Genomic DNA, 71,008 nt, shown 5'->3' with positions numbered 1-71,008 from the left:
TCCCTCTGTCCCCCCCCCTCTGCTCCCCCCTCTGTCCCCCTCTCTCTGTCCTCCTCTCTCTGTCCCCCTCTCTCTGTTGCCATATCTCTCACCGTCTCTCTGTCCCCCACTCTCTGTCTCCCTTCTCTCTGACCCCCTCTATCTCCCTCACTCTCGGTGGCCCTCTCTCTGTCGCCAACTCTCTGCCCCCCTCTCCCTCCCCGCCTCTCTCTGTCCCCCTCTCTGTCCCCCTCTCTCTCTGTCCCCATCTCTCTCTGTCCCCCTCTCTCTCTGTCCCACCGACTCTGTCCCCCTCTCTCTGTTGCCATATCTGTCACCGTCTCTCTGTCCCCCACTCTCTGTCCCCCTTCTCTCTGACCCCCTCTATCTCCCTCACTCTCTGTGGCCCTCTCTCTGTCGCCAACTCTCTGCCCCCCTCTCCCTCCCCGCCTCTCTCTGTCCCCCTCTCTGTCCCCCTCTCTCTCTGTCCCCATCTCTCTCTGTGCCCCTCTCTCTCTGTCCCACCCACTCTGTCCCCCTCTCTCTCTCTCCCCCCTCTCCGTCCCCCTCTCTCTCTGTCCCTCTCTCTCTGTCCCCCTCTCTGTCCCTCTCTCTCTGTCCCCCTCTCTGTCCCCCATTTCTCTGCCCCCTCTCTCTCCCACCTGCCTCTCTCTGTCCCCCTCTCTCTGTCCCTCCTCTCTCTGCCCCCACTCTGTCACCATCTCTCTGTCCCCTCTCCCTCTGTTCTCTCTCGCTCTGTCCCCCTCTCTCGGCGCCCCCACTCTGGTCCCCCCCGTCCCCCCTCTGTCCTCTCTCTCTCTGTCCCCCTCTCTCTGTCCCCCTCTCTCTCTAACCTCTCTCTCTCTCTGATCCCCTCTCTCTGCCCCCTCACTCTGTTCCCTGCTCTCTGTTCACCGATCTAAATCGCCCTCTCTCTGCCCCCTCTCTGTCTCCGTCTCTCTGCCCTCTCTCAGTCACCGTCTCTCTGTTCGCCCCGCCGTCCACCCCTCTCTGTCGCCCGCTCTCTGCTCCCTCTCTGTCAGAGTTTCTCTGTCCCCCCTCTCTCTGTCCCGCTTGTCTCACCCTCTCTCTGTCCCCCCCTCACTGTTCCCTCTCTGTCCCCCCTCTCTCTGTCCCCCCCTCACTGTCCCCTCTCTTTGTTGGCCTCTCTCTGACCCTCTCTGTCACCGTCTCTCTGCCCCTTCTCTCTCTGCCCCCCTCTCTCTCTGTCCCCTCTCTCTCTCTGTCCCCACTCTTTCTGCCCCCTCTCTCTATCCCCATCTCTCTGTTCCCTCTCTGGTTCCCCCTCTGCCTCCCATCTCTGTTCACCGCTCTCTCTGTACCCCCTCTCTCTCTGACCCCCTCTCTCTCTGACCCCCTCTCTCTCTGTCCCCCTCTCTCTCTGACCCCCTCTCTCTCTTACCCCCTTGCTCTGTTCCCCTCTCTCTGTTTCCCCCATCTCGACCACCCTCTCTCTGCCCCCTCTCTGACACTGTCTCTCTGTCCTCCCTCTCTCTGTCCCCGTCTCTCTGCCCCCCACTCAGTCCATCCTCTCTGTCCCAAACCTCTGTCCCCCCTCTCTGTAGCCCTCTCTCTGCCTCTTCTCAGTCACCATCTCGCTGTTCCCCCCCGTCCACGCCTCTCTGTCGCCCGCTCTCTGCCCCCTCTCTGTCACAGTTTCTCTGACCCCTCTCTCTGTCCCCCTCTCTCTGTCTCTCCTCTCTGTCTCCCCCTCGCTGTCCCTCCCTCTCTGTAGCCCTCTCTCTGCCCCCTCTCACTCACCATCTCTTTGTTCCCCCCTCCAACCTTCTCTGCCCCCTCTCTCTGTCGCCCTCTCAGTCACCATCTCTCTGTCCCCCCTCCCTCTGTCCCCCTCCTTCTGTCCCCCTCTCTCTGTCACCCTCTTTCTGATCCCCATTCTCTGTCCCCCTCTCTCTGTCCCCTCTCTCTCTGTCGCCCTCTTTCTGATCCCCTCTCTCTCTCTCTGTCCCCCACTCTCTGTCCCCCTCTCTATGCCCCCTCCCAGTCACCATCTCTCTGTCACCCCTCCCTCTGTCCCCCTCCCTCTGTCCCCCTCCCTCTGTCCCCCCCCTCTGCTCCCCCCTCTGTCCCCCTCTCTCTGTCCTCCTCTCTCTGTCCCCCTCTCTCTGTTGCCATATCTCTCACCGTCTCTCTGTCCCCCACTCTCTGTCCCCCTCTCTCTCTGTCCCCATCTCTCTCTGTCCCCCTCTCTCTCTGTCCCACCGACTCTGTCCCCCTCTCTCTGTTGCCATATCTGTCACCGTCTCTCTGTCCCCCACTCTCTGTCCCCCTTCTCTCTGACCCCCTCTATCTCCCTCACTCTCTGTGGCCCTCTCTCTGTCGCCAACTCTCTGCCCCCCTCTCCCTCCCCGCCTCTCTCTGTCCCCCTCTCTGTCCCCCTCTCTCTCTGTCCCCATCTCTCTCTGTGCCCCTCTCTCTCTGTCCCACCCACTCTGTCCCCCGCCTCTCTCTCTCCCCCCTCTCCGTCCCCCTCTCTCTCTGTCCCTCTCTCTCTGTCCCCCTCTCTGTCCCTCATTTCTCTGCCCCCTCTCTCTCCCACCTGCCTCTCTCTGTCCTCTTCTCTCTGCCCCCCTTTCTCTGACACCCTCTCTTTCCCCCACTCTTTAACACTCTCTCTGTCCCCACTCCCTCTGACCCCTTCTCTCTTCCCCACTCTCTGTCCTGCGCTCTCTGTCCCCAACTCTCTGTCCCCCTCTCTCTGTCCCGCGCTCTCTGTCCCTCGCTCTCTGTCCCCCACTCTCTGTCCCCCTCTCTCTGTCCCCCTCGCTCTCTGAATCCCCCTCTCTGTCCCCCTCTCTCACTCTGTCCCCCCTCTCTCTGTCCACCCCTCTCTGTCCCCCTCTCTCACTCTGTCCCCCCTCTCTCTGTCCACCCCTCTCTGTCCCCCTCTTTCTGTGTCCCCCTCTCTCTCTGTCCCCCTCTCTCTCTGTCCTCTCTATCTCTCCCTGTCTCTCTGCCCTCTCTCTGTCCCCCACTCTCTCCATCCCCCCACTCTCTGTACCCCTCTCTCTGTTCCCACTCTCAGACCCCCTTTATCTCCCCAACTCCCTGACACCCTGTCTCTGCCCCACTCTCTTTCCCCTCTCTCTGCCCGCGCTCTCTCTGTCCTCCTCTCTCTGTCCCTCTCTCTCTGCCCCCTCACTCTGTCCCCCTCTGTCTGCCCCCTCTGTCTATCCCCATCGCTCTCTGCCCCTCTCTCTCTATCTCCCCCACTCTCTGTCCCCCCCTCTCTCTGCCCCTCTCTCTCTGCTCCCCTGTCTCTGGCCTCCTCTCTCTTTGGCCCCCTCTCTCTCTGCCCCCCTCTCTCTGTCGCCTCTTTCTGCCCCCTCTCTCTCTGTCCCCCCTCTGTCTGACCCCCTCTCTCTTTATCCCCCTATCTCTCTGTCCCCCTCTCTCTGCCCCCTCTCTCTGTCCCCCTCTCTCTGTCTCCTCTATCTCTCCCTCTCTCGCTCTGCCCCCTCTCTGTCCCCCTCGCTCTCTCTGTCCCCCACTCTCTCCATCCACCCACTCTCTGTCCCCCTCTCTCTGACACCCCGTCTCTGACCCCCCCGTCTCCCTCACTCTGTACCCCTCTCTCTGTTCTGACTCTCTGACCAACTCTATCTCCCCAACTCTCTGTCACCCTCTCTCTGCCCCTCTCTCTTTCCCCTCTCTCTCTGTCCCTCTCTCCCTGCCCCCCTCACTCTGTCCCCCTCTGTCTGCCCCTATCCCTCTCTGCCCCCCTCTCTCTGTCCCCCTCTCTCTGTCCCCCTCTCTCTCTGCCCCCCTCTCTCTGTCGCCTCTTTCTGCCCCCTCTCTCTCTGTCCCCCCTCTGTCTGACCCCCTCTCTCTTTATCCCCCTATCTCTCTGTCCCCCTCTCTCTGCCCCCTCTCTCTGTCCCCCTCTCTCTGTCTCCTCTATCTCTCCCTCTCTCGCTCTGCCCCCTCTCTGTCCCCCTCGCTCTCTCTGTCCCCCACTCTCTCCATCCACCCACTCTCTGTCCCCCTCTCTCTGACACCCCGTCTCTGACCCCCCCGTCTCCCTCACTCTGTACCCCTCTCTCTGTTCTGACTCTCTGACCAACTCTATCTCCCCAACTCTCTGTCACCCTCTCTCTGCCCCTCTCTCTTTCCCCTCTCTCTCTGTCCCTCTCTCCCTGCCCCCCTCACTCTGTCCCCCTCTGTCTGCCCCTATCCCTCTCTGCCCCCCTCTCTCTGTCCCCCTCTCTCTGTCCCCCTCTCTCTCTGTCCCCCTCTCTCTCTGTCCCCCTCTCTCTCTGTCCCCTCTATCTCTCCCTGTCTCTCTTCCCTCTCTCTGTCCCCCACTCTCTCCATCCCCCCACTCTCTGTACCCCTCTCTCTGTTCCCACTCTCAGGCCCCCACTATCTCCCCAACTCCCTGACACCCTCTCTCTGCCCCACTCTCTTTCCCCTCTCTCTCTGCCCCCTCTCTCTGTCCTCCTCTCTCTGTCCCTCTCTCTCTGCCCCCCTCACTCTGTCCCCCTCTGTCTGCCCCCTGTCTACCCCCTTCGCTCTCTGCCCCTCTCTCTCGATCTCCCCCACTCTCTGTCCCCCCCCCACTCTATCTGCCCCTCTCTCTCTGCCGCCCTGTCTCTGGCCTCCTCTCTCTTTGGCCCCCTCTCTCTCTGGCCCCCTCTTTCTGTCGCCTCTTTCTGCCCCCTCTCTCTCTGCCCCCCCCTCTCTCTGACACCCTCTCTCTATCCCCCTCTCTCTCTGTCCCCCTCTCTCTGCCCCCTCTCTCTGTCCCCCTCTCTCTGTCTCTTCTATCTCTCCCTCTCTCGCTCTGTTCCCCTCGCTCTCTCTGTCCCCCACTCTCTCCATCCACCCACTCTCTGTCCCCCTCTCTCTGACACCCCGTCTCTGACCCCCTCTGTCTCCCTCACTCAGTACCCCTCTCTCTGTTCTGACTCTCTGACCAACTCTATCTCCCCAACTCTCTGTCACCCTCTCTCTGCCCCTCTCTCTTTCTCCTCTCTCTCTGTCCCTCTCTCCCTGCCCCCCTCACTCTGTCCCCCTCTGTCTGCCCCTATCCCTCCCTGCCCCTCTCTCTCTGTCCACCTTTCTCTGTCCCCCTCTCTCTCTGTCCCTCTCTCTCTCTGTACCCCTCTCTCTGCCCCTCTCTCTCTGTCCCCCTCTCTCTGTCCCCCTCTCTCTCTGTCCCCCTCTCTCTCTGTCCCCCTCTCTCTCTGTCCCTCTCTCTCTCTGTACCCCTCTCTCTGCCCCCCTCTTCTGTCCCCCTACCTCTGTCCCCCCTCTCTCTGTCCCCCCTCTCTCTCTCCCCCTCTCTCTGCCCCCTTCTCTCTCTGTCCCCCTCTCTCTCACTTACCCCCTCTCTCTCTGACCCACTCTATCTCCCCCACTCTCTGTCCCCCTCTCTCTGTCGCCGTCTCTCTGTCCCCCTCTCTCTCTGTCCCCTCTCTCTCTGTCCCCCTCTATCTGTTCCCTCTCTCTCCCACCCTCTCTGACCCCCTCTCTCCCCCGCTCTCTGACCCCCTCTCTGTTGCCCTCTCTCTGCCCCGCTCTCTCTGCCCCCCCGACCCCTCTCTCTGTCCCCCTCTCTCTGTTCCCCTCTCTCTGTTCCCCTCTCTCTGTTCCCCTCTCTCTGTCCCCCTCTCTCTTTTCCCCTCACTCCTGTCCCCCTCACTCTGTCCCCTCTCTCTCCCCCACTCTTTGACCCCCTCTCTGTCGCCCTCTCTCTCTGCCCCTCTCTCTCTGCCCCCCTCTCTCTGCCCCCCTCTCTCTGTCCCCCTCTCTCTATCCCCCTCTCACTGCCCCCCCTCTCTCTCTCCCGCTCTCTGACCCACTCTCTGTCACCCTTTCTCTCTGCCCCCACTCTCTCTGCCCCCTCTCTGTCCCCCCCACTCTCTGTCCCCCTCTCTCTGACCCCCTCTCTCTCCCCCACTCTGTACCCCTCTCTCTGTCTCCCACTCTCTGCCCCCCCTCTCTGTCACCGTCTTTCTATCCCCCTTCTCTCTGTTCCCCCTCTCTCTGTCCCCCTCTCTCTGCCCCCCACACTCTCTGTCCCCCCTCTCTCTGCCCCTCTCTCTCTGTCCCCCCTCTCTCTGCCCCCCGCTCTCTCTGACCCCCTCTATCTCCCTCACTCTCTGACCCCTACTCTCTGTCGCCCTCTCTCTCTGACCCCCTCTCTCTCTGACCCCCTCTATCTCCCCCGCTCTCTGTCCCCCCTCTCTCTGTCGCCCTCTCTCTGACCCTTCTCTCACACCCGCCTCTCCCTGTAACACCTCACTGTCCCCCCCCTCTCTGTTCCCCCTCTCTCTGTCCCCCCTCTCTTTGCCCCTCCTCTCTGTCCCCCCCTCTCTGTCCCCCTCTCTCTGTGTACTCTCTCTCTCCCCGCTCTCTGACCCCCCTCTCTGTCGCCCGCTCTCTCTGTCGCCCCTCTCTCTGTTGCCGTCTCTCTGTCCCCCTCTCTGCCCCCTCTCTCTCAGCCCCCTCTCACTCTGCCCCCTCTCTCTCTGCCCCCCATCTCTCTGCCCCCTCTCTCTCTGTCACCCTCTCTCTGTCCCCATCTCTCTGTCCCCTCTCTCTCCCCCGCTCTCTGACCCCCTCTCTGTCGCCCTCTCTCTGCCCCCTCTCTCTCTGCCCCCCTCTCTGTCCCCCTCTATCTCTGTCCCCCCCTCTCTCTCTATCCCCCACTCTCTCCATCCGCCCACTCTCTGTCCCCCTCTCTCTGACCCCCCTCTCTCCCCCACACTGCACCCCTCTCTCTCTCTCCCTCTGCCCCCCTCTCTGTCACCGTCTCTCTATTCCCCCTTCTCTCTGTCCCACCTCTCTCTTACCCCCCTCTCTCTGCCCCCCCCCCCTCTCTCTGACCCCTACTCTCTCTGTCCTCCTCTCTCTCTGTCCCCCTCTCTCTGTCTCGTCTTTCTGCCCCCTTCTCTCTCTGTCCCCCTCTCTCTCACTGACCCCCTCTCTCTCTGACCCCCTCTATCTCCCCCAGTCTCTGTCCCCCTCTCTCTGTCGCCGTCTCTCTGTCCCCCCTCTCTCTATCCCCTCTCTCTCTGTCCCCCTCTATCTGTCCCCTCTCTCTCCCACGCTCTCTGACCCCCTCTCGCCCCCGCTCTCTGACCCCCTCTCTGTTGCCCGCTCTCTCTGTCGCCCCTCTCTCTGTTGCCGTCTCTCTGTCCCCCTCTCTCTGCCCCCTCTCTCTCTGCCCCCTCTCTCTCTGCCCCCGCTCTCTCTGCCCCCATCTCTCTGCCCCCTCTCTCTCTGTCGCGCTCTCTCTGCCCTCTCTCTGCCCCCTCTCTCTCTGCCCCCCTCTCTGTCCCTCTCTCTCTCTGTCCCCCTCTCTCTCTCTCTATCCCCCACTCTCTCCATCCGCCCACTCTCTGTCCCCCTCTCTCTGACCCCCCTCTCTCCCCCACACTGTACCCCTCTCTCACTCTCCCTCTGCCCCCTCTCTCTGTCACCGTCTCTCTATTCTCCCTTCTCTCTGTCCCACCTTTCTCTGTTCCCCCTCTCTTTACCACCCCTCTCTCTGTCCCCCCTCTCTCTGTCCCCCCCTCTTCCTGACCCCTTCTCTCTCTGTCCTCCTCTCTCTCTGTCCCCCTCTCTCTGTCTCCTCTTTCTGCCCCCTTCTCTCTCACTGACCCTCTCTCTCTCTGACCCCCTCTATCTCCCCCACTCTCTGTCCACCTCTCTCTGTCGCCGTCTCTCTGTCCCCCCTCTCTCTGTCTCCTCTCTCTCTGTCCCCCTCTATCTGTCCCCTCTCTTTCCCACGCTCTCTGACCCCCTCTCTCCCCCGCTCTCTGACCCCCTCTCTGTTGCCCTCTCTCTGCCCCCCTCTCTCTGCCCCGCCGACCCCTCTCTCTGTCCCCTCTCTCTCTGTCCCCCTCTATCTGTCCCCTCTCTCCCCCACGCTCTCTGACCCCCTCTCCCCCCCGCTCTCTGACCCCCTCTCTGTTGCCCGCTCTCTCTGTCGCCCCTCTCTCTGTTGCCGTCTCTCTGTCCCCCTCTCTCTGCCCCCTCTCTCTCTGCCCCCTCTCTCTCTGCCCCCGCTCTCTCTGCCCCCATCTCTCTGCCCCCTCTCTCTCTGTCGCGCTCTCTCTGTCCCCATCTCTCTGTCCCCTCTCTCTCCCCCGCTCTCTGACCCCCTCTCTGTCGCGCTCTCTCTGCCCTCTCTCTGCCCCCTCTCTCTCTGCCCCCCTCTCTGTCCCTCTCTCTCTCTGTCCCCCTCTCTCTCTCTCTATCCCCCACTCTCTCCATCCGCCCACTCTCTGTCCCCCTCTCTCTGACCCCCCTCTCTCCCCCACACTGTACCCCTCTCTCACTCTCCCTCTGCCCCCTCTCTCTGTCACCGTCTCTCTATTCTCCCTTCTCTCTGTCCCACCTTTCTCTGTTCCCCCTCTCTTTACCACCCCTCTCTCTGTCCCCCCTCTCTCTGTCCCCCCCTCTTCCTGACCCCTTCTCTCTCTGTCCTCCTCTCTCTCTGTCCCCCTCTCTCTGTCTCCTCTTTCTGCCCCCTTCTCTCTCACTGACCCTCTCTCTGTCTGACCCCCTCTATCTCCCCCACTCTCTGTCCACCTCTCTCTGTCGCCGTCTCTCTGTCCCCCCTCTCTCTGTCTCCTCTCTCTCTGTCCCCCTCTATCTGTCCCCTCTCTTTCCCACGCTCTCTGACCCCCTCTCTCCCCCGCTCTCTAACCCCCTCTCTGTTGCCCTCTCTCTGCCCCCCTCTCTCTGCCCCGCCGACCCCTCTCTCTGTCCCCCTCTCTCTGTTTCCCTCTCTCTGTTTCCCTCTCTCTGTTCTCCTCTCTCTGTCCTCCTCTCTCTGTCCCCCTCACTCCTGTCCCCCTCTCTGCCCCCCCTGTCCCCCTTTCTCTGTACTCCTCTCTCTGTCCCCCTCTCTGTGCCCCCTCCCAGTCACCATCTCTCTGTCCCCCTCCCTCTGTCCCCCTCCCTTGGTCCCCATCTCTCTGTCCCCCTCTCTCTGCCCCCCATCTCTGCCCCCCTCTCTGTCTCGCCTCTCTCTGTCCCCCTCTCTCTGCCCCCCTCTCTCTGTCCTCCTCTCTCTGTCCCCCTCTCTCTGTCCCACTCTCTCTGTCCCCCCCTCTCTGCTCCCCCCTCTGTCCCCCTCTCTCTGTCCTCCTCTCTCTGTCCCCCTCTGTCTGTTGCCATATCTGTCACCGTCTCTCTGTCCCCCACTCTCTGTCCCCCTTCTCTCTGACCCCATCTATCTCCCTCACTCTCTGTGGCCCTCTCTCTGTCGCCAACTCTCTGTCCCCCTCTCCCTCCCTGCCTCTCTCTGTCCCCCTCTCGGTCCCCCTCTCTCTCTGTCCCCATCTCTCTCTGTCCCCATCTCTCTCTGTCCCAGCAACTCTGTCCCCCTCTCTCTGTCCCCCTTCTCTGTCCCCCTCTCTCTCTGTCCCTCTCTCTCTCTGGCCCTCTCTCTCTGTCCCCCTCTCTGTCCCTCTCTCTCTGTCCCCCTCTCTGTCCCCCATTTCTCTGTCCCCCTCTCTCTCCCACCTGCCTCTCTCTGTCCTCCTCTCTCTGCCCCCCTTTCTCTGACACCCTCTCTTTCCCCCACTCTGTAACCCTCTCTCTGTCCCCACTCTCTGTGCCCCACTCTCTGTCCCCTTCTCTCTGTCCACTTCTTTCTGTCCCGTGCTCTCTGTCCCTCGCTCTCTGTCCCCCACTCTCTGTCCCCCTCTCTCTGTCCACCAGCTCTCTGTCTACCCCGCTCTCTGTCACCTCTCTCTCTCTCTCTCTCTTTCCCGCGCTCTCTCTGACCCCCCACTCTTTCCCCCCCTCTCTCTGTCCCGCTCTCTCTGTCCCCCTCTCTCTGTCCCCCTCGCTCTCTGTCCCCCCTCTCTGTCCCCCCCTCTCTCTGTCCCCCTCTCTCTATCCCCCTCTCTCTCTGCCCCCCTCTCTATTTCCCCCCTCTCTCTGTCCCCCAGCTGTCTGTCTCCCCCGCTCTCTGTCCCCTCTCTCTCTCTCTTTCCCGCCCTCTCTCTGTCCCCCCTCTCTTTCCCCCTCTCTCTCTGCCCCGCTCTCTCTGTCCCCCTCTCTCTGTCCCCCTCGCTCCCTGTCCCCCCTCTCTGTTCCCCTCTCTCTCTGTCCCCCTCTCTCTCTGTCCCCTTCTCTCTGCCCCATCTCTCTGCCCCGGTCTCTGTCCCCCTCTCTCTGTTGCCCTCTCTCTGCCCACTCTCTGTCCCCCTCTCTCTGCCCCCCTCACTCTCTCCCACTCTGTTCCCCTCTCTCTGTCCCCCAATCTCTGTCCCCCTCTTTCTGCACCCTCTCTCTCTGTCCCCCTCTCTCTGTCCCCCCCCTCTGTCCCCCTCTCTCTCTGCCCCCCTCTCTCTGTCCCCCTCTCGCTCTGTCCCCCTCTCTCTGTTCCCCTCTCACTCTGTCCCCCTCTCTCTGCCCCTCTCTCTGTCCCTCCTCTCTCTGTCCCTCTCTCTCTGTCCCCCTCTCTCTGTCCCCCTCACTCTCTGTCCCCCTCTCTCTGTCCCCCCCTCTCTCTGTCCCCCTCTCTATGTCCCCCTCTCTCAGTCCCTCCTCTCTCTGTCCCCCTCTCTCTGTCCCCCTATCTCTGCCCCTCTCTCTATCCCCGTCTCTCTCTGTCCCCCTCTCTCTCTGTCCCCCTCTCTCTCTGTCCCCCTCTCTCTCTGTCCCCCTCTCTCTGTCCCTTCTCTCTGTCCCCCCTCTCTCTGTCCCCTCTCTCTCTGCCCCCCCTCTCTCTGTCCCCCTCTCTCAGTCCCTCTCTCTCTGTCCCCCTCTCTCTGTTCCCCCTCTCTCTGAAAACCCTCTCTCTGTCCCCCTCTCTCTGTCCCCCTCTCTCTCTGTCCCCTCTCTCTGACCCCCTCTCTCTGTCCCCCTCTCTCTCTGCCCCTCTCTCTGTCCCTCCTCTCTCAGTCCCTCCTCTCTCTGTCCCCCTCTCTCTGTCCCCCTCTCTCTCTGTCCCCCTCTCTCTCTGTCCCCCTCTCTCTGTCCCTTCTCTCTGTCCCCTCTCTCTCTGTCCCCTCTCTCTCTGTCCCCCCTCTCTCTGTCCCCCTCTCTCAGTCCCTCTCTCTCTGTCCCCCTCTCTCTGTCCCCCCTCTCTCTGACCCCCCTCTCTCTGTCCCCCTCTCTCTGTCCCCCTCTCTCTCTGTCCCCTCTCTCTGACCCCCTCTCTCTGTCCCCCTCTCTCTGTCCGCCTCTCTCTCTGTCGCCCTCTCTCTGTCCCTCCTCCCTCTGTCCCCCTCTCTCTCTCTGTTCTCCCTCTCTCTGTCCCTCCTCTCTCTGTCCCCTCTCTCTGTCACCCTCTCTCTGTCCCCCTCTCTCTCTGTTCTCCCTCTCGCTCTGTCCCCCTCTCTCTCTGCACCCCCACTCTGGTCTCCCCCCCTCCCCCCTGTGTCCTCTCTCTCTGTCCCCTCTCTCTCTGCCCCCTTCTCTCTATATCCCTCTCTCTCTGACCCCCTCTCTCTGCCCCCTAGCTCTGTTCCCCGCTCTCTGTTCCCCCTTCTCTATCGCCCTCTCTCTGTCCCCCCCCCCTCTGTCACCGTCTCTCTGCCCCTTCTCTCTCTTGCCCCCCTCTCTCTGTTCCCTCTCTGGTCCCCCCCTCTGCCCCCCCTCTCTGTTCCCCTCTCTCTCTGTACCCCCTCTCTCTCTGACCCCTCTCTCTCTGACCCCCTCTCTCTCTGACCCCCTCTCTCTCTGACCCCCTCTCTCTCTGTACCCCCTCTCTCTGACCCCCTCCCTCTCTGTCCCCGCCTGTCACCCCCCTCTCTGTGCCCCCTCTCTGTCTCCCTCTCTCTGCCCCCTCTCTCTGTCCCCCCCTCTCTGTTCTCCCCCTCTGCCCCCCTCTCTCTGTCCCCCTCTCTCTGTGTCCTCACTCTCTCCCCGCTCTCTGACCTCCTCTCTGTCGCCCGTGCTCTCTGTCCCCCCTCTCTCTCTGTCCCCCACTCTCTCCATCTCCCCACTCTCTGTCCCCCTCTGTCCCCTCTCTCTCCCACCCGCATCTCTCTATCCCTCCTCTTTGTCCCCCTCTCTCTCTGTCCCCCACACTCTCAGTCCCGCTCTCTCTGTCCCCCCTCTCTCTGTCCCCCCTCTCTCTGCCCTCCCCTCTCTGTCCCCCTCTCTCTCTATCCCTCTCTCTCTCTGTGTCCCTCTCTATCTGTCCCCCTCTCTCTGTCCCCCCTATCTCTCCCTTTTTCTCTGCCCTCTCTCTGTCCCCAACTCTCTCCATCCCCCCACTCTCTGTACCCCTCTCTCTGTTCCCACTCTCTGACCCCCTCTCTCTCCCCAACTCCCTGTCACCCTCTTTCTGCCCCCTCTCTTTCCCCTCTCTCTCTGCCCACTCTCTCTTTCCCCTCTCTCTCTGCCCCCTCTCTCTGTCCTCCTCTCTCTGTCCCTCTCTCTCTGCCCCCCTCACTCTGTCCCCCTCTGTCTTCCCCCCTCTGTCCTCCCCCATCGCTCTCTGCCCCTCTCTCTATCTCCCCCACTCTCTGTTCCCCCTCTCTCACTGCACCTCTCTCGCTGCCCCCTGTCTCTGGCCTCCTCTCTCTTTGGCCCCCTCTCTCTGTCGCCTCTTTCTGGCCCCTCTCTCTATGTCCCCCCTCTCTCTGGCCCCCTCTCTCTCTATCCCCCTCTCTCTCTGTCCCCCTCTCTCTGCCCCCTCTCTCTGTCCCCCTCTCTCTGTCTCCTCTATCTCTCCCTCTCTCGCTCTGCCCCCTCTCTGTCCCCCTCTCTCTCTGTCCCCCACTCTCTCCATCCATCCACTCTCTGTCCCCCTCTCTCTGACACCCCCGCTCTGACCCCCACGTCTCCCTCACTGTGTACCCCTCTCTCTGTTCTCACTCTCTGACCAACTCTATCTCCCCAACTCTCTGTCACCCTCTCACTGCCCCACTCTCTTTCCCCTCTCTCTCTGTCCCCCTCTCTCTCTGTACCCCTCTCTCTGCCCCCCTCTCTCTGTCCCCCTCTCTCTGTCCGCCCCTCTCTCTGTCCCCCCTCTCTCTGTCCCCCTCTCTCTGTCCCCCTCTCTCTCTGTCCCCCTCTCTCTCTGTCCCCCTCTCTCTGTCCCCCTCTATCTCTGTCCCCCTCTCTCTGTCCCCCCCTCTCTCTGTCCCTCCTCCCTCTGCCCCCACTCTGTCACCATCTCTCTATCCCCTCTCCCTCTGTTCCCTCTCGCTCTGTCCCCCTCTCTCTGCCCCACCCCCACTCTGGTCACCCCACCCCCCTCTGTCCTCTCTCTCTCTGTCCCCTCTCTCTCTGTCACCCTCTCTCTCTATCCGTCTCTCTCTCTGACCGCCTCTCTCTGCCCCCTCGCTCTGTTCCCCGCTCTCTGTGCCCCCATCTCTGTCGCCCTCTCTCTGCCCCCCTCTCTCTGTCCCCCTCTCTCTGTCCGCCCCTCTCTCTGTCCCCCCTCTCTCTGTCCCCCTCTCTCTGTCCCCCTCTCTCTCTGTCCCCCTCTCTCTCTGTCCCCCTCTCTCTGTCCCCCTCTATCTCTGTCCCCCTCTCTCTGTCCCCCCCTCTCTCTGTCCCTCCTCCCTCTGCCCCCACTCTGTCACCATCTCTCTATCCCCTCTCCCTCTGTTCCCTCTCGCTCTGTCCCCCTCTCTCTGCCCCACCCCCACTCTGGTCACCCCACCCCCCTCTGTCCTCTCTCTCTCTGTCCCCTCTCTCTCTGTCACCCTCTCTCTCTATCCGTCTCTCTCTCTGACCGCCTCTCTCTGCCCCCTCGCTCTGTTCCCCGCTCTCTGTGCCCCCATCTCTGTCGCCCTCTCTCTGCCCCCTCTCAGTCACCGTCTCTCTGTCCCCCTCTCTCTGTCGCCTGCTCTCTGCCCCCTCTCTGTCACAGTTTCTCTGTCCCCCCTCTCTCTGTCCCCCTCGTCCTCCCCTCTCTCTGTCCCCCCGTCACTGTCACTGTCTCTCTGTCCCCCCTCTCTCTGTCCCCGTCTCTCTGCCCCCTCTCTCAGTCCACACTCTCTCTGTCCCAAACCTCTGTCCCCCCCTCTCTGTAGCCCGCTCTCTGCCCCCTCTCTGTCACAGTCTCTCTGTCCCCCCCCTCTCTGTCCCCCTCTCTCTGTCCCCCTTCTCTGGCTCCCTCTCTCTGTCCCCCCCTCTCTGTCCCCCCTCTCTGTCCCCCTCTCTCTGTCGCCCCTCTCTGTCTCCCTCTCTCTGTCCCCCCCTCTCTGTCTCCCTCTCTCTGTCCCCCCCTCTCTGTCCCCCTCTCTCTGTCCCCCCTCTCTGTCTCCCTCTCTCTGTCCCCCCCTCTCTGTAGCCCTCTCTCTGCCCCCTCTCAGTCACCATCTCTTTGTTCCCCCGCGTCCACCCCTCTCTGTCCTCCCTCGGTCTGTCCCCCTCCCTCTGTCCCCTTCTCTCTGTCCCCGTCTCTCTGTCCCCCTCTCTCTCTCCCCACTCTCTGTCTCCCTCTCTCTGCCCCCTCCCAGTCACCATCTCTCTGTCCCCCCCTCTGTCCCCCCCTCTCTGTGCCCCCCTCTCTGTTCCCCCCTCTCTCTGTCCCCCTCTCTCTTTCCCCATCTCTCTCTGCCCCTCTCTCTCTATCTCCACCACTCTCTGTTCCCCCTCTATCTCTGCCCCCCCTGTCTCTGGCCTCCTCTCTCTCTGGCCCCCACTCTCTGCCCCCCCCTCTCTTTGTCCTCCTATCTGCCCCCTCTCTCTGTCGCCTCTTTCTGGCCCCTCTCTCTATGTCCCCCCTCTCTCTGGCCCCCTCTCTCTCTCTATCCCCCTCTCTCTCTGCCCCCTCTCTCTGTCCCCCTCTCTCTGTCCCTCTTTCCCTGCTCCACTCACTCTGTCCCTCTCTGTCTGCCCCTATCCCTCTCTGCCCCTCTCTCTCTGTCCCCCTCTCTCTGTCCCCCTCACTCTGTCCCCCTCTCTCTCTGTCCCCTCTCTCTCTGTCCCCCTCTCTCTGTCCCCGTCTCTCTCTGTACCCCTCTCTCTGCCCCCCTCTCTCTGCCCCCTCTCTCAGTCCACCCTCTCTCTGTCCCAAACCTCTGTCCCCCCCCACTCTCTGTAGCCCGATCTCTGCCCCCTCTCTGTCACAGTCTGTCTGTCCCCCCTCTCTCTGTCCCCCTCTCTCTGTCCCCCCTCTCTGTCTCCCTCTCTCTGTCCCCCCTCTCTGTCCCCCTCTCTCTGTTCCCCCCTCTCTGTCTCCCTCTCTCTGTCCCCCCCTCTCTGTAGCCCTCTCTCTGCCCCCTCTCAGTCACCATCTCTTTGTTCCCCCCCGTCCACCCCTCTCTGTCCTCCCTCGGTCTGTCCCCCTCCCTCTGTCCCCCTCTCTCTGTCCCCCTCTCTCTGTCCCCCTCTCTCTCTCCCCACTCTCTGTCTCCCTCTCTCTGCCCCCTCCCAGTCCCCATCTCTCTTTCTGCCTCTCTGTCCCCTGCTCTCTGTGCCCCCCTCTCTGTTCCCCCCTCTCTCTGTAGCCCCTCTCTCTGTCCCCCCTCTCTCTGTCCCCATCTCTCTCTGCCCCTCTCTCTCTATCTCCCCCACTCTCTGTTCCCCCTCTCTCTCTGCCCCCCCTGTCTCTGGCCTCCTCTCTCTCTGGCCCCCACTCTCTGCCCTCCTCTCTCTGTCCTCCTATCTGCCCCCTCTCTCTGTCGACTCGTTCTGCCCCCTTCTCTCTCTGTCCCCCTCTGTCTCTGACCCCCTCTCTCTCCCCCACTCTCTGTCCCCCTCTCTCTGTCGCCCTCTCTCTGACCCCCACTCTCTCACACCCGCCTCTCCCTGTACCACGTCACTGCCCCCCCTCTCTCTGTCGCCCCTCTCTCTGTCGCCGTCTCTCTGTCCCCCTCTCTCTGCCCCCTCTCTCTCTGTCCCCCTCTCTCTGTCCCCATCTCTCTGTCCCCTCTCTCTCCCCCCGCTCTCTGACCCCCTCTCTGTCGCCCTCTCTCTGCCCTCTCTCTCTCTGCCCCCCTCTCTGTCCCCCTCTCTCTCTGTCTCCCTCTCTCTCTCTATCCCCCACTCTATCCATCCGCCCACTCTCTGTCCCCCTCTCTCTGACCCCCCTCTCTCCCCCACACGGTACCCCTCTCTCTCTCCCTCTGCCCCCTCTCTCTGTCACCGTCTCTCTATCCCCCCTTCTCTCTGTCCCACCTTTCTCGGTTCCCCCTCTCTTTTCATCCCCTCTCTCTGTCCCCCCTCTCTCTGTCCCCCCCTCTCTCTGACCCCTTCTCTCTCTGTCCTCCTCTCTCTATGTCCCCCTCTCTCTGTCTCCTCTTTCTGCCCCCTTCTCTCTCTGTCCCCGTCTCTCTCTCTGTCCCCGTCTCTCTCTGTACCCCTCTCTCTGCCCCCTCTCTCTGCCCCCTCTCTCAGTCCACCCTCTCTCTGTCCCAAACCTCTGCCCCCCCCCCCTGTAGCCCGCTCTCTGCCCCCTCTCTGTCACAGTCTGTCTGTCACCCCACTTTCTGTCCCCCTCTCTCTGTCCCCCCTCTCTGTCTCCATCTCTCTGTCCCCCCCCTCTCTGTAGCCCTCTCTCTGCCCCCTCTCAGTCACCATCTCTTTGTTCCGCCCCGTCCACCCCTCTCTGTCCTCACTCGGTCTGTCCCCCTCCCTCTGTCCCCCTCTCTCTGTCCCCCTCTCTCTGTCCCCCTCTCTCTCTCCCCACTCTCTGTCTCCCTCTCTCTGCCCCCTCCCAGTCACCATCTCTCTGTCCCCCCCTCTGTCCCCCGCTCTCTGTGCCCCCCTCTCTGTTCCCCCCTCTCTCTGTAGCCCCTCTCTCTGTCCCCCCTCTCTCTATCCCCCCCTCTCTCTCTCTGACCCCTTCTCTCTCTGTTCTCCTCTCTCTCTGTCCCCCTCTCTCTGTCTCCTCTTTCTGCCCCCTTCTCTCTCTGTCCCCGTCTCTCTCACTGACCCCCTCTCTCTCTGACCCCTTCTATCTCCCCCACTCTCTGTCCCCCTCTCTCTGTCGCCGTCTCTCTGTCCCCCTCTCTCTCTGTCCCCTCTCTCTCTGTCCCCCTCTATCTGTTCCCTCTCTCTCCCACCCTCTCTGACCCCCTCTCTCCCCCGCTCTCTGACCCCCTCTCTGTTGCCCTCTCTCTGCCCCCGCGCTCTCTGCTCCGCCGACCCCTCTCTCTGTCCCCCTCTCTCTGTTTCCCTCTCTCTGTTCCCCTCTCTCTGTTCCCCTCTCTCTGTCCCCCTCTCTCTTTTCCCCTCACTCCTGTCCCCCTCACTCTGTCCCCTCTCTCTCCCCCGCTCTTTGACCCCCTCTCTGTCCCCCTCTATCTCTGCCCCCTCTCTCTGCACCCCTCTCTCTGTCCCCCTCTCTCTATCCCTCTCTCACTGCCCCCTCTCTCTCTCTCCCGCTCTCTAGCCCCCTCTCTGTCACCCTTTCTCTCTGCCCCCTCTCTCTCTGCCCCCACTCTCTCTGCCCCCCTCTCTGTTCCCCCCACTCTCTGTCCCCCTCTCTCTGACCCCCTCTCTCTCCCCCACTCTGTACCCCTCTCTATATCTCCCTCTCTCTGTCACCGTCTTTCTATCCGCCCTTCTCTCTGTTCCCCCTTTCTCTGTTCCCCCTCTCTCTGTCCCCCTCTCTCTGTCCCCCCTCTCTCTGTCCCCCTCTCTCTGTCCGCCCTCTCTCTGACCCCCTCTCTCTCCCCCACTCTGTACCCCTCTCTATATCTCCCTCTCTCTGTCACCGTCTTTCTATCCCCCCTTCTCTCTGTTCCCCCTTTCTCTGTTCCCCCTCTCTCTGTCCCCCTCTCTCTGTCCCCCCTCTCTCTGTCCCCCTCTCTCTGTCCGCCCTCTCTCTGTCCCGCCTCTCTCTCTGACCCCCTCTATCTCTGACCCCCTCTATCTCCCCCGCTCCCTGTCCCTCCTCTCTCTGTTGCCCTCTCTCGCTGTCGCCCTCTCTCTGTCGCCCTCTCTCTGACCCCCACTCTCTCTGTCCCCTCTCTCTCTCTGACCCCCTCTCTCTCTGACCCCCTCTATCTCCCCCGCTCCCTGTCCTTCCTCTCTCTGTTACGCTCTCTCGCTGTCGCCTTCTCTCTGTCGCCCTCTCTCTGACCCCCTCTCTCACACCCGCCTCTCCCTGTACCACCTCACTGTCCCCCTCTCTCGCTGTCGCCCCTCTCTCTGTCCCACTCTCTCTGTCCCACTCTCTCTGCCCCCCCCCCCGACCCGTCTCTCTGTCCCTTCTCTCTCTCTCTGTTCCCCTCTCTCTATCCCCCTCTGTCTGTCCCCTCTCTCTCTCTCCCGCTCTTTGACCCCCTCTCTGTCACCCTCTCTCCCTGGCCCCTCTCTCTCTGTTCCCCTCTCTCTATCCCCATCTCACTGCCCCCTCTCTCTATCTCCCGCTCTCTAACCCCTTCTCTGTCATCCTCTCTTTCTGCCCACTCTCTTTGCCCCCTCTCTCTCTGCCCACTCTCTCTCTGCCCCCCTCTATCTGAACCCCGTCCCCGTCTCTGTCCCCCTCTCTCTCTGTCCCCCCTCTCTGTTCCCCCCTCTCTGTTCCCCTCTCTCTGTTCCCCTCTCTCTCTCCCCCTCACTCTGTCCCCCCTCACTCTGTCACCATCTCTCTGTCCCCTTCTCTCTGTCTCCCTCTCTCTATCCCCCTCTCTCTGTCCCCTCTTTTTCTCCCCCGCTCTTTGACCCCCTCTCTGTCGCCCTCTCTCTCTGACCCCTCTCTCACTGCCCCCTCTCTCTGTCCCCCTCTCACAGTCCCCTCTCTCTCCCGCTCTCTGACCACCTCTCTGTCACCCCCTCTCTCTGCCCCCTCTCTCTCTGCCACCCTCTCTCTGTCCCCCTCTCTCTGTCCCCTCTCTCTCTGCCCCACTCTCTGACCCCTTCTCTGTTGCCCTCTTTCTGCCCCCTATCTCTCTGCCACCCTCTCTGTCCCCCTCTCTCTGTCCCCCTCTCACAGTCCCCTCTCTCTCCCGCTCTCTGACCACCTCTCTGTCACCCCCTCTCTCTGCCCCCTCTCTCTCTGCCACCCTCTCTCTGTCCCCCTCTCTCTGTCCCCTCTCTCTCTGCCCCGCTCTCTGACCCCTTCTCTGTTGCCCTCTTTCTGCCCCCTATCTCTCTGCCACCCTCTCTGTCCCCCCCTCTCTCTGTCCCCCCCTCTCTCTGTCCCCCCTCTCTCTGTTCCCCCTCTCTCTGTCCCCCTCTCTCTGTCCACCCTCTCTCTGTCCCCCTCTCTCTCTGTCCCCTCTCTCTCTCCCCCGCTCTCTGACCCCCTCTCTGTTGCCCTCTCTCTGCCCCTACTCTCTCTGCCCCCCGACCCCTCTCTCTGTCCCCCTCTCTCTCTCTGCCCCCCTCTCTCTGTCTCCCTCTCTCTGCCTCCCTCTCTGTCACCGTCTCTCTATTCCCCCTTCTCTCTGTTCCCCCTTTCTCTGTTCCCCCTCTCTCTGCCCCTCTCTCTCTGTCCCCCTCTCTCTCTGCCCCTCTCTCTGACCCCCTCTGTCTCTGACCCCCTCTCTCTCTGCCCCTCTCTCTCGGTACCCTCTCTTTCTGTCCCCCCCCCCCTCTCTCTGTACCCTCTCTCTGTCCCCCTCTCTCTCTGTACCCTCCTTTTCTGTCCCCCTCTCTCTCTGTACCCTCTCTCTCGTCCCCCTATCTCTTTGTCCTGCTCTCTCTGTTCCACCCCTCTCTGTCCCACTCTCTCTTTCCCCCTCTCTCTCTCTGTCCCCCCTCTCTCTGTCCCCTCTCTCTCTCTGTTCCCCTCTCTCTGTCCTCCTCTCTCTGTACCCCCTCTCTCTGTCTCCCCGCTCTCTGTCCCCCCTCTCTCTGTTCCCCCCTCTCTCTGTTCCCCCTCTCTCTGTCCCCCCACTCTCTGCCCCTCTCTCTGTTCCCCCTCTCTCTGTTCCCCCTCTGTTTACCCCTCCTCTCTGTCCCCCTCTCTCTGTCCCCCCTCTCTCTCTGTCCCCCTCTCTCTGTGTACCCTCTCTCTCCCCGCTCTCTGACCCCCTCTCTGTCGCCCGCTCTCTCTGTCGCCCCTCTCTCTGTTGCCGTCTCTCTGTCCCCCTCTCTCTGCCCCCTCTCTCTCTGCCCCCTCTCTCTCTGCCCCCTCTCTCTCTGCCCCACATCTCTCTGCCCCCCACTTTCTATCGCCCTCTCTCTGTCCCCATCTCTCTGTCCCCTCTCTCTCCCCCGCTCTCTGACCCCCTCTCTGTCGCCCTCTCTCTGCCCCCTCTCTCTCTGCCCCCTCTCTGTCCCCCTCTCTCTCTGTCCCCCTCTCTCTATCCCCCACTCCCTCCATCCGCCCACTCTCTGTCCCCCTCTCTCTGACCCCCCTCTCTCCCCCACACTGTACCCCTCTCTCTCTCTCCCTCTGCCCCCTCTCTCTGTCACCGTCTCTCTATCTCCCCTTCTCTCTGTCCCACCTTTCTCTGTTCCCCCTCTCTTTTCCCTCCCCTCTCTCTGTCCCCCCCTCTCTCTGTCCCCCCTCTCTGACCCATTCTCTCTCTGTCCTCCTCTCTCTCTGTCCCCCTCTCACTGTCTCCTCTTTCTGCCCCCTTCTCTCTCTGTCCCCCTCTCTCTCACTGAACCCCCCTCTCTCTGACCCCCTCAATCTCCCCACTCTCTGTCCCCCACTCTCTGTCCCCCTCTCTCTGTCGCCGTCTCTCTGTCCCCCCTCTCTCTGTCCCCTCTCTCTCTGTCCCCCTCTATCTGTCCCCTCTCTCTCCCACGCTCTCAGACCCCCTCTCTTCCCCGCTCTCTGACCCCCTCTCTGTTGCCCTCTCACTGCCCCCGCTCTCTCTGCCCCCCGTCCCCTCTCTCTGTCCCCCTCTCTCTGTTTCCCTCTCTCTGTTCTCCTCTCTCTATCCCCCTCTCTCTGCCCCCCCTCTCTCTCTTCCGCTCTCTGACCCCCTCTCTGTCACCCTTTCTCTCTGCCCCCTCTCTCCCTGCCCCCACTTTCTCTGCCCCCTCTCTGCCCCCCCACTCTCTGTCCCCCTCTCTCTGACCCCCTCTCTCTCCCCCACTCTGTACCCCTCTCTCTGTCTCCCTATCTCTGCCCCCCTCTCTGTCACCGTCTTTCTATCCCCCCTTCTCACTGTCCCCCGTCTCTCTGCCCCCCCTCTCTCTGACCCCATCTCTCTGTCCCCCTCTCTCTTTCCCCCTCTCTCTCTGACCCCCTCTCTCTCCCCGACTCTCTGTCCCCCGCTCTCTGTTGCCCTCTCTCTGACCCCCACTCTCTCTGTCCCCTCTCTCTCTGTCCCCCTCTTTCTCTGACCCCCTCTATCCCCCCGCTCCCTGCCCCCCTCTCTCTGTTACCCTCTCTTGCTGTCGCCCTCTCTCTGTCGCCCTCTCTCTGACCCCCTCTCTCACACCCGCCTCTCCCTGTACCACATCACTGTCCCCCCCTCTCTCTGTTCCCCCTCTCTCTATCCCCCCCTCTCTTTGCCCCTCCTCTCTGTCCCCCTCTCTCTCTGTCCCCCTCTCTCTGTCCCCTTTCTCTCTCCCCCGCTCTCTGACCCCTCTCTGTTACCCTCTCTCTGCCCCCACTCTCTCTGTCCCCTCTCTCTCTGTCCCCCTCTTTCTCTGACACCCTCTATCCCCCCACTCTGTACCCCTCTCTGTCCCCCACTCTCTGCCCCCCTCTCTCTGTCCCCTCTATCTCCCCCTCTCTCTGTCCTCCTCTCTCTGTCCCCTCTCTCTCTCCCCCGCTCTCTGACCCCCTCTCTGTTACCCTCTCTCTGCCCCCACTCTCTCTGCCCCCGACCCCTCTCTCTATCCCCCCCTCTCTCTCTGTCCCCCTCTCTCTGTCTCCCTCTCTCTGTCCCCTCTCTCTCTCTCCCCCACTCTCTCTGCCCCCTCTCTCTGTCCCGTCGATCTCTCCCTCGCTCTCTGCCCCCCTCTGTCGCCATCTCCCTGCTCCCTCTCTCTCTGTCCCCTCTCTCTCTCTGTCCCGCTCTCTCTCTGTCCCCCACTCTCTCCATCCCCCACTCTCTGTCTCTCTCTCTCTCTGACCCCCCTCTCTCCCCCCCACTCTGTACCCCTCTCTCTGTCCCCCTCTCTCTCTGTCTCCCTCTATATCCCCCTCTCTCTGTGCCCCTCTCTCTGTCACCCTCTCTCTGCCCCTTCACCCTCCCACCCGCCTCTCTCTTTCCCCCATCTCACTGTCCCCCTCTCTCTCTGTCCCTCTCTATCTTCCCCACACTCAGCCCATCCTCTCTCTCTGCCCTCCTCTGTCTCTGTCCCCTCTCTCTCTGTCACCCTCACTCTGTCGCCATCTCTCTGTCCCTCTCTCTCCCTGACCCCCCTCTATCTCCCCCACTCTCGGTGTCCCTCTCTCTGTCCCCCTCTCTCTGACACCCTCTATCTCCCCCACTCTCTGTGCCCCTCTCTCTGTCGCCCTCTCTATCTCCCCCCTTTCCCTGTCCCCCCTCTCTCTGTCCCCCTCTCTCTGTCCCCCCTCTCTCTGTCCCCCCTCTCTCTGCCCCCTCTCTCTGACACCCTCTATCTCCCCCACTCTCTGTGCCCCTCTCTCTGTCGCCCTCTCTATCTCCCCCCTTTCCCTGTACCCCCTCTCTCTGTCCCCCTCTCTCTGTCCCCCCTCTCTCTGTCCCCCTCTCTCTGTCCCCTCTCTCATTATGTCCTCCCCTATTTCTCTCTCTCCCTCCCTCACCTTATCTCTCCCTTTCCTCTCTCTCTCCCTCTGTCTCTCCCTGCTCCTTCGCTCCCTCTCCATCTTCTCCCACTCTCAATCCCCCTCCCTCGGTGTCTCTCTCTCTCCCCACCTCCCTCCGTTTCTCTCTGACTCAATCTCTCTCCCTCTATCCTGCCTTTCCTCTCTCTCCGACACACTCTGTCTCCCTAGTCCTTCCCTCTCCCTCTGACCCAGAGATGGGGGGTTGGTGGTGAGGCTGCGTGTGGGGGTGGGGGTGAGATGATTGAGAGATGTGGGAGGTGGGGAAAATGGTGTAGAGACGACATTGCGGGAGGGAGAGAGAGACGGCAGGAGAGAGAGAGAGTGAGGGTGAGGGGGAGAGAGAAGAATGGAGGCAGGTGGAGAAACTCATGTTGGGGGTGTGAGGGGGGAGAGGGAGAGTGAGGCAGAAAGAATAGTGGAGGCAGGTGGAGAATCCGGGGTTGGGGGGGTGTCTAAGAGGGGACCAGAGAGAGTGAAAGGGAGAGGTGGTGAGAGAGACACGGTGTGCAGAAAGAGAGAGAGAGAGGGAGAGAATTGAGGAGGAAGAGTCGGGGAGAGGAAATGGGGAGGCCAGGTTGGAGTGGGGGAGGGGACAGAGGGTATTAAATCCAGCTCCTGAGCTCAGGGCCCGGTGCCCTCCCCTTCCCTGAGGACCAGGACCTGGGGCTGAGTCTGTCTCTCTCCAACTCAGCTTCTCCAACACAAAGACACACAACAACATCGGTCACTCTGCTGCTCGGCACGCTTTAATCAACATTTTTATTGGTTACAAATGGAAGTAATGGATACAGTCAATGGGATGGCGCCTTTTCTCACTGGCCCCTGAGTTGTGAGAAACATTGAAATGTTTCCCTGTAACCCCATTGTGGGATAAGGATGGACAACCCAGCGCTACCCTCAGTCTGTTACCATAGCGACAGGCTGCTCCATCGCTGAAACACTGAACTGAAATGAGAAAATCCCGGATGGATTGATTAATGATGGAATTTGATTGATGGATGGATCTGGGTGAAGGGATATTTCAGCACATTCTTCAGCTGCTGCCTGAACTTAGTCTGGGTCACGGCATAAATCGCGGTGTTTGTGCAGCAACTGAGGAGCTGCAGCATGAAGCCCAATTCCTTCACAAACCAATCGAGATACACAGACTGATAACCAATATCATCCATCCGGTACCATATAGAATACAGCATTAACATTGACCATAACAGGATGAAATTGGCCGAGATCACAAACAGTAAAATGATGGATTTTTTTCGGTTTCTCATTTCTGTGTCAGACTGAGCATCCCCATTGGTGTGAGCACGGAGTCTCCTGCGGGCTCTGCTGGTCACTACAATGTGTCTGACGGTGAGAACATTGAGCAGCAGAACCAGGAGAAATGGGACACCCGGGGTTAGAATGTGGTGGAGGAACTCGATTGTGACCCAGACAATGGAGAATCGAACAGCGTCTGTTACCTCACAAAACCAGGGGCGGTTCACCAGCCAATACCGAGCCGTGAACATAAAATACCAGAAAATGGTATTTAAACAGCTGAGCACAGTCACTGCTCCCAGAACCACAGCCGCCGTCTTCTCACTGCAATATTTACTTTTCAGCTTCTGGCAACAAATGGCCACAAACCGATCAAAGGTGAAAGTGACGGTGAACCAGACAGAGCAGTCAGTGGCTGCATAAAGCAGGACGGCGTGGATATTACACACGGGGACGGAGTACAGGAAATAAAACTGTTCCCGATAAACAATGGGAATATGTCTCAGGATCAGGTCGAGGATAATGACCAGGAGATCCGCCGCTGCCATGGCCCCCAGGTAACGTCTGACACATGGAGACAATCCACAATCTTTGTAAAGCAGGACGTAGATGGTCACTACGTTAACTGTGAGGAAGGAAAACAAACCCATTATCCATCAGCCTGGAGGCAAAGGGACCCGTTTGATCGGGGATCCAGTGAGATTTTCAAATGTGTCCCTGTATTCAGGGATTTATTAAAATAATTGGTGCTGGAATAACAAATGGGAAGGTCGGAATTACTGACAAAAATGTGACATAAACCACAAGAAACCCTCCCTCCCCAAACACACAGAGACACATCCATAAGGACAGATGGTTTCTAGAACATTCCCACACACTCGATCACTCGAGAGCAGACACAGGTCACTCCGTCCCAATTCCTAATACGGAGGGTATCCTGAAGGATTCTCTCCCAGTTTCCTGAAGACAAACGGAGTTTGGGAATTCCTGTATTTTGGTCTAAATTGTGGTCGATCCTGTGTCGGGAAGAAATGTAAACGCTGGGAAAACGTATTCACCCTTTTAACTGCCTGAGGGGCCTTCGGAACAGTGTCTCCTTCTCCCTGGAACGGGATCTCTTCCCTCGGGATCTTATCGTTTGTTCAATTCACTGACGTCCGGCCGTTCACAAACAATGTCAGGGACAGAACGTTCTGGGGAATGTCAGTTATAGAATGTCAGGGACAGAACGTTCCGGGGAATGGCAGTTATAGAATGTCGGGAACAGAACGTTCCGGGGAATGTCAGTTATAGAATGTCAGGGACAGAACGTTCCGGGGAATGTCAGTTATAGAATGTCAGGAACAGAACGTTTCGGGGAATGGCAGTTATAGAATGTCAGGGACAGAACTTTCCGGGGAATGTCAGTTATAGAATGTCAGGAACAGAACGTTCCGGGGAATGTCAGTTATAGAATGTTGGGGACAGAACGTTCCGGGGAACGTCAGTTATAGAATGTCAGGGACAGAACGTTCCGGGGAGTGTCAGTTATAGAATGTCAGGGACAGAACGTTTCAGGGAATGTCAGTTATAGAATGATGGGGACGGAACGTTCCGGGGAATGTCAGTTATAGAATGTCAGGGACAGAACGTTCCGGGGAATGTCAGTTATAGAATGTCGGGGACAGAACGTTCCAGGGAATGTCAGTTATAGAATGTCGGGGACAGAACGTTCCGGGGAATGGCAGTTATAGAATGCCAGGGACAGAACGTTCCGGGAAATGTCAGTTATAGAATGTTGGGGACAGAACGTTCCGGGGAATGTCAGTTATAGAATGTCGGGAACAGAACGTTCCGGGGAATGTCAGTTATAGAGTGTCGGGGACAGAACATTTCGGGAAATGTCAGTTATAGAATGTCGGGGACAGAACGTTCCGGGGAATGTCAGTTATAGAATGTTGGGGAGAGAACGTTCCGGGGAATGTCAGTTAAAGAATGTCGGGGACAGAATGTTCCGGGGGAATGTCAGTTATAGAATGTCAGGGACAGAACGTTCCGGGGGAATGTCAGTTACAGAATGTCAGGGACAGAACGTTCCGGGGTATGGCAGTTATAGAATGTCGGGGACAGAACATTCCGAGGAATGTCAGTTATAGAATGTCAGGGACAGAACGTTCTGGGGAATGTCAGTTATAGAATGTTGGGGACAGAACGTTCCGTGGAATGGCAGTTATAGAATGTCGGGGACATAACGTTCCGGGGAATGGCAGATATAGATTGCCGGGGACAGAACGTTCCGGGGGATGTCAGTTATAGAATGTCAGGGACAGAACGTTCCGGGGAATGTCAGTTATAGAATGGCAGGGACAGATCGTTCTTGGGAATGTCAGTTATAGAATGTCGGGTACAGAACGCTCCGGGGAATGTCAGTTATAGAATGATGGGGACGGAACGTTCCGGGGAATGTCAGTTATAGAATGTCAGGGACAGAACGTTCCGGGGAATGGCAGTTATAGAATGTCGGGGACAGAACATTCTGGGGAATGGCAGTTATAGAATATCGGGGACAGAACGTTCCGGGGAATGTCAGTTACAGAATGTCGGGGACAGAACGTTCCGAGGAATGGCAGTTATAGAATGTCGGTGACAGGACGTTCCGGGGAATGGCAGTTATAGAATGTCGGGGACAGAACGATCCGGGGAATGTCAGTTATAGAATGTCGGGGACAGAACGTTCCGGGGACTGTCAGTTATACAATGTCGGGGACAGAACGTTCCGGGAAATGTCAGTTATAGAATGTCAGGGACAGAACGTTCCGGGGAATGTCAGTTATAGAATGTCAGGGACAGAACGTTTCGGGGAATGGCAGTTATAGAATGTCAGGGACAGAAGGTTCTGGGGAATGTCAGTTATAGAATGTCAGGGACCGAACGTTCCGGGGAACGTTAGTTATAGAATGTCAGGATCAGAACGTTCCGGGCAATGTCAGTTATAGAATGTCGGGGACAGAACGTTCCGGCGAACGTCAGTTATACAATGTCAGGGACAGAACGTTCCGGGGAGTGTCAGTTATAGAATTTCAGGGACAGAACGTTCTGGGGAATGTTTGTTATAGAATGTCGGGGACAGAACGTTCGGGGGAATGTCAGTTATAGAATGTCAGGGACAGAGGTTTCCGGGGAATGTCAGTTATAGAATGTCAGGGATAGAACGTTCCGGGGAATGTCAGTTATAGAATGTCGGGGACAGAACGTTCCGGGGAATGTCAGTTATAGAATGTCGGTGACAGAACGTTCCAGGGAATGTCAGTTATAGAGTGTTGGGGACAGAACTTTCCGGGAAATGTCAGTTATAGAATGTCGGGGACAGAACGTTCCGGGGAATGTCAGTTACAGAATATCAGGGACAGAACGTACCGGGGAATGGCAGTTATAGAATGTCGGGGACAGAACGTTCCGGGGAATGACAGTTATAGAATGTCAGGGACAGAACGTTCCGGGGAATGCTAGTTATAGAATGTCGGGGACAGAATGTTCCGAGGAATGGCAGTTATAGAATGTCGGGGACAGAACGTTCCGACGAATGTCAGTTATAGAATGTCAGAAACAGAACGTTCAGTGGAATGTCAGTTATAGAATGTTGGGGACAGAACGTTCCGGGGAATGGCAGTTATAGAATGTCGGGGACATAACGTTCCGGGGAATGGCAGATATAGAATGCCGGGGACAGAACTTTCCGGGGGATGTCAGTTATAGAATGTCAGGGACAGAACGTTCCGGGGAATGTCAGTTATAGAATGTCGGGGACAGAACGTTCCGGGGAATGTCAGTTATAGAGTGTTGGGAACAGAACGTTCCGGGGAATGTCAGTTATAGAATGTCAGGGACAGAACGTTCTGGAGAATGTCAGTTATAGAATGTCGGGGACAGAACGTTCCGGGGAATGGCAGATATAGAATGCCGGGGACAGAACTTTCCGGGGGATGTCAGTTATAGAATGTCAGGGACAGAACGTTCCGGGGAATGTCAGTTATAGAATGTCGGGGACAGAACGTTCCGGGGAATGTCAGTTATAGAGTGTTGGGAACAGAACGTTCCGGGGAATGTCAGTTATAGAATGTCAGGGACAGAACGTTCTGGAGAATGTCAGTTATAGAATGTCGGGGACAGAACGTTCCGGGGAATGACAGTTATACAATGTCGGGGACAGAACGTTCCGGGGAATGGCAGTTATAGAATATCGGGGACAGAACGTTCCGTGGAATGTCAGTTACAGAATGTCGGGGACAGAACGTTCCGAGGAATGGCAGTTATAGAATGTCAGTGACAGAACGTTCCGGGGAATGGCAGTTATAGAATGTCGGGGACAGAACGTTCCGGGGAATGTCAGTTATAGAATGTCGGGGACAGAACGTTCCGAGGAATGTCAGTTATAGAATGTCGGGGACAGAACGTTCCGGGGACTGTCAGTTATACAATGTCGGGGACCGAACGTTCCGGAGAATGTCAGTTATATAATGTCGGGGACAGAACGTTCCGGGGGATGTCAGTTATACAATGTCGGGGATAGAACATTCCGGGGAATGTCAGTTATAGAATGTCAGGGACAGAACGTTCCGGGGAATGTCAGTTATAGAATGTCAGGTACAGAACGTTCCGGGGAATGTCAGTAATAGAATGTCAGGGACAGAACTTTCAGGGGAATGTCAGTTATAGAATGTCGGGGACAGGACGTTCCAGGGAATGTCAGTTCTAGAATGTTGGGGACAGAACGTTCCGGGGAATGACAGTTATAGAATGTCGGGGACAGAACTTTCCGGGGAATGTCAGTTATAGAATGTCGGGGTCAGAACGTTCCGGGGAATGTCAGGTATAGAATGTCGGGGCAGAACGTTCCGGGGAATGTCAGTTATAGAATGTCGGGGACAGAACGTTCCGGGGAATGTCAGTTATAGAACATCTGGGACAGAACGTTCCGGGGAATGACAGTTATAGAATGTCGGGGACAGAACGCTCCGGGGAGTGTCGGTTTTCGAATGTCGGGGACAGAACGTTCCGGGGAATGTCAGTTATAGAATGTCGGGGACAGAACGTTCCGGGGAATGACAGTTATAGAATGTCGGGGACAGAACGTTCCGGGGAGTGTCAGTTATAGAATGTCAGGGACAGAACGTTCCGAGGAATGGCAGTTATGGAATGTCAGGGACAGAACGTACCGGGGAATGTCAGTTATAGAATGTCAGGGACAGAACTTTCCGGGGAATGTCAGTTATAGAATGTCAGGGACAGAACGTTCCGGGGAATGGCAGATATAGAATGCCGGGGACAGAACGTTCCGGGGGATGTCAGTTATAGAATGTCAGGGACAGAACGTTCCGGGGAATGTCAGTTATAGAATGTCGGGGACAGAACGTTCCGGGGAATGTCAGTTATAGAGTGTCGGGGACAGAACGTTCCGGGGAATGTCAGTTATAGAATGTTGGGACAGAACGTTCCGGGTAATGGCAGATATAGAATGCCGGGGACAGAACGTTCCGGGGGATGTCAGTTATAGAATGTCAGGGACAGAACGTTCCGGGGAATGTCAGTTATAGAATGTCGGGGACAGAACGTTCCGGGGAATGTCAGTTATAGAGTGTTGGGAACAGAACGTTCCGGGGAATGTCAGTTATAGAATGTCAGGGACAGAACGTTCCGGGGAATGTCAGTTATAGAATGTCGGGGACAGAACGTTCCGGGGAATGTCAGGAATAGAGTGTTGGGAACAGATCGTTCCGGGGAATGTCAGTTATAGAATGTCAGGGACAGAACTTTCCGGGGAATATCAGTTATAGAATGTCAGGGACAGAACGTTCCGAGGAATGGCAGTTATAGAATGTCAGGGACAGAACGTTCCGGGGAATGTCAGTTATAGAATGTCGGGGACAGAAAGTTCCGGGGAATGTCAGTTATAGAATGCCAGGGACAGAACGTTCTGGGGAATGTCAGTTATAGAATGTCGGGGACAGAACGTTTCGGGGAATGTCAGTTAAAGAATGTCAGGATCAGAACGTTCCGGGAATGTCAGTTATAGAATGTCGGGGACATAACGTTCCGGGGAACGTCAGTTATAGAATGTCAGGAACAGAACGTTCCGGGGAGTGTCAGTTATAGAATGTCAGGGACAGAACGTTCTGGGGAATGTTTGTTATAGAATGTCGGGGACAGAACGTTCCGGGGAATGTCAGTTATAGAATGTCAGGGACAGAAGTTTCCGGGGAATGTCAGTTATAGAATGTCAGGGACAGAACGTTCCGGGGAATGTCAGTTATAGAATGTCGGGGACAGAACGTACCAGGAAATGACTGTTATAGAATGTCGGGGACAGACCGTTCCGAGGAATGGCAGTTATAGAATGTCAGGGACAGAACCTTCCGGGGAATGTCAGTTATAGAATGTTGGGGATAGAACGTTCCGGGGAATGTCAGTTATAGAATGTCGGGGACAGAACGCTCCGGGGAATGGCAGATATAGAATGCCGGGGACCGAACGTTCTGGGGAATGTCAGTTATAGAATGTCAGAAACAGAACGTTCAGTGGAATGTCAGTTATAGAATGTTGGGGACAGAACGTTCCGGGAAATGGCAGTTATAGAATGTCGGGGACATAACGTTCCGGGGAATGGCAGATATAGAATGCCGGGGACAGAACGTTCCGGGGGATGTCAGTTATAGAATGTCAGGGACAGAACGTTCCGGGGAATGTCAGTTATAGAATGTCGGGGACAGAACGTTCCGGGGAATGTCAGTTATAGAGTGTTGGGAACAGAACGTTCCGGGGAATGTCAGTTATAGAATGTCAGGGACAGAACGTTCTGGAGAATGTCAGTTATAGAATGTCGGGGACAGAACGTTCCGGGGAATGACAGTTATACAATGTCGGGGACAGAACGTTCCGGGGAATGTCAGTTATAGAATGTCAGGGGCAGAACGTTCCGGGGAATGGCAGTTATAGAATGTCGGGGACAGAACGTTCTGGGGAATCTCATTTATAGAATGTTGGGGACAGAACGTTCCGGGGAATGGCAGTTATAGAATATCGGGGACAGAACTTTCCGGGGAATGTCAGTTACAGAATGTCGGGGACAGAACGTTCCGAGGAATGGCAGTTATAGAATGTCAGTGACAGAACGTTCCGGGGAATGGCAGTTATAGAATGTCGGGGACAGAACGTTCCGGGGAATGTCAGTTATAGAATGTCGGGGACAGAACGTTCCGAGGAATGTCAGTTATAGAATGTCGGGGACAGAACGTTCCGGGGACTGTCAGTTATACAATGTCGGGGACCGAACGTTCCGGAGAATGTCAGTTATATAATGTCGGGGACAGAACGTTCCGGGGGATGTCAGTTATACAATGTCGGGGATAGAACATTCCGGGGAATGTCAGTTATAGAATGTCAGGGACAGAACGTTCCGGGGAATGTCAGTTATAGAATGTCAGGTACAGAACGTTCCGGGGAATGTCATTAATAGAATGTCAGGGACAGAACTTTCAGGGGAATGTCAGTTATAGAATGTCGGGGACAGGACGTTCCAGGGAATGTCAGTTCTAGAATGTCGGGGACAGAACGTTCCGGGGAATGACAGTTATAGAATGTCGGGGATAGAACTTTCCGGGGAATGTCAGTTATAGAATGTCGGGGTCAGAACGTTCCGGGGAATGTCAGGTATAGAATGTCGGGGCAGAACGTTCCGGGGAATGTCAGTTATAGAATGTCGGGGACAGAACGTTCCGGGGAATGTCAGTTATACAACATCTGGGACAGAACGTTCCGGGGAATGACAGTTATAGAATGTCGGGGACAGAACGCTCCGGGGAGTGTCGGTTTTCGAATGTCGGGGACAGAACGTTCCGGGGAATGTCAGTTATAGAATGTCGGGGACAGAGCGTTCCGGGGAATGACAGTTATAGAATGTCGGGGACAGAACGTTCCGGGGAGTGTCAGTTATAGAATGTCAGGGACAGAACGTTCCGAGGAATGGCAGTTATAGAATGTCAGGGACAGAACGTACCGGGGAATGTCAGTTATAGAATGTCTGGGTCAGAACTTTCCGGGGAATGTCAGTTATAGAATGTCAGGGACAGAACGTTCCGAGGAATGGCAGTTATACAATGTCAGGGACAGAACGTTCCGGGGAATGTCAGTTATAGAATGTCGGGGACAGAAAGTTCCGGGGAATGTCAGTTATAGAATGCCAGGGACAGAACGTTCCGGGGAATGTCAGTTATAGAATGTCGGGGACAGAACGTTCCGGGGAATGTCAGTTATAGAATGTCAGGATCAGAACGTTCCGGGAATGTCAGTTATAGAATGTCGGGGACATAACGTTCCGGGGAACGTCAGTTATAGAATGTCAGGGACAGAACGTTCCGGGGAGTGTCAGTTATAGAATGTCAGGGACAGAACGTTCTGGGGAATGTTTGTTTTAGAATGTCGGGGACAGAACGTTCCGGGGAATGTCAGTTATAGAATGTCAGGGACAGAAGCTTCCGGGGAATGTCAGTTATAGAATGTCAGGGACAGAACGTTCCGGGGAATGTCAGTTATAGAATGTCGGGGACAGAACGTTCCAGGGAATGACAGTTATAGAATGTCGGGGACAGACCGTTCCGAGGAATGGCAGTTATAGAATGTCAGGGACAGAACCTTCCGGGGAATGTCAGTTATAGAATGTTGGGGATAGAACGTTCCGGGGAATGTCAGTTATACAATGTCGGGGACAGAACGTTCCGGGGAATGGCAGATATAGAATGCCGGGGACAGAACGTTCCGGGAGATGTCAGTTATAGAATGTCAGGGACAGAACGTTCCGGGGAATGTCAGTTATATAATGTCAGGGTCAGAACGTTCCGGGGGAATGTCAGTTAAGAATGTCAGGGACAGAACGTTCCGGGGAATGGCAGTTATAGAATGTCGGGGACAGAACGTTCCGGGGAATGGCAGTTATAGAATGTCGGGGACAGAACGTTCCGGGGAACGTCAGTTATAGAATGTCGGGGACAGAACGTTCCGGGGAATGTCAGTTATAGAATATCTGGGACAGAACGTTCCGGGGAATGACAGTTATAGAATGTCTGGGACAGAACGCTCCGGGGAGTGTCGGTTTCCGAATGTCGGGGACAGAACGTTCCGGGGAACGTCAGTTATAGAATGTCGGGGACAGAACGTTCCGGGGAGTGTCAGTTATAGAATGTCAGGGACAGAACGTTCCGAGGAATGGCAGTTATAGAATGCCAGGGACAGAACGTACCGGGGAATGTCAGTTATAGAATGTCAGGGACAGAACTTTCCGGGGAATGTCAGTTATAGAATGTCAGGGACAGAACGTTCCGAGGAATGGCAGTTATAGAATGTCAGGGACAGAACTTTCCGGGGAATGTCAGTTATAGAATGTCGGGGACAGAACGTTCCGGGGAATGTCAGTTATAGAATGTCGGGGACAGAACGTTCCGGGGAGTGTCAGTTATAGAATGTCAGGGACAGAACGTTCCGAGGAATGGCAGTTATAGAATGTCAGAGACAGAACGTACCGGGGAATGTCAGTTATAGAATGTCAGGGACAGAACTTTCCGGGGAATGTCAGTTATAGAATGTCAGGGACAGAACGTTCCGAGGAATGGCAGTTATAGAATGTCAGGGACAGAACGTTCCGGGGAATGTCAGTTATAGAATGTCGGGGACAGAACGTTCCGGGGAATGTCAGTTATAGAATGCCAGGGACAGAACGTTCCGGGGAATGTCAGTTATAGAATGTCGGGGACAGAACGTTCCAGGGAATGTCAGTTATAGAATGTCAGGATCAGAACGTTCCGGGGAATGTCAGTTATAGAATGTCGGGGACAGAACGTTCCGGGGAACGTCAGTTATAGAATGTCAGGGACAGAACGTTCCGGGGAGTGTCAGTTATAGAATGTCAGGGACAGAACGTTCTGGGGAATGTTTGTTATAGAATGTCAGGGACAGAACGCTCCGGGGAATGTCAGTTATAGAATGTCAGGGACAGAAGTTTCCGGGGAATGTCAGTTATAGAATGTCAGGGACAGAACGTTCCGGGGAATGTCAGTTATAGAATGTCGGGGACAGAACGTTCCAGGGAATGACAATTATAGAATGTCAGGGACAGACCGTTCCGAGGAATGGCAGTTATAGAATGTCAGGGACAGAACCTTCCGGGGAATGTCAGTTATAGAATGTTGGGGATAGAACGTTCCGGGGAATGTCAGTTATAGAATGTCGGGGACAGAATGTTTCGGGGAATGGCAGATATAGAATGCCGGAGACAGAACGTTCCGGGGGATGTCAGTTATAGAATGTCAGGGACAGAACGTTCCGGGGAATGTCAGTTATATAATGTCAGGGACAGAACGTTCCGGGAGAATGTCAGTTAAGAATGTCAGGGACAGAACGTTCCGGGGAATGGCAGTTATAGAATGTCGGGGACAGAACGTTCCGGGGAATGGCAGTTATAGAATGTCGGGGACAGAACGTTCCGGGGAATGGCAGTTATAGAATGTCAGGGACAGAACGTTCCGGGGAATGGTAGTTATAGAATGTCGGGTACAGAATGTTCCGGGGAATGGCATTTATAGAATGTCGGGGACAGAACGTTCCGGGGAATGGCAGTTATAGAATGTAGGGGACAGAACGTTCCGAGGAATGTCAGTTATAGAATGTCAGAAACAGAACGTTCTGTGGAATGTCAGTTATAGAATGTTGGGGACACAACGTTCCGGGGAATGGCAGTTATAGAATGTTGGGGACATAACGTTCCGGGGAATGGCAGATATAGAATGCCGGGGACAGAACGTTCCGGGGGATGTCAGTTATAGAATGTCAGGGTCAGAACGTTCCGGGGAATGTCAGTTATAGAATGTCGGGAACTGAACGTTCCGGGAAATGTCAGTTATAGAGTGTCGGGGACAGAACGTTCCGGGGAATGTCAGTTATAGAATGTCAGGGACAGAACGTTCTGGGGAATGTCAGTTATAGAATGTCGGGGACAGAACGTTCCGGGGAATGACAGTTATAGAATGTCGGGGACAGAACGTTCCGGGGAATGTTATTTATAGAATGTCAGGGACAGAACGTTCCGGGGAATGACAGATATAGAATGTCGGGGACAGAACGTTCTGGGGAATCTCAGTTATAGAATGTTGGGGACAGAACGTTCCGGGGAATGGCAGTTATAGAATATCGGGGACAGAACGTTCCGGGGAATGTCAGTTACAGAATGTCGGGGACAGAACGTTCCGAGGAATGGCAGATATAGAATGTCAGTGACAGAACGATCCGGGGAATGGCAGATATAGAATGTCGGGGACAGAACGTTCCGGGGAATGTCAGTTATAGAATGTCGGGGACAGAACGTTCCGGGGAATGTCAGTTATAGAATGTCTGGGACAGAAAGTTCCGGGGAACGTCAGTTATTAGAATGTCAGGGACAGAACGTTCCGGGGAATGTCAGTTATAGAATGTCGGGGACTGAACGTTCCAGGGAATGTCAGTTCTAGAATGTCGGGGACAGAACGTTCCGGGGATTGACAGTTATAGAATGTCGGGGACAGAACGTTCCGGGGAATGTCAGTTATAGAATGTCGGGGTCAGAACGTTCCGGGGAATGTCAGTTATAGAATGATGGAGACAGAACGTTCTGGGGAATGTCAGTTATAGAATGTCGGGGACAGAACGTTCCGGGGAATGTCAGTTATAGAATGTCAGGGACAGAACGTTCCGGGGAATGGCAGTTATAGAATGTCGGGAACAGAACGTTCCGGGGAATGTCAGTTATAGAATGTCAGGGACAGAACGTTCCGGGGAATGTCAGTTATAGAATGTCAGGAACAGAACGTTTCGGGAATGTCAGTTATAGAATGTCAGGAACAGAACGTTCCGGGGAATGTCAGTTATAGAATGTCAGGAACAGAACGTTTCGGGGAATGTCAGTTATAGAATGTCAGGAACAGAACGTTTCGGGGAATGTCAGTTATAGAATGTCAGGAACAGAACGTTCCGGGGAATGTCAGTTATAGAATGTCAGGGACAGAACGTTCCGGGGAATGTCAGTTATAATATGTCAGGAACAGAACATTTCGGGGAATGTCAGTTATAGAATGTCAGGAACAGAACGTTCCGGGGAATGTCAGTTATAGAATGTCAGGGACAGAACGTTCCGGGGAATGTCAGTTATAGAATGTCAGGAACAGAACGTTCCGGGGAATGTCAGTTATAGAATGTCTGGGACAGAACGTTCCGGGGAACGTCAGTTATAGAATGTCAGGGACAGAACGTTCCGGGGAGTGTCAGTTATAGAATGTCAGGGACAGAATGTTCTGGGGAATGTTTGTTATAGATTGTCGGGGACAGAACGTTCCGGGAATGTCAGTTATAGAATGATGGGGACGGAACGTTCCGGGGAATGTCAGTTATAGAATGTCAGGGACAGAACGTTCCGGGGAATGTCAGTTATAGAATGTCGGGGACAGAACGTTCCAGGGAATGTCAGTTATAGAATGTCGGGGAGAGTACGTTCCGGGGAATGGCAGTTATAGAATGCCAGGGACAGAACGTTCCGGGAAATGTCAGTTATAGAATGTTGGGGACAGAACGTTCCGGGGAATGTCAGTAATAGAATGTCGGGAACTGAACGTTCCGGGGAATGTCAGTTATAGAGTGTCGGGGACAGAACGTTCCGGGGAATGTCAGTTATAGAATGTCAGGGACAGAACGTTCTGGGGAATGTCAGTTATAGAATGTCGGGGACAGAACGTTCCGGGGAATGACAGTTATAGAATGTCGGGGACAGAACGTTCCGGGGAATGTCAGTTATAGAATGTCAGGGACAGAACGTTCCGGGGAATGGCAGTTATAGAATGTCGGGGACAGAACGTTCTGGGGAATCTCAGTTATAGAATGTTGGGGACAGAACGTTCCGTGGAATGGCAGTTATAGAATATCGGGGACAGAACGTTCCGGGGAATGTCAGTTACAGAATGTCGGGGACAGAACGTTCCGAGGAATGGCAGATATAGAATGTCAGTGACAGAACGATCCGGGGAATGGCAGATATAGAATGTCGGGGACAGAACGTTCCGGGGAATGTCAGTTATAGAATGTCGGGGACAGAACGTTCCGGGGACTGTCAGTTATACAATGTCGGGGACCGAACGTGCCGGAGAATGTCAGTTATATAATGTCGGGGACAGAACGTTCCGGGGGATGTCAGTTATACAATGTCAGGGATAGAACATTCCGGGGAATGTCAGTTATAGAATGTCAGGGACAGAACGTTCCGGGGAATGTCAGTTATAGAATGTCAGGTACAGAACGTTCCGGGGAATGTCAGTTATAGAATGTCAGGGACAGAACGTTCAGGGGAATGTCAGTTATAGAATGTCATGGACAGAATATTCCGGGGAATGTCAGTTATAGAATGTCGGGGACAGAACGTTCCAGGGAATGTCAGTTATAGAATGTCGGGGAGAGTACGTTCCGGGGAATGGCAGTTATAGAATGATGGGGACGGAACGTTCCGGGGAATGTCAGTTATAGAATGTCAGGGACAGAACGTTCCGGGGAATGTCAGTTATAGAATGTCGGGGACAGAACGTTCCAGGGAATGTCAGTTATAGAATGTCGGGGACAGTACGTTCCGGGGAATGGCAGTTATAGAATGCCAGGGACAGAACGTTCCGGGAAATGTCAGTTATAGAATGTTGGGGACAGAAAGTTCCGGGGAATGTCAGTAATAGAATGTCGGGGACAGAACGTTCCGGGGAATGTCAGTTATAGAGTGTCGGGGAAAGAACGTTCCGGGAAATGTCAGTTATAGAATGTCGGGGACAGAACGTTCCGGGGAATGTCAGTTATAGAATGTCAGGGACAGAACGTTCCGGGGAATGTCAGTTATAGAATGTCTGGGACAGAACGTTCCGGGGAACGTCAGTTATAGAATGTCAGGGACAGAACGTTCCGGGGAGTGTCAGTTATAGAATGTCAGGGACAGAATGTTCTGGGGAATGTTTGTTATAGATTGTCGGGGACAGAACGTTCCGGGAATGTCACTTATAGAATGATGGGGACGGAACGTTCCGGGGAATGTCAGTTATAGAATGTCAGGGACAGAACGTTCCGGGGAATGTCAGTTATAGAATGTCGGGGACAGAACGTTCCAGGGAATGTCAGTTATAGAATGTCGGGGACAGTACGTTCCGGGGAATGGCAGTTATAGAATGCCAGGGACAGAACGTTCCGGGAAATGTCAGTTATAGAATGTTGGGGACAGAAAGTTCCGGGGAATGTCAGTAATAGAATGTCGGGGACAGAACGTTCCGGGGAATGTCAGTTATAGAGTGTCGGGGAAAGAACGTTCCGGGAAATGTCAGTTATAGAATGTCGGGGACAGAACGTTCCGGGGAATGTCAGTTATAGAATGTTGGGGAGAGAACGTTCCGGGGAATGTCAGTTATAGAATGTCGGGGACAGAATGTTCCGGGGGAATGTCAGTTATAGAATGTTAGGGACAGAACGTTCCGGGGGAATGTCAGTTACAGAATGTCAGGGACAGAACGTTCCGGGGTATGGCAGTTATAGAATGTCGGGGACAGTACGTTCCGGGGAAAGACAGTTATAGAATGTTGTGGACAGAACGTTCCGGGGAATGGTAGCTGTAGAATGTCGGGGACAGAATGTTCCGAGGAATGGCAGTTATAGAATGTCGGGGACAGAACGTTCCGGGGAATGGCAGTTATAGAATGTCGGGGACAGAACGTTCCGAGCAATGTCAGTTATAGAATGTCAGGGACAGAACGTTCTGGGGAATGTCAGTTATAGAATGTTGGGGACAGAACGTTCCGTGGAATGGCAGTTATAGAATGTCGGGGACATAACGTTCCGGGGAATGGCAGATATAGAGTGTCGGGGACAGAACGTTCCGGGGGATGTCAGTTATAGAATGTCAGGGACAGTACGTTCTGGGGAATGTCAGTTATAGAATGTCGGGGACAGAACGTTCCGGGGAATGTCAGTTATCGAATGTCGGGGACAGAACGTTCCGGGGAATGTCAGTTATAGAATGCCAGGGACAGATCGTTCTGGGGAATGTCAGTTATAGAATGTCTGGTCCAGAACGCTCCGGGGAATGTCAGTTATAGAATGTCAGGGACAGAACTTTCCGGGGAATGTCAGTTATAGAATGTCAGGGACCGAACGTTCCGGGGAATGGCAGTTATAGAATGTCGGGGACAGAACATTCTGGGGAATCTCAGTTATAGAATGTTGGGCACAGAACGTTCTGGGGAATGGCAGTTATAGAATATCGGGGACAGAACGTTCCGGGGAATGTCAGTTACAGAATGTCGGTGACAGAACGTTCCGAGGAATGGCAGTTATAGAATGTCGGTGACAGAACGTTCCGGGGAATGGCAGTTATACAATGTCGGGGACAGAACGTTCCGGAAAATGTCAGTTATAGAATGTCAGGGACAGAACGTTCCGGGGACTGTCAGTTATACAATGTCGGGGACAGAACGTTCCGGGGAATGTCAGATATAGATTGTCAGGGACAGAACGTTCTGGGGAATGTCAGTTATAGAATGTCAGGGACAGAACGTTCAGGGGACTGTCAGTTATAGAATGTCAGGGACAGAACGTTCCGGGGAATGTCAGTTATAGAATGTCGGGGACAGAACGTTCCGGGAAATGTCAGTTATAGAATGTCAGGGACAGAACGTTCCGGGGAATGTCAGTTATAGAATGTCAGGGACAGAACGTTTCGGGGAATGGCAGTTATAGAATGTCAGGGACAGAACGTTCAGGGGAATGTCAGTTATAGAATGTCAGGGACAGAACGTTCCGGGGAATGTCAGTTATAGAATGTCAGGATCAGAACATTCCGGGGAATGTCAGTTATAGAATGTCTGGGACAGAACGTTCCGGGGAACGTCAGTTATAGAATGTCAGGGACAGAACGTTCCGGGGAGTGTCAGTTATAGAATGTCAGGGACAGAACGTTCTGGGGAATGTCAGTTATAGAATGTCAGGGACAGAACGTTCCGGGGAATGTCAGTTATAGAATGTCGGGGACAGAACGGTCCGGGGTGTGTCAGTTATAGAATGCCAGGGACAGAATGTTCCGGGAATGTCAGTTATAGAATGTTCGGGACAGAACGTTCCGGGGAATGTCAGTTATAGAATGTCGGGGACAGAAGGTTCCAGGGAATGTCAGTTATAGAGTGTCGGGGACAGAACTTTCCGGGAAATGTCAGTTGTAGAATGTTGGGGACAGAACGTTCCGGGGAATGGTAGTTATAGAATGTCGGGGGCAGAATGTTCCGAGGAATGGCAGTTATAGAATGTCGGGGACAGAACGTTCCGGGGAATGGCAGTTATAGAATGTCGGGGACAGAACGTTCCGAGGAATGTCAGTTATAGAATGTCAGGGACAGAACGTTCCGAGGAATGGCAGTTATAGAATGTCAGTGACAGAACGATCCGGGGAATGGCAGATATAGAATGTCGGGGACAGAACGTTCCGGGGAATGTCAGTTATAGAATGTCGGGGACAGAACGTTCCGGGGACTGTCAGTTATACAATGTCGGGGACCGAACGTTCCGGGGAATGTCAGTTATATAATGTCGGGGACAGAACGTTCCGGGGGATGTCAGTTATACAATGTCATGGATAGAACATTCCGGGGAATGTCAGTTATAGAATGTCAGGGACAGAACGTTCTGGGGAATGTCAGTTATAGAATGTCAGGGACAGAACGTTCCGGGGAATGTCAGTGAAAGAATGTCAGGATCAGAACGTTCCGGGGAATGTCAGTTAGAGAATGTCTGGGACAGAACGTTCCGGGGAACGTCAGTTATAGAATGTCAGGGACAGAACGTTCCGGGGAGTGTCAGTTATAGAATGTCAGGGACAGAACGTTCTGGGGAATGTCAGTTATAGAATGTCAGGGACAGAACGTTCCGGGGAATGTCAGTTATAGAATGTCGGGGACAGAACGGTCCGGGGTGTGTCAGTTATAGAATGCCACGGACAGAATGTTCCGGGAATGTCAGTTATAGAATGTTCGGGACAGAACGTTCCGGGGAATGTCAGTTATAGAATGTCGGGGACAGAAGGTTCCAGGGAATGTCAGTTATAGAGTGTCGGGGACAGAACTTTCCGGGAAATGTCAGTTGTAGAATGTTGGGGACAGAACGTTCCGGGGAATGGTAGTTATAGAATGTCGGGGGCAGAATGTTCCGAGGAATGGCAGTTATAGAATGTCGGGGACAGAACGTTCCGGGGAATGGCAGTTATAGAATGTCGGGGACAGAACGTTCCGAGGAATGTCAGTTATAGAATGTCAGGGACAGAACGTTCCGAGGAATGGCAGTTATAGAATGTCAGGATCAGAACGTTCCGGGGAATGTCAGTTATAGAATGTCGGGGACAGAACGTTCCGGGGACTGTCAGTTATACAATGTCGGGGACCGAACGTTCCGGGGAATGTCAGTTATATAATGTCGGGGACAGAACGTTCCGGGGGATGTCAGTTATACAATGTCAGGGATAGAACATTCCGGGGAATGTCAGTTATAGAATGTCAGGGACAGAACGTTCTGGGGAATGTCAGTTATAGAATGTCAGGGACAGAACGTTCCGGGGAATGTCAGTGAAAGAATGTCAGGATCAGAACGTTCCGGGGAATGTCAGTTAGAGAATGTCTGGGACAGAACGTTCCGGGGAACGTCAGTTATAGAATGTCAGGGACAGAACGTTCCGGGGAGTGTCAGTTACAGAATGTCAGGGACAGAACGTTCTGGGGAATGTCAGTTATAGAATGTCAGGGACAGAACGTTCCGGGGAATGTCAGTTATAGAATGTCGGGGACAGAACGGTCCGGGGTGTGTCAGTTATAGAATGCCAGGGACAGAATGTTCCGGGAATGTCAGTTATAGAATGTTCGGGCCAGAACGTTCCGGGGAATGTCAGTTATAGAATGTCGGGGACAGAACGTTCCAGGGAATGTCAGTTATAGAGTGTCGGGGACAGAACTTTCCGGGAAATGTCAGTTATAGAATGTTGAGGACAGAACGTTCTGGGGAATGATAGTTATAGAATGTCGGGGACAGAATGTTCCGAGGAATGGCAGTTATAGAATGTCGGGGACAGAACGTTCCGGGGAATGGCAGTTATAGAATGTCGGGGACAGAACGTTCCGAGGAATGTCAGTTCTAGAATGTCAGGGACAGAACGTTCCGAGGAATGTCAGTTATAGAATGTCAGTGACAGAACGATCCGGGGAATGGCAGATATAGAATGTCGGGGACAGAACGTTCCGAGGAATGTCAGTTATAGAATGTCAGGGACAGAACGTTCCGAGGAATGTCAGTTATAGAATGTCAGTGACAGAACGTTCCGGGGAATGTCAGTTATAGAATGTCGGGGACAGAACGTTCCGGGGACTGTCAGTTATACAATGTCGGGGACCGAACGTTCCGGAGAATGTCAGTTATATAATGTCAGGGACAGAATGTTCCGAGGAATGGCAGTTATAGAATGTCGGGGACAGAGCGTTCCGGGGAATGGCAGTTATAGAATGTCGGGGACAGAACGTTCCGAGGAATGTCAGTTATAGAATGTCAGGGACAGAACGTTCTGGGGAATGTCAGTTATAGAATGTTGGGGACAGAACGTTCCGTGGAATGGCAGTTATAGAATGTCGGGGACATAACGTTCCGGGGAATGGCAGATATAGATTGCCGGGGACAGAACGTTCCGGGGGATGTCAGTTATACAATGTCAGGGACAGAACGTTCCGGGGAATGTCAGTTATAGAATGTCGGGGACAGAACTTTCCGGGGAATGTCAGTTATCGAATGTCGGGGACAGAACGTTCTGGGGAATGTCAGTCATAGAATGTCAGGAACAGAACGTTCCGGGGAATGTCAGTTATAGAATGTCAGGGACAGAACGTTCCGGGGAATGGCAGTTATAGAATGTCGGGGACAGAACGTTCTGGGGAATGGCAGTTATAGAATATCGGGGACAGAACGTTCCGGCGAATGTCAGTTACAGAATGTCGGGGACAGAACGTTCCGAGGAATGGCAGTTATAGAATGTCGGTGACAGAACGTTCCGGAAAATGGCAGTTATAGAATGTCGGGGACAGAACGATCCGGGGAATGTCAGTTATAGAATGTCGGGGACAGAACGTTCAGGGGACTGTCAGTAATAGAATGTCAGGGACAGAACGTTCCGGGGAATGTCAGTTATAGAATGTCAGGGACAGAACGTTCCGGGAAATGTCAGTTATAGAATGTCAGGGACAGAACGTTCCGGGGAATGTCAGTTATAGAATGTCAGGGACAGAACATTCTGGGGAGTGTTAGTTATAGAATGTCGGGGACAGAACGATCCGGGGAATGTCAGTTATATAATGTCGGGGACAGAACGTTCCGGGGAATGTCAGTTATAGAATGTGGGCGACAGAACGTTCCGGGGATTGTCAGTTATAGAATGTTGGGGGCAGAACGTTCCGGGGAATGTCAGTTATAGAATTTCGGGAACACAACGTTCCGGGGAATGTCAGTTATAGAATGTCGGGGACAGAACTTTCCGGGGAATGTCAGTTATAGAATGTCGGGGACAGAACGTTCTGGGGAATGTCAGTTATAGAATGTCGGGGACAGAACGATCCGGGGAATGTCAGTAATATAATGTCGGGGACAGAACGTTCCGGGGAATGTCAGTTATAGAATGTGGGGGACAGAACGTTCCGGGCAATGTCAGTTATAGAATGTTGGGGACAGAACGTTCCGGGGAATGTCAGTTACAGAATGTCGGGGGCAAAACATTCCGGGGAATGTCAGTTATAGAATGTCGGGGACAGAACGTTCCGGGGAATGTCAGTTATAGAATGTCGGGGACAGAACGTTCCGGGGAATGTCAGTCATAGAATGTCGGGGATGGAACGTTCCGGGGAATGTCAGTTATGGAATGTCAGGGACAGAACGTTCCGAGGAATGTCAGTTATAGAATGTCAGGGACAGAACGTTCCAGGGAATGGCAGTTATAGAATGTCAGGGACAGAACGTTCCGGGGAATGTCAGTTATAGAATGTCAGGGACAGAACGTTCTGGGGAATGTCAGTTATAGCATGTCGGGGACGGAACGTTCCGGGAAATGTCAGTTAAAGAATGTCGGGGACAGAACGTTCCGGGGAATGTCAGTTATAGAATGTCTGGGACAGAACGTTCCGGGGAATGTCAGTTATAGAATGTCAGGCACAGAACGTTCCGGGGAATGACAGTTATAGAATGTCGGGGACAGAATGTTCCGGGGAATGTCAGTTATAGAATGTGGGGGACAGAACGTTCCGGGGAATGTCAGTTATAGAATGTTGGGGACAGAACGTTCCGGGGAATGTCAGTTATAGAATGTCGGGGACAGAACGTTCCGGGGAATGTCAGTCATAGAATGTCGGGGATGGAACGTTCCGGGGAATGTCCGTTATGGAATGTCGGGGACAGAACATTCCGGGGAATGCCATTAATAGAATGTCAGGGACAGAACGTTCCGGGGAATGACAGTTATAGAATGTCAGGGACAGAACGTTCCGGGGAATGTCAGTTATAGAATGTCCGGGACAGGACGTTCCGGGGAATGTCAGTTATAGAATGTCAGGGACAGCACGTTCCGGGGAATGTCACTTATAGAATGTCGGGGACAGACCATTCTGGGGAATGTCAGTTATAGAATGTCGGGAACAGAACGTTCCGGGGAATGTCAGCTCTGGAATGTCATGGACAGAACGTTCCGGGGAATGACAGTTATAGAATGTCAGGGACAGAACTTAACGGGGAATGTCAGTTATAGAATGTCGGGGACAGAACGTTCTGGCGAGTGTCAGTTATAGAATGTCAGGGACAGAACGTTCCGGGGAATGACAGTTATAGAATGTCGGGGACAGAACGTTCCGGGGAATGTCAGTTATAGAATATCAGGGATAGAACGTTCCGGGGAATGATAGTTATAGAATGTCAGGGATAGAACGTTCCGGGGAATGACAGTTATAGAATGTCGGGGACAGAACGTTCCGGGGAATGTCAGTTATAGAATGCCCGGGACAGGACGTTCCAGGGAATGTCAGTTATAGAATGTCAGGGACAGAACGTTCCGGGGAATGTCAGTTATAGAATGTCAGGGACAGAACGTTCCGGGGAATGTCAGTTATAGAATGTCCGGGACAGGACGTTCCGGGGAATGTCAGTTATAGAATGTCAGGGACAGATCGTTCCGGGGAATGTCAGTTATAGAATGTCTGGGACAGAACGTTCCGGGGAATGTCAGTTATAGAATGTCGGGGACAGACCATTTTGGGGAATGTCAGTTATAGAATGTCGGGAACAGAACGTTCCGGGGAATGTCAGCTCTGGAATGTCAGGGACAAAACGTTCCGGGGAATGACAGTTATAGAATGTCAGGGACAGAACTTAACGGGGAATGTCAGTTATAGAATGTCGGGGACAGAACGTTCTGGCGAGTGTCAGTTATAGAATGTCAGGGACAGAACGTTGTGGGGAATGTCAGTCATAGAATGTCGGGGAAAGAACGTTCCGGGGAATGTCAGTTATAGAATGTCGGGGACAGAATGTTCCGGGGAATGTCAGTTATAGAATGTCAGGGACAGAACGTTCCGGGGAATGTCAGTTATAGAATGTCCGAGACAGAACGTTCCTGGGAATGTCAGTTATAGAATGGCGGGGACAGAACGTTCCGGGGAATGTCAGTTATAGAATGTCAGGGTCAGAACGTTCCGGGGAATGTCAGTTATAGAATGTCGGGGACAGAACATTCCGGGGAATGTCCGTTATGGAATGTCGGGGACAGAACATTCCGGGGAATGACAGTTATAGAATGTCAGGGACAGAACGTTCCGGGGAATGTCAGTTATAGATTGTCAGGGACAGAACGTTCCGGGGAATGTCAGTTATAGAATGTCGGGGACAGACCATTCTGGGGAATGTCAGTTATAGAATGTCGGGAACAGAACGTTCCGGGGAATGTCAGCTCTGGAATGTCAGGGACAGAACGTTCCGGGGAATGACAGTTATAGAATGTCAGGGACAGAATTTAACGGGGAATGTCAGTTATAGAATATCGGGGACAGAACGTTCTGGCGAGTGTCAGTTATAGAATGTCAGGGACAGAACGTTCCTGGGAATGACAGTTATAGAATGTCGGGGACAGAACGTTCCGGGGAATGTCAGTTATAGAATATCAGGCACAGAACGTTCCGGGGAATGATAGTTATAGAATGTCAGGGATAGAACGTTATGGGGAATGTCAGTTCTAGAATGTCAGGGACAGAACGTTCCGGGGAATGTCAGTTATAGAATGTCAGGGACAGAACGTTCCGGGGAATGTCAGTTATAGAATGTCGGGGACAGAACGTTCCGGGGAATGTCGGTTTTAGATTGTCAAGGACAGAACGTTCCGGGTAATGTCAGTTATAGAATGTCGGGGACAGAACGTTCTGGGGAATGTCAGTTATAGAATGTCGGGGCAGAACGTTCCGGGGAATGTCAGTTATAGAATGTCGGGGAGAGAACGTTCCGGGGAATGTCAGTTATAGAATGTCAGGGACAGAACGTTCTGGGGAATGTCAGTTATAGAATGTCGGGGACAGACCGTTACGTGGAATGTCAGTTATATTATGTCGGGGACAGAACGTTCCGGGTAATGTCAGTTATAGAATGTCGGGGACAGAACGTTCCGGGGAATGTCAGTGATAGAATGTTGGGGACAGAACGTTCCGGTGAATGTCAGTTATAGAATGTCGGGGACAGAACGTTCCGGGGAATGTCAGTTATAGAATGTGGGGGACAGAACTTTCCGGGGAATGTCAGTTATAGAATGTTGGGGACAGAACGTTCCGGGGAATGTCAGTTATAGAATGTCGGGGACAGAACGTTCCGGGGAATGTCAGTCCTAGAATGTCGGGGATGGAACGTTCCGGGGAATGTCAGTTATGGAATGTCAGGGACAGAACGTTCCGAGGAATGTCAGTTATAGAATGTCAGGGACAGAACGTTCCGGGGAATGGCAGTTATAGAATGTCAGGGACAGAACGTTCCGGGGAATGTCAGTTATAGAATGTCAGGGACAGAACGTTCTGGGGAATGTCAGTTATAGCATGTCGGGGACGGAACGTTCCGGGGAATGTCAGTTAAAGAATGTCGGGGACAGAACGTTCCGGGGAATGTCAGTTATAGAATGTCTGGGACAGAACGTTCCGGGGAATGTCAGTTATAGAATGTCAGGGACAGAACGTTCCGGGGAATGACAGTTATAGAATGTCAGGGACAGAACGTTCCGGGGAATGTCAGTTATAGAATATCAGGGACAGAACGTTCCGGGGAATGTCAGTTATAGAATGTCCGGGACAGGACGTTCCGGGGAATGTCAGTTATAGAATGTCAGGGACAGAACGTTCCGGGGAATGTCAGTTATAGAATGTCAGGGACAGAACGTTCTGGGGAATGTCAGTTATAGAATGTCGGGGACAGACCATTCTGGGGAATGTCAGTTTAAGAATGTCGGGAACAGAACGTTCCGGGGAATGTCAGCTCTGGAATGTCAGGGACAGAACGTTCCGGGGAATGACAGTTATAGAATGTCAGGGACAGAACTTAACGGGGAATGTCAGTTATAGAATGTCGGGGACAGAACTTTCTGGCGAGTGTCAGTTATAGAATGTCAGGGACAGAACGTTCCGGGGAATGACAGTTATAGAATGTCGGGGACAGAACGTTCCGGGGAATGTCAGTTATAGAATATCAGGGACAGAACGTTCCGGGGAATGATAGTTATAGAATGTCAGGGATAGAACGTTCCGGGGAATGACAGTTATAGAATGTCGGGGACAGAACGTTCCGGGGAATGTCAGTTATAGAATGTCCGGGACAGGACGTTCCAGGGAATGTCAGTTATAGAATGTCAGGGACAGAACGTTCTGGGGAATGTCAGTTATAGAATGTCGGGGACAGAACGTTCCGGGGAATGTCAGTTATAGAATGTCCGGGACAGGACGTTCCGGGGAATGTCAGTTATAGAATGTCAGGGACAGAACGTTCCGGGGAATGTCAGTTATAGAGTGTCTGGGACAGAACGTTCCGGGGAATGTCACTTATAGAATGTCGGGGACAGACCATTCTGGGGAATGTCAGTTATAGAATGTCGGGAACAGAACGTTCCGGGGAATGTCAGCTCTGGAATGTCAGGGACGGGACGTTCCGGGGAATGACAGTTATAGAATGTCAGGGACAGAACTTAACGGGGAATGTCAGTTATAGAATGTCGGGGACAGAACGTTCTGGCGAGTGTCAGTTATAGAATGTCAGGGACAGAACGTTGTGGGGAATGTCAGTTATAGAATGTCGGAGACAGAACGTTCCGGGGAATGTCAGTTATATAGTGTCAGGGACAGAACGTTCCGGGGAATGTCAGTTATAGAATGTCGGGGACAGAATGTTCCGGGGAATGTCAGTTATAGAATGTCGGGGACAGAACGTTCCGGGGAATGACAGTTATAGAATGTCAGGGACAGAACTTAACGGGGAATGTCAGTTATAGAATGTCGGGGAAAGAACGTTCCGGGGAATGTCAGTTATATAGTGTCAGGGACAGAACGTTCCGGGGAATGTCAGTTATAGAATGTCGGGGACAGAATGTTCCGGTGAATGTCAGTTATAGAATGTCGGGGACAGAACGTTCCGGGGAATGTCAGTTATAGAATGTCGGAGACAGAACGTTCCTGGGAATGTCAGTTATAGAATGTCGGGGACAGAACGTTCCGGGGAATGTCAGTTATAGAATGTCGGGGACAGAACATTCCGGGGAATGACAGTTATAGAATGTCAGGGACAGAACGTTCCGGGGAATGTCAGTTATAGAATGTCAGGGACAGAACGTTCCGGGGAATGTCAGTTATAGAATGTCGGGGACAGACCATTCTAGGGAATGTCTGTTATAGAATGTCGGGAACAGAACGTTCCGGGGAATGTCAGCTCTGGAATGTCAGGGACAGAACTTTCCGGGGAATGACAGTTATAGAATGTCAGGGACAGAACTTAACGGGGAATGTCAGTTATAGAATGTCGGGGACAGAACGTTCTGGCGAGTGTCAGTTATAGAATGTCAGGGACAGAACGTTCCGGGGAATGACAGTTATAGAATGTCGGGGACAGAACGTTCCGGAGAATGTCAGTTATAGAATATCAGGGACAGAACGTTCCGGGGAATGTCAGTTTTAGAATGTCAGGGACAGAACGTTCCGGGGAATGACAGTTATAGAATGTCGGGGACAGAACGTTCCGGGGAATGTCAGTTATAGAATGTCGGGGACGGAACGTTCCGGGGAATGTCAGTTAAAGAATGTCGGGGACTGAACGTTCCGGGGTTTGGCAGTTATAGAATGTCAGGTACAGAACGTTCCGGGGAATGTCAGTTATAGAATGTCAGGGACAGAACGTTCCGGGGAATGTCAGTTATAGAATGTCAGGGACAGAACGTTGTGGGGAATGTCAGTTATAGAATGTTGGGGAAAGAACGTTACGGGGAATGTCAGTTATATAGTGTCGGGGACAGAACGTTCCGGGGAATGTCAGTTATAGAATGTCGGGGACAGAACGTTCCAGGGAATGTCAGTTACAGAATGTCGGGGACAGAACGTTCCGGGGAATGTCAGTTATAGAATGTCGGAGACAGAACGTTCCTGGGAATGTCAGTTATAGAATGTCGGGGACAGAACGTTCCGGGGAATGTCAGTTATAGAATGTCGGGGACAGAACGTTCCGGGGAATGTCAGTTATAGAATGTCAGGGTTAGAACGTTCCGGGGAATGTCAGTTATAGAATGTCGGGGACAGAACGTTCCGGGGAATGTCCGTTATGGAATGTCGGGGACAGAACATTCCGGGGAATGACAGTTATAGAATGTCAGGGACAGAACTTTCCGGGGAATGTCAGTTATAGAATGTCAGGGACAGAACCTTCCGGGGAATGTCAGTTATAGAATGTCGGGGACAGACCATTCTAGGGAATGTCTGTTATAGAATGTCGGGAACAGAACGTTCCGGGGAATGTCAGTTATAGAATGTCGGGGACAGAACGTTCCGGGGAATGTCAGTTACAGAATGTCGGGGACAGAACGTTCCGGGGAATGTCAGTTATAGAATGTCGGAGACAGAACGTTCCTGGGAATGTCAGTTATAGAATGTCGGGGACGGAACGTTCCGGGGAATGTCAGTTAAAGAATGTCGGGGACAGAACGTTCCGGGGTTTGGCAGTTATAGAATGTCAGGTACAGAACGTTCCGGGGAATGTCAGTTATAGAATGTCAGGGACAGAACGTTCCGGGGAATGTCAGTTATAGAATGTCAGGGACAGAACGTTGTGGGGAATGTCAGTTATACAATGTCGGGGAAAGAACGTTCCGGGGAATGTCAGTTATATAGTGTCGGGGACAGAACGTTCCGGGGAATGTCAGTTATAGAATGTCAGGGACAGAACGTTCCGGGGAATGACAGTTATAGAATGTCGGGGACAGAACGTTCCGGGGAATGTCAGTTATAGAATATCAGGGACAGAACGTTCCGGGGAATGTCAGTTATAGAATGTCCGGGACAGGACGTTCCGGGGAATGTCAGTTATAGAATGTCAGGGACAGAACGTTCCGGGGAATGTCAGTTATAGAATGTCAGGGACAGAACGTTCTGGGGAATGTCAGTTATAGAATGTCGGGGACAGACCATTCTGGGGAATGTCCGTTTAAGAATGTCGGGAACAGAACGTTCCGGGGAATGTCAGCTCTGGAATGTCAGGGACAGAACGTTCCGGGGAATGACAGTTATAGAATGTCAGGGACAGAACTTAACGGGGAATGTCAGTTATAGAATGTCGGGGACAGAACGTTCTGGCGAGTGTCAGTTATAGAATGTCAGGGACAGAACGTTCCGGGGAATGACAGTTATAGAATGTCGGGGACAGAACGTTCCGGGGAATGTCAGTTATAGAATATCAGGGACAGAACGTTCCGGGGAATGATAGTTATAGAATGTCAGGGATAGAACGTTCCGGGGAATGACAGTTATAGAATGTCGGGGACAGAACGTTCCGGGGAATGTCAGTTATAGAATGTCCGGGACAGGACGTTCCAGGGAATGTCAGTTATAGAATGTCAGGGACAGAACGTTCTGGGGAATGTCAGTTATAGAATGTCGGGGACAGAACGTTCCGTGGAATGTCAGTTATAGAATGTCCGGGACAGGACGTTCCGGGGAAAGTCAGTTATAGAATGTCAGGGACAGAACGTTCCGGGGAATGTCAGTTATAGAGTGTCTGGGACAGAACGTTCCGGGGAATGTCAGTTATAGAATGTCGGGGACAGACCATTCTGGGGAATGTCAGTTATAGAATGTCGGGAACAGAACGTTCCGGGGAATGTCAGCTCTGGAATGTCAGGGACAGAACGTTCCGGGGAATGACAGTTATAGAATGTCAGGGACAGAACTTAACGGGGAATGTCAGTTATAGAATGTCGGGGACAGAACGTTCTGGCGAGTGTCAGTTATAGAATGTCAGGGACAGAACGTTGTGGGGAATGTCAGTTATAGAATGTCGGGGACAGAACGTTCCGGGGAATGTCAGTTATAGAATGTCGGGGACAGACCATTCTGGGGAATGTCAGTTATAGAATGTCGGGAACAGAACGTTCCGGGGAATGTCAGCTCTGGAATGTCAGGGACAGAACGTTCCGGGGAATGACAGTTATAGAATGTCAGGGACAGAACTTAACGGGGAATGTCAGTTATAGAATGTCGGGGACAGAACGTTCTGGCGAGTGTCAGTTATAGATTGTCAGGGACAGAACGTTGTGGGGAATGTCAGTTATAGAATGTCGGGGAAAGAACGTTCCGGGGAATGTCAGTTATATAGTGTCAGGGACAGAACGTTCCGGGGAATGTCAGTTATAGAATGTCGGGGACAGAATGTTCTGGGGAATGTCAGTTATAGAATGTCGGGGACAGAACGTTCCGGGGAATGTCAGTTATAGAATGTCGGAGACAGAACGTTCCTGGGAATGTCAGTTATAGAATGTCGGGGACAGAACGTTCCGGGGAATGTCAGTTATAGAATGTCGGGGACAGAACGTTCCGGGGAATGTCAGTTATAGAATGTCAGGGTCAGAACGTTCCAGGGAATGTCAGTTGTACAAAATTTCGGGGACAGAACGTTCCGGGGAATGTCCGTTATGGAATGTCGGGGACAGAACATTCCGGGGAATGACAGTTATAGAATGTCAGGGACAGAACGTTCCGGGGAATGTCAGTTATAGAATGTCAGGGACAGAACGTTCCGGGGAATGTCAGTTATAGAATGTCGGGGACAGACCATTCTGGGGAATGTCAGTTATAGAATGTCGGGAACAGAACGTTCCATGGAATGTCAGCTCTGGAATGTCAGGGACAGAACGTTCCGGGGAATGACAGTTATAGAATGTCAGGGACAGAACTTACGGGGAATGTCAGTTATAGAATGTCGGGGACAGAACGTTCTGGCGAGTGTCAGTTATAGAATGTCAGGGACAGAACGTTCCGGGGAATGACAGTTATAGAATGTCGGGGACAGAACGTTCCGGGGAATGTCAGTTATAGAATATCAGGGACAGAACGTTCCGGGGAATGTCAGTTATAGAATGTCCGGGACAGGACGTTCCGGGGAATGTCAGTTATAGAATGTCAGGGACAGAACGTTCCAGGGAATGTCAGTTATAGAATGTCAGGGACAGAACGTTCCGGGGAATGTCAGTTATAGAATGTCGGGGACAGACCATTCTGGGGAATGTCAGTTATAGAATGTCGGGAACAGAACGTTCCGGGGAATGTCAGCTCTGGAATGTCAGGGACAGAACGTTCCGGGGAATGACAGTTATAGAATGTCAGGGACAGAACTTAACGCGGAATGTCAGTTATAGAATGTCGGGGACAGAACGTTCTGGCGAGTGTCAGTTATAGAATGTCAGGGACAGAACGTTCCGGGGAATGACAGTTATAGAATATCAGGGACAGAACGTTCCGGGGAATGATTGTTATAGAATGTCAGGGATAGAACGCTCCGGGGAATCAGTTATAGAATGTCAGGGACAGAACGTTCCGGGGAATGTCAGTTATACAATGTCAGGGACAGAACGCTCCGGGGAATCAGTTATAGAATGTCAGGGACAGAACGTTCCGGGGAATGTCAGTTTTAGAATGTCGGGGACAGAACGTTCTGGGGAATGTCAGTTATAGAATGTCGGGGACAGAACGATCCGGGGAATGTCAGTAATATAATGTCGGGGACAGAACGTTCTGGCGAGTGTCAGTTATAGAATGTCAGGGACAGAACGTTCCGGGGAATGACAGTTATAGAATGTCGGGGACGGAACGTTCCGGAGAATGTCAGTTATAGAATGTCCGGGACAGGACGTTCCGGGGAATGTCAGTCATAGAATGTCAGGGACAGAACGTTCCGGGGAATGTCAGTTATAGAATGTCGGGGACAGAACGCTCCGGGGAATGTCAGTTATAGAATGTCCGGGACAGGACGTTCCGGGGAATGTCAGTTATAGAATGTCAGGGACAGAACGTTCCGGGGAATGTCAGTTATAGAATGTCTGGGACAGAACGTTCCGGGGAATGTCAGTTATAGAATGTCGGGGACAGACCATTCTGGGGAATGTCAGTTATAGAATGTCGGGAACAGAACGTTCCGGGGAATGTCAGCTCTGGAATGTCAGGGACAGAACGTTCCGGGGAATGACAGTTATAGAATGTCAGGGAGAGAACTTAACGGGGAATGTCAGTTATAGAATGTCGGGGACAGAACGTTCTGGCGAGTGTCAGTTATAGAATGTCAGGGACAGAACGTTCCGGGGAATGACAGTTATAGAATGTCGGGGACAGAACGTTCCGGGGAATGTCAGTTATAGAATGCCAGGGACAGAACGTTCCGGGGAATGACAGTTATAGAATGTCAGGGACAGAACGTTCCGGGGAATGTCAGTTATACAATGTCAGGGACAGAACGCTCCGGGGAATCAGTTATAGAATGTCAGGGACAGAACGTTCCGGGGAATGTCAGTTTTAGAATGTCGGGGACAGAACGTTCTGGAGAATGTCAGTTATAGAATGTCGGGGACAGAACGATCCGGGGAATGTCAGTAATATAATGTCGGGGACAGAACGTTCCGGGGAATGTCAGTTATAGAATGTGGGGGACAGAACGTTCCGGGGAATGTCAGTTATAGAATGTCGGGGACAGAACGTTCCGGGGAATGTCAGTTATAGAATGTCGGCGACAAAACGTTCCGGGGAATGTCAGTTATAGAATGTTGGGGACAGAACGTTCGGGGGAATGTCAGTTATAGAATGTTGGGGACAGAACGTACCGGGGAATGTCAGTTATAGAATGTCAGGGACAGAACGTTCCGGGGAATGTCAGTTATAGAATGTCGGAGACAGAATGTTCCGGGGAATTTCAGTTACAGAATGTCGGGGACAGAACGTTCCGGGGAATGTCAGTTATAGAATGTCGGTGACAGAACGTTCCGGGGGATGTCAGTTATAGAATGTCGGGGACTGAATGTTCCGGGGAATGTCAGTTACAGAATGTCAGGGACAGAACGTTCCGGGGAATGGCAGTTATAGAATGTCAGGGACAGAACGTTCCGGGGAGTGTCAGTTATAGAATGTCAGGGACAGAACGTTCCGGGGAATGTCAGTTATAGAATGTCGGGGACAGAACTTTCCGGGGAAAGTCAGTGATAGAATGTCGGGGATAGAACGTTCCGGGGGATGTCAGTTATAGAATGTCGGGAACGGAACGTTCCGGGGATTGTCAGTTATAGAAAGTCAGGGACAGAACGTTCCGGGGAATGACGGTTATAGAATGTCGGGGACAGAACGTTCCGGGGAATGTCAGTTATAGAATGTCGGGGACAGAATGTTCCGGGGAATGTCAGTTATAGAATGTCGGGGACAGAACGTTCCGGGGAATGTCAGTTATAGAATGTCAGGGACAGAACGTTCCGGGGAATGACAGTTGTAGAATGTGGGGGACAGAACGTTGTGGCGAATGTCAGTTATAGAATGTCGGGGACAGAACGTTCCGGGGAATGACAGTTATAGAATGTCGGGGACAGAACGTTCCGGGGAATGTCAGTTATAGAATGTCGGGGACAGAACGTTCCGGGGAATGACAGTTATAGAATGTCAGGGACAGAACGTTCCCGAAAATGTCAGTTATAGAATGTCGGGGACAGAACGTTCCAGGGAAAGTCAGTTATAGAATGTCGGGGACAGAACGTTCCGGGGAATGACAGTTATAGAATGTCGGGGACAGAACGTTCCAGGGAAAGTCAGTTATAGAATGTCGGGGACAGAACGTTCCGGGGGATGTCAGTTATAGAATGTCGCGGACGGAACGTTCCGGGGAATGTCAGTTTTAGAATGTCAGGGACAGAACGATCTGGGGAATGACAGTTATAGAATGTCGGGGACAGAACTTTCCGGGGAATGTCAGTTATAGAATGTCAGGGACAGAACGTTCCGGGGAATGTCAGTTATAGAATGTCCGGGACAGAATGTTCCGGGGAATGTCAGTTATACAATGTCAGGGACAGAACGTTCCGTGGAATGTCAGTTATAGAATGTCAGGGACAGAATGTTCCGGGGAATGTCAGTTATAGAATGTCAGGGACAGAACGTTCCGGGGAATGTCAGTTATAGAATGTTGGGGAACGGAACGTTCCGGGGAATGTCAGTTATAGAATGTCGTGGACAGAACGTTCCAGGGAATGTCAGTTATAGAATGTCTGGGACAGAACGTTCCGGGGATTGTCAGTTATAGAATGTCAGGCACAGAACGTTCCGGGGAATGACAGTTATAGAATGTCAGGGACAGAACGTTCCGGGGAATGTCAGTTATAGAATGTCGGGGATGGAACATTCCGGGGAATGTCAGTTATTGAATGTCAGGGACAGAACGTTCCGAGGAATGTCAGTTATAGAATGTCAGGGACAGTACGTTCTGGGGAATGTCAGTTATAGAATGTCAGGGACAGAACGTTCCAGGGAATGTCAGTTATAGAATGTCGGGGACGGAACGTTCCGGGGAATGTCAGTTAAAGAATGTCGGGGACTGAACGTTCCGGGGTTTGGCAGTTATAGAATGTCAGGTACAGAACGTTCCGGGGAATGTCAGTTATAGAATGTCAGGGACAGAACGTTCCGGGGAATGTCAGTTATAGAATGTCAGGGACAGAACGTTGTGGGGAATGTCAGTTATAGAATGTTGGGGAAAGAACGTTACGGGGAATGTCAGTTATATAGTGTCGGGGACAGAACGTTCCGGGGAATGTCAGTTATAGAATGTCGGGGACAGAACGTTCCGGGGAATGTCAGTTACAGAATGTCGGGGACAGAACGTTCCGGGGAATGTCAGTTATAGAATGTCGGAGACAGAACGTTCCTGGGAATGTCAGTTATAGAATGTCGGGGACAGAACGTTCCGGGGAATGTCAGTTATAGAATGTCGGGGACAGAACGTTCCGGGGAATGTCAGTTATAGAATGTCAGGGTTAGAACGTTCCGGGGAATGTCAGTTATAGAATGTCGGGGACAGAACGTTCCGGGGAATGTCCGTTATGGAATGTCGGGGACAGAACATTCCGGGGAATGACAGTTATAGAATGTCAGGGACAGAACTTTCCGGGGAATGTCAGTTATAGAATGTCAGGGACAGAACCTTCCGGGGAATGTCAGTTATAGAATGTCGGGGACAGACCATTCTAGGGAATGTCTGTTATAGAATGTCGGGAACAGAACGTTCCGGGGAATGTCAGTTATAGAATGTCGGGGACAGAACGTTCCGGGGAATGTCAGTTACAGAATGTCGGGGACAGAACGTTCCGGGGAATGTCAGTTATAGAATGTCGGAGACAGAACGTTCCTGGGAATGTCAGTTATAGAATGTCGGGGACGGAACGTTCCGGGGAATGTCAGTTAAAGAATGTCGGGGACAGAACGTTCCGGGGTTTGGCAGTTATAGAATGTCAGGTACAGAACGTTCCGGGGAATGTCAGTTATAGAATGTCAGGGACAGAACGTTCCGGGGAATGTCAGTTATAGAATGTCTGGGACAGAACGTTGTGGGGAATGTCAGTTATACAATGTCGGGGAAAGAACGTTCCGGGGAATGTCAGTTATATAGTGTCGGGGACAGAACGTTCCGGGGAATGTCAGTTATAGAATGTCAGGGACAGAACGTTCCGGGGAATGACAGTTATAGAATGTCGGGGACAGAACGTTCCGGGGAATGTCAGTTATAGAATATCAGGGACAGAACGTTCCGGGGAATGTCAGTTATAGAATGTCCGGGACAGGACGTTCCGGGGAATGTCAGTTATAGAATGTCAGGGACAGAACGTTCCGGGGAATGTCAGTTATAGAATGTCAGGGACAGAACGTTCTGGGGAATGTCAGTTATAGAATGTCGGGGACAGACCATTCTGGGGAATGTCCGTTTAAGAATGTCGGGAACAGAACGTTCCGGGGAATGTCAGCTCTGGAATGTCAGGGACAGAACGTTCCGGGGAATGACAGTTATAGAATGTCAGGGACAGAACTTAACGGGGAATGTCAGTTATAGAATGTCGGGGACAGAACGTTCTGGCGAGTGTCAGTTATAGAATGTCAGGGACAGAACGTTCCGGGGAATGACAGTTATAGAATGTCGGGGACAGAACGTTCCGGGGAATGTCAGTTATAGAATATCAGGGACAGAACGTTCCGGGGAATGATAGTTATAGAATGTCAGGGATAGAACGTTCCGGGGAATGACAGTTATAGAATGTCGGGGACAGAACGTTCCGGGGAATGTCAGTTATAGAATGTCCGGGACAGGACGTTCCAGGGAATGTCAGTTATAGAATGTCAGGGACAGAACGTTCTGGGGAATGTCAGTTATAGAATGTCGGGGACAGAACGTTCCGTGGAATGTCAGTTATAGAATGTCCGGGACAGGACGTTCCGGGGAAAGTCAGTTATAGAATGTCAGGGACAGAACGTTCCGGGGAATGTCAGTTATAGAGTGTCTGGGACAGAACGTTCCGGGGAATGTCAGTTATAGAATGTCGGGGACAGACCATTCTGGGGAATGTCAGTTATAGAATGTCGGGAACAGAACGTTCCGGGGAATGTCAGCTCTGGAATGTCAGGGACAGAACGTTCCGGGGAATGACAGTTATAGAATGTCAGGGACAGAACTTAACGGGGAATGTCAGTTATAGAATGTCGGGGACAGAACGTTCTGGCGAGTGTCAGTTATAGAATGTCAGGGACAGAACGTTGTGGGGAATGTCAGTTATAGAATGTCGGGGACAGAACGTTCCGGGGAATGTCAGTTATAGAATGTCGGGGACAGACCATTCTGGGGAATGTCAGTTATAGAATGTCGGGAACAGAACGTTCCGGGGAATGTCAGCTCTGGAATGTCAGGGACAGAACGTTCCGGGGAATGACAGTTATAGAATGTCAGGGACAGAACTTAACGGGGAATGTCAGTTATAGAATGTCGGGGACAGAACGTTCTGGCGAGTGTCAGTTATAGAATGTCAGGGACAGAACGTTGTGGGGAATGTCAGTTATAGAATGTCGGGGAAAGAACGTTCCGGGGAATGTCAGTTATATAGTGTCAGGGACAGAACGTTCCGGGGAATGTCAGTTATAGAATGTCGGGGACAGAATGTTCTGGGGAATGTCAGTTATAGAATGTCGGGGACAGAACGTTCCGGGGAATGTCAGTTATAGAATGTCGGAGACAGAACGTTCCTGGGAATGTCAGTTATAGAATGTCGGGGACAGAACGTTCCGGGGAATGTCAGTTATAGAATGTCGGGGACAGAACGTTCCGGGGAATGTCAGTTATAGAATGTCAGGGTCAGAACGTTCCAGGGAATGTCAGTTGTACAAAATTTCGGGGACAGAACGTTCCGGGGAATGTCCGTTATGGAATGTCGGGGACAGAACATTCCGGGGAATGACAGTTATAGAATGTCAGGGACAGAACGTTCCGGGGAATGTCAGTTATAGAATGTCAGGGACAGAACGTTCCGGGGAATGTCAGTTATAGAATGTCGGGGACAGACCATTCTGGGGAATGTCAGTTATAGAATGTCGGGAACAGAACGTTCCATGGAATGTCAGCTCTGGAATGTCAGGGACAGAACGTTCCGGGGAATGACAGTTATAGAATGTCAGGGACAGAACTTACGGGGAATGTCAGTTATAGAATGTCGGGGACAGAACGTTCTGGCGAGTGTCAGTTATAGAATGTCAGGGACAGAACGTTCCGGGGAATGACAGTTATAGAATGTCGGGGACAGAACGTTCCGGGGAATGTCAGTTATAGAATATCAGGGACAGAACGTTCCGGGGAATGTCAGTTATAGAATGTCCGGGACAGGACGTTCCGGGGAATGTCAGTTATAGAATGTCAGGGACAGAACGTTCCAGGGAATGTCAGTTATAGAATGTCAGGGACAGAACGTTCCGGGGAATGTCAGTTATAGAATGTCGGGGACAGACCATTCTGGGGAATGTCAGTTATAGAATGTCGGGAACAGAACGTTCCGGGGAATGTCAGCTCTGGAATGTCAGGGACAGAACGTTCCGGGGAATGACAGTTATAGAATGTCAGGGACAGAACTTAACGGGGAATGTCAGTTATAGAATGTCGGGGACAGAACGTTCTGGCGAGTGTCAGTTATAGAATGTCAGGGACAGAACGTTCCGGGGAATGACAGTTATAGAATATCAGGGACAGAACGTTCCGGGGAATGATTGTTATAGAATGTCAGGGATAGAACGCTCCGGGGAATCAGTTATAGAATGTCAGGGACAGAACGTTCCGGGGAATGTCAGTTATACAATGTCAGGGACAGAACGCTCCGGGGAATCAGTTATAGAATGTCAGGGACAGAACGTTCCGGGGAATGTCAGTTTTAGAATGTCGGGGACAGAACGTTCTGGGGAATGTCAGTTATAGAATGTCGGGGACAGAACGATCCGGGGAATGTCAGTAATATAATGTCGGGGACAGAACGTTCTGGCGAGTGTCAGTTATAGAATGTCAGGGACAGAACGTTCCGGGGAATGACAGTTATAGAATGTCGGGGACGGAACGTTCCGGAGAATGTCAGTTATAGAATGTCCGGGACAGGACGTTCCGGGGAATGTCAGTCATAGAATGTCAGGGACAGAACGTTCCGGGGAATGTCAGTTATAGAATGTCGGGGACAGAACGCTCCGGGGAATGTCAGTTATAGAATGTCCGGGACAGGACGTTCCGGGGAATGTCAGTTATAGAATGTCAGGGACAGAACGTTCCGGGGAATGTCAGTTATAGAATGTCTGGGACAGAACGTTCCGGGGAATGTCAGTTATAGAATGTCGGGGACAGACCATTCTGGGGAATGTCAGTTATAGAATGTCGGGAACAGAACGTTCCGGGGAATGTCAGCTCTGGAATGTCAGGGACAGAACGTTCCGGGGAATGACAGTTATAGAATGTCAGGGAGAGAACTTAACGGGGAATGTCAGTTATAGAATGTCGGGGACAGAACGTTCTGGCGAGTGTCAGTTATAGAATGTCAGGGACAGAACGTTCCGGGGAATGACAGTTATAGAATGTCGGGGACAGAACGTTCCGGGGAATGTCAGTTATAGAATGCCAGGGACAGAACGTTCCGGGGAATGACAGTTATAGAATGTCAGGGACAGAACGTTCCGGGGAATGTCAGTTATACAATGTCAGGGACAGAACGCTCCGGGGAATCAGTTATAGAATGTCAGGGACAGAACGTTCCGGGGAATGTCAGTTTTAGAATGTCGGGGACAGAACGTTCTGGAGAATGTCAGTTATAGAATGTCGGGGACAGAACGATCCGGGGAATGTCAGTAATATAATGTCGGGGACAGAACGTTCCGGGGAATGTCAGTTATAGAATGTGGGGGACAGAACGTTCCGGGGAATGTCAGTTATAGAATGTCGGGGACAGAACGTTCCGGGGAATGTCAGTTATAGAATGTCGGCGACAAAACGTTCCGGGGAATGTCAGTTATAGAATGTTGGGGACAGAACGTTCGGGGGAATGTCAGTTATAGAATGTTGGGGACAGAACGTACCGGGGAATGTCAGTTATAGAATGTCAGGGACAGAACGTTCCGGGGAATGTCAGTTATAGAATGTCGGAGACAGAATGTTCCGGGGAATTTCAGTTACAGAATGTCGGGGACAGAACGTTCCGGGGAATGTCAGTTATAGAATGTCGGTGACAGAACGTTCCGGGGGATGTCAGTTATAGAATGTCGGGGACTGAATGTTCCGGGGAATGTCAGTTACAGAATGTCAGGGACAGAACGTTCCGGGGAATGGCAGTTATAGAATGTCAGGGACAGAACGTTCCGGGGAGTGTCAGTTATAGAATGTCAGGGACAGAACGTTCCGGGGAATGTCAGTTATAGAATGTCGGGGACAGAACTTTCCGGGGAAAGTCAGTGATAGAATGTCGGGGATAGAACGTTCCGGGGGATGTCAGTTATAGAATGTCGGGAACGGAACGTTCCGGGGATTGTCAGTTATAGAAAGTCAGGGACAGAACGTTCCGGGGAATGACGGTTATAGAATGTCGGGGACAGAACGTTCCGGGGAATGTCAGTTATAGAATGTCGGGGACAGAATGTTCCGGGGAATGTCAGTTATAGAATGTCGGGGACAGAACGTTCCGGGGAATGTCAGTTATAGAATGTCAGGGACAGAACGTTCCGGGGAATGACAGTTGTAGAATGTGGGGGACAGAACGTTGTGGCGAATGTCAGTTATAGAATGTCGGGGACAGAACGTTCCGGGGAATGACAGTTATAGAATGTCGGGGACAGAACGTTCCGGGGAATGTCAGTTATAGAATGTCGGGGACAGAACGTTCCGGGGAATGACAGTTATAGAATGTCAGGGACAGAACGTTCCCGAAAATGTCAGTTATAGAATGTCGGGGACAGAACGTTCCAGGGAAAGTCAGTTATAGAATGTCGGGGACAGAACGTTCCGGGGAATGACAGTTATAGAATGTCGGGGACAGAACGTTCCAGGGAAAGTCAGTTATAGAATGTCGGGGACAGAACGTTCCGGGGGATGTCAGTTATAGAATGTCGCGGACGGAACGTTCCGGGGAATGTCAGTTTTAGAATGTCAGGGACAGAACGATCTGGGGAATGACAGTTATAGAATGTCGGGGACAGAACTTTCCGGGGAATGTCAGTTATAGAATGTCAGGGACAGAACGTTCCGGGGAATGTCAGTTATAGAATGTCCGGGACAGAATGTTCCGGGGAATGTCAGTTATACAATGTCAGGGACAGAACGTTCCGTGGAATGTCAGTTATAGAATGTCAGGGACAGAATGTTCCGGGGAATGTCAGTTATAGAATGTCAGGGACAGAACGTTCCGGGGAATGTCAGTTATAGAATGTTGGGGAACGGAACGTTCCGGGGAATGTCAGTTATAGAATGTCGTGGACAGAACGTTCCAGGGAATGTCAGTTATAGAATGTCTGGGACAGAACGTTCCGGGGATTGTCAGTTATAGAATGTCAGGCACAGAACGTTCCGGGGAATGACAGTTATAGAATGTCAGGGACAGAACGTTCCGGGGAATGTCAGTTATAGAATGTCGGGGATGGAACATTCCGGGGAATGTCAGTTATTGAATGTCAGGGACAGAACGTTCCGAGGAATGTCAGTTATAGAATGTCAGGGACAGTACGTTCTGGGGAATGTCAGTTATAGAATGTCAGGGACAGAACGTTCCAGGGAATGTCAGTTATAGAATGTCGGGGACGGAACGTTCCGGGGAATGTCAGTATAGAATGTCGGGGACAGAACGTTCCGGGGAATGTCAGTTATAGAATGCTAGGCACAGAACATTCCGGGGAATGACAGTTATAGAATGACAGGGACAGAACGTTCCGGTGAATGTCAGTTATAGAATGTCGGGGACAGAACGTTCCGTGGAATGTCAGTTATAGAATGTTGGGGACAGAACGTTCCGGGGAATGTCAGTTATAGAATGTTGGGGACAGATCGTTCCGGGGAATGTCAGTTATAGAATGTCGGGGACTGAACGTTCCGGGGAATGTCAGTTATAGAATGTCGGGGACAGAACGTTCCGGGGAATGTCCGTTATAGAATGTCGGGGACAGAACGTTCCGGGGAATGTCAGTTATAGAATGTCGAGGATAGAACTTTCCGGGGAATGTCAGTTATAGAATGTCGGAGATGGAACGTTCCGGGGAATGTCAGTTATAGAATGTTGGGGACAGATCGTTCCGGGGAATGTCAGTTATAGAATGTCGGGGACAGAACGTTCCAGGGAATGTCAGTTATAGAATGTCAGGGACAGAACGTTCCGGGGAATGTCAGTTATAGAATGTCGAGGACAGAACTTTCCGGGGAATGTCAGTTATAGAATGTCGGAGATGGAACGTTCCGGGGAATGACAGTTATAGAATTTCAGGGACAGAACGTTCCCGAAAATGTCAGTTATAGAATGTCGGGTTCAGAACGTTCCAGGGAAAGTCAGTTATAGAATGTCGGGGACAGAACGTTCCGGGGAATGACAGTTATAGAATGTCGGGGACAGAACGTTCCGGGGAATGTCAGTTATAGAATGTCGGGGACGGAACGTTCCGGTGAATGTCAGTTATAGAATGTCGGGGACAGAACGTTCCGGGGGATGTCAGTTATAGAATGTCGCGGACGGAACGTTCCGGGGAATGTCAGTTTTAGAATGTCAGGGACAGAACGTTCCGGGGAATGACAGTTATAGAATGTCGGGGACAGAACGTTCCGGGGAATGTCAGTTATAGAATGTCAGGGACAGAACGTTCCGGGGAATGTCAGTTATAGAATGTCGGGGACAGAACGTTCCGGGGAATGTCAGTTATAGAATGTCGGGGACAGAACGTTCCGGGGAATGACAGTTATAGAATGTCAGGGACAGAACGTTGTGGGGAATGTCAGTTATAGAATGTCGGGGACAGAACGTTCCGGGGAATGTCAGTTATAGAATGTCGGGGACAGAACGTTCCGGGGAACCCCTTGACCTGTCCATGACCTTTCCACCTACCCACCCCACCAACATGATGTACTGTGCCTGGACACACTGTAAATTAATGGGGTGAGAGACGGAGGCTCCAGTCACAGGAATGGGAACTAAAAGCATTGCCAGATCAGCTGAAATAGTTAGATATACCACATTCTCAATCCAGCTCCCAGAACCAGCCCAGACCCCATAAAGCCAGAGGAGATATCTGTTCACCTTGGAACACTGTGCAGACCAGGCCAGTGTCCTGCTCAGTACAACCCAGCAATCTGTCCAGAGTGGAGCACTTCACAGAGCAGATCAGGGCATTGACCTATAATCCCAGACCACTTATCTGTCCAGCGCAGTGAGAAGTGCAGACCACAGCAGTGCATTGATCTATAAGTCCAGATTAGATATCTGTCCAACACGCGGAGCTGTGCAAACCACAGCAATGCATTGATCTTTCACCCCCTAGTAGATATCTGTCCAGCAGCGGTAGAAGTGCAGACCACAGCAGGACATTATCTATAAACCTCAACCAGAATGACTGACCAGCACAGTGATCTGTGCAGTGGTCACCCGTGAATTAATCTGTAAATCAGGAGCAGTTACCCTCCCAACATGTAGGACTGTGTACCCCACCCCAGTGCACTATCTGTAAACTAGGAGCAGTTACCCTCCCAGCATGTAGGACTGTGTACATCACCCCAGTGCATTTATCTGTAACACTGTGATAGATCACTGCCCAGCGTGGGGAAACTTTCAGCCCGCGATGGAAGTGACAGGATGTGCAGCTCACGTCCATTTACAACTCCATATCTCCATTGTGCCCTGACAAGGGGGTGCTGTGAGTGTGAACATCACTGCCACAGAGATACAGAGATGGAGGGGGAATCAGTTTAAACAATAACAAATGGGAGGGATATGGGAAATAGACAGAGATGGTGACACTGAGAGACAGTGTTATGAAAGGATGTGTTCCCAGGTTTTAGAATGCAGAAATGAAAACATTTTAACAGCATCCTGTAACATAAGTGTTTCCAGGAATTTAAGGCGAACATGATATTGGTGGGAGTTCAGATGATGCAGAGTTTTAGATGAGTATTTGTTCTGCAGCTTTGTATCTGGGTGTAGGGTCAACAGAGTCTTTGACTCATTGAGCTAAATCTAACAATAATTTGTCTCAGTGCCATTTCCATTGACTGTGACGGAGGGATCATCTACACTGGGCCGAACTAGTTTCTTGGTGCTATCTTATCGAACTCACCTCATTAACCACCCACCCCATGGTGTCCCTCTCATTCAATACCAGCCCGATTCTCCAACCCAATATGGCTGGAGGTACTCACCACCGCCCGGGTGTCCCTGGATATTCCATGATCCATGACGCTGGCGCCATCTTTAAAAGGCCACTGAGCACACGGTTGAGCTTTCTCCGTTTAGAGCTGCCCTGCACAGTTTACCCCGAGCCTGGCAGATAAGGGGTAATTACACCACGGTTTGTCAACAGGAGCACGGAGGTCCTGGTGAATGGGCTAGTACAGAGGGGGACCATTCTCTTCCCAGAGTGGGCCACACCACCAGACCCACCGAGCATGGTCTGACCTCCCCACCCAGCTCAGTGCAGTATCTGTGGTCTGAAGAAATGTTCAGCAATACAGGACAAGCATCAATAACCTTCCCCGCTCTGTCAGGATAAGGGTCACGGTATTGTCTCTGCTCCCTCACACTCACTGTATATCTGTTATAGCACTGACCCCCGAACAAGGCTCATGGTCCATCACTCTCACTGCTGCATGCTGCACCTTCTCTCTCTCTGTCTGTCTCTGTCTCTCTCTGTCTCTGTCTGTCTCTTTCTCTCTCTCTCTCGCTCCACTTTACCCCCCCCCCCCCCCACCCCCATTAATAACACTGCATGGATACAACACTGTGGACTGATTCCCTCCGGACACCTCACCATGACCATGTCCCCACCTACACATCGTCACCACCACCTCCCAGGAAGGGAGCATGGAGACTCCCTCCTACACCTCCCCCTGTAAACAGCTCAGATACTGAAACTAATCTGTGAAAGTTACTGCTCTCCCCACTTGTCCTGACATCTTCAACAATCTGTGCTCATATACACCCAGGACTCTCTGCTCCCGCACCCCCTTTATAATGGCACAGCCTGTTTTAAACTGTCTTTCATTGTCTTTCCTACCAAAGTGTATCACCTCAAACTGCTCTGCATTAATCCCCATCTGCCATACACCTGAACACTGCACCAACGTGTGACTGTCCTGTTAGAGTTCCACACTGTCATCCATAGACTGCAGACTTCTTCCAGGTTCGGTGCCATCTACAAACATTGAGATTGTTACAGTGTCACAGTCCCCATGAAACAACTGAAATCCTGCCCCACATACACGAGTGTGAGCAAGTGAAATACTGATATATTCCTATGGACAGTCGAATAATGACATGCTGTCAATGGAGCAACAAAAGTCCTGACACACACCAGACGGGGAAAATGAAATATTGACAAACCACAGAGCAACAGAAATCTGGATAGGTCCCACTTATCAATATTCATCAGGGTATAATGTGATGAAGTTGAAAGCGTGTACTGGACCTTTAAGCGAGGGTGAATTCTGTTCTGAACTGAAAGCTTACAAGCACCTGTGATACGAGAGGATGGCAGACCCAGAAACAATATATTGCTATAGAGCTGGAGTCGGGAAATAAGCAGTTAAGAGAAAGGGGGGTCCCAGAGTTGTGAATAGTCCATGTAAAATATTCACTTTCAGAGTTAAAAAATAAATTGATGTTTTTATTTTAACAGTGGGAATTGGTAGATCTGACACTCATATTTTAACAGTTTACGAGGCGAATTGAGCATTTCTTTATGCTTCATTTAAGTTACCAGATGAGCTTCACGTAGTGCCCTAACCATCCCCGTGTGTGTATCTGTGTGTCTCTGTGTGTGGCAGGTCTGGTAGTCTCTGTGGTGCTTAAAGTGATGCAATGCCACCCTCTGCTGGCCTCCACACGCCACTGCACAGGCATTGGCGGAGGGTGAAAACCAACAGGGATTCATTCAGAGAGGGGGAGGGAGAGGGCAGCTGCTCACAGCACCATCCAAACTGATGTCTTATCCATGGACTGATCTAAATGTCCTTTAAACATTGTAACTGTCCCTGCTTTCACCACTTCCTCTGGAAGTTCATTCCACACACAAGCCAGATTCTATTTCAAATAATTACCTCTCATGACTTATGCAAATCATTTTCCTCGCACCTTAAAATATCCCTCAGTTTTGAATCCCCACCTTGAGGGAAAAGACATCAGCCCTTCAGCTTATCTGTACCCCTCATGATTTTATAAACCTCTGTAAAGCTACCCCTTAATCTCGTACTCTGCAGTGAAAAAAGTCCCAGCCTACCAGCCTCTACTTATAGCTCACTCCCTTCCATTCCCAGAAACATCCAGGTTAATCTGTTCTCAACCCTCTCCATCTTAATTATATCTAGGTCAATAATATCAAAGTGAACAGTCAAGGTGTTTTCGAAGGGTACAGGGAGACCAAAGCTAGAGAACATAGGTTTAAGGTGAGAGGGGAAACATTTAAAAGTGACCTAAGGGGCAGCTTTTTCACCCAGAGGGTGGTGTGCCTATGGAATGAGCGGGCAGGATGACCAGACTTGACACAGTATTCCAGAAGAGGTCTCACCAATGTCCTGTACAACCACAACATGACGTCCCAATTCCGATACTCAAAGGTCTGACCAATGAAGCCAAGTGTGTTAAACAGCTTCTTAACCACACTATCTGTATGAGATGCAAATTTTAAAGGACTATGCCTGATGGCCTAGGTCTCTGTTCTGCAACACTACCAAAGGCCCTGCTTTTAATTGTATAGATCCTGCCCTTGTTTGATTTACCAAATCCAATAGCTCGCATTAATACAAACTAAACTCCATCTGCCACCCCTCAGTCCAGTGTGTGATATTATTGCCCCCTCTCCAGGAGGCCTGCACACTCCGGCCTTGATTTTCACAAAGACCCCGAGCTTGGGTTGCCTTGTGTGGATAGGGGGTGGGGGGGGTGGGGGGGGCGGGGGGCAGATCGAAGACACAGTCAGTGAGGAGGAGAGGCTGGACAGTAATAACCGGCCTGGTATCATTTCATTGTTTTAGGAAGAAGGCAGTCGCACGTTAGAGTTGGTTAACAGTGATCGGTGTTTTGGGACCAGAAATTAAGCACTTCCTTCGTCTCTGGTGTTCAGTAATAAATATCGATTTGAGACCCTTCATTGGGCAGAGTGTGTCTGCAGGATTTCTTTCCCTAATATTGCAGACTACAGATAATAGCGATTAAAGATGGTCATAGTTAATTTCGATGGCACAGCACGTACCCTCAATATCCTACAGTTGAGACAAATATCTTGCATTTGTTTAATAATACACAGTGTTTTTTGTAATTCAGTAATGGTAACCTGATTATAATAAATCCACACCAAGCTGAAAGTGGCCACTAAAATATGATCCAAAATCTGGGTATGGTAGTGTGGTGGGTAGTGTCTCTGCCTCTGAGCCACATCTCTGGATTTGATTCCAATTCCTGAACTTGTGTGGTAGTGCTCCAAGCTCTGGACTAGAAGGTCTGGATTCAAGTCCTGCCTATTGCAGAGGTATGTCACAGCATGTCAGAACAGGCTGATGAACAAACACACAGGAGAATAATGTTACAGCTTTTTGGGTATTGCTGAGTGAGTCTAGTGTCCCTACCTCTAGGCACAAAGGTCTAGGGGCAAATCCCACAGAAGTGTCTCATAATACATCTGAACAAACTGATTAAAATGGATTTAGAATTGTGACTTGATGGATAAGGAAGAGGTGTCAGCATTGCATTTCAGAATTTAGGCCCAGGATGACTGAAAGTCCAGCCATTCGTGTTGATTGGAGTCACATTTCGCAGCAGTAAAGGTTTATAAAATCAAAATGGTCATGGATAGGGTGAGTAGTCAGGGTTTTTCCCCAGGTTCGGGGCGTCCAATACGAGAGGGCATTGTTTGAAAGTGAGAGGGGAAAGGTTTTGATGAGGCCCAAAGGGCACCTTTTCACACAGAGAGTGGTGTGTGTATAGAATGAGCTGCCAAAGGAAGTGGTGGAGGCTGGTACAAATATAGCATGTAAAAGGAGCTTTTCCAGAAATATCTGTATTTATTTAAAAAATGCGTTCATTTTAACACAGGTATTCTGAATAAATTAAACAATTTATTTTTTTAATGACGCAGGGACATGTAAACATATTTCAAATTGACCGAGACCATTTTCTGCTAAGCGTATGGCTCTGTGTATGTATGACAGCAGCAATGGTGCACCTACATGGAACAGGGAATGTGATGGGGACATAGTTTGGACAATGTACAAGGAGACCTCACATGGTACAGTTTTGTGCGAGATATGTGGCTGTCTGGCCCCATCTCCGGCACTTTTATTTCCCTTCCCAGGAACAAAGACACGGAGGAGTCTGTCCAAAACTTTTTCATTCAACTTTTCAAATTCGGGTGTTGTTCCCGTGGGTACACACACAAGCATAGTAATCTCCACGCATTATATACACGTATATGTGGGCTGGGTCTCCTACTGCTGTCTTGACCAATGAGTGCTAGGGTTCCCCACCGTTTTCCTTATTTGGGTTCTGGTCCCTGCGATTATTTTGTTATTCACTTGGCCAATCAGTGTTCGAGGTCCCCGTTCTTTCCTTATATGGATGATGTTGTACAACTGTGGTTAAGGGCGGTCTCTCAACTATCGAGGAAAGCTGTTACAATTGTTTCATTCATTAAAAACATGGGGGAGGTCCGGCAACAGTTTCGAGTGTCTGCTTGCGTTTACTATAAGGTAGAAAAGACTAAAATGCAGCTAACCATTTAAAAATTACACTATCCCCTACAGTTTGGGAGAGGATGACATTCCTGTGTGATTCAGCTCAGAGAGGGAGAAAATGTAATCTGCCTGAGAAGGAACGGCCTCTTGCACTCTCACTCCTTCATTGTTCCTCATCACAGCAATGTGTGCGAGCTAAAAAAAAACTCTAAAGTCATCGTTACCATTCTTATTTTAATGGAATCCCTGCAGTGTGGAAACAGGCCTTTCGGGCCAACAAGTCCATATCCACCTTCCCAATCCATTTCCCTATATTTACCTCTGACGAATGTACGTAACCTAGATATCCCTGAACACTACAGATAATTTAGCATGACCAATCTACCGAACCTACACAGTTTGTGGTAGGAAACTGGATCACCCATTAGAAGTTCACACAGACAAGGGGCGAATGTGCAAACTCCACATAGACAGTCACCCAAGGCTGGAATCAAACCCAATTCCCTGGTGCTGTGAGGCAGCAGTGCTACCCTTTGGGTGATCCCTGACCAGAATTCACTGGAATCTCCTCACTGCCTAAAGCAAAGGGAATTCAGCCAAATCCAACTCTCCCAGGATGTTGGTGAGGCCACTTTAAGAATACTGCGTACAACTCGGTTGTCTGCAGAAAAGATTTAGTCAGATGACCCAGGACTGGAAGTTTGAGCTTCGAGGAGAGGTTGATTAGGTTGAGGTGTTTCCCCCTGGAGTGTAAGAGGCTGAGCGGTGACATGAAAGAGGTGTATAAAATCATCAGGGGCATGGATATTCTGAATAGCCACGTTCTAATCCCAGTATAGGGGAGTCCAGAACAAGAGAGCATAGGTTGAAGGCGAGAGGGCGAATGATTTAGAAAGGACCTGAAGATAAATGTTTCACAGAGAGTGTTGTGTGTACAGAAATTGCTGTCAGAGGAAGTGGTCAAGTTGGGTACAACCACAGGAGGAATATTGGCCAAATGCTGGCAAATGGGACTAAATCAGATTTGATATCTGACCGGAGTGAACAGATGGACTAACG

General features: G+C 52.6%; 1 protein-coding gene across 1 annotated transcript; it reads right to left on the bottom strand.

The window, feature by feature from the left end:
- Nucleotides 1-23,538: 23,538 nt before the first annotated feature.
- LOC148138912 (putative G protein-coupled receptor 139) lies at nucleotides 23,539-24,471 on the bottom strand. The gene has a single exon (XM_087981378.1). The coding sequence runs from the start codon at nucleotides 24,469-24,471 to the stop codon at nucleotides 23,539-23,541; it is 933 nt and encodes a 310-aa protein (XP_087837504.1).
- Between the last annotated feature and the right edge of the window lie 46,537 nt (nucleotides 24,472-71,008).

Source organism: Chiloscyllium plagiosum, unplaced genomic scaffold (genome assembly GCF_037043375.1).
Source record: "Chiloscyllium plagiosum isolate Xiang-an unplaced genomic scaffold, Cpla_swu_hap1 HiC_scaffold_39, whole genome shotgun sequence".
Classification (NCBI taxonomy): Eukaryota; Metazoa; Chordata; class Chondrichthyes; order Orectolobiformes; family Hemiscylliidae; genus Chiloscyllium; species Chiloscyllium plagiosum.
The sequence above is the reverse complement of the archived record's forward strand: the minus strand, read 5'-3'. Positions and strand labels throughout refer to the sequence as shown.

Bases quoted from the DNA above. Each gene is read 5' to 3' on its own strand.
- LOC148138912 (XM_087981378.1), bottom strand. From the start codon at position 24,471: ATGGGTTTGTTTTCCTTCCTCACAGTTAACGTAGTGACCATCTACGTC.